Source organism: Lolium rigidum, chromosome 3 (assembly GCF_022539505.1).
Source record: "Lolium rigidum isolate FL_2022 chromosome 3, APGP_CSIRO_Lrig_0.1, whole genome shotgun sequence".
Classification (NCBI taxonomy): Eukaryota; Viridiplantae; Streptophyta; class Magnoliopsida; order Poales; family Poaceae; genus Lolium; species Lolium rigidum.
Window position 1 is genome coordinate 409,804,703 of NC_061510.1, and position 60,948 is coordinate 409,865,650.

Consider the following 60,948-nt stretch of genomic DNA (forward strand, 5'->3'; position numbering starts at 1 on the left):
GTAACCCTAACTCTAACCCTAACTCTAACCCTAACCGTAACCCTAACTCTAGCCCTAACCCTAACCCTAGGGTTTCCACATACATTGCTAACTCTAACCCTAACCCTAACCCTAACTCTAACCCTAACCCTAGGGTTTCCACATACATTGCTAACTCTAACCCTAACCCTAACCCTAACTCTAACCCTAACCCTAGGGTTTCCACATACATTGCTAACCCTAACTATAACCCTAACAGATCACTTGGTAAAACCCTAACCCTAGGGGTCCCGCCCTAGGGTTTCCCAAGAAACAGATCACCGGAGCGTCGAATTGTTGGAAAACTTGCTTCTGCCCCTAACATACATGTACAAGTGTGATGTAAGGTTTGGCTAACCTTGGATGTACCCGGCGTTGACGATTTCCGCATAATGGGCTACCGGTTGGTAAAATCCAGGATCTGTATGTGGAAACCCCCGCCATGGCTCGAACGGAGCCTATTTTATGGTAAAGTATGCCCAACCTATGGTTTCCATGTACATATGTCCTAAACAAAGCAAAATAAATAAAAAAGTCCACTGGTAAACCCTCGCACGGAGAAAGCTATAGGGGTAGATGTGTGGGGTCCCCGCCCTAGGGTTTTCCAAGTTACAGACCACCGGAGCGTCGGAATCGCTGGAAAACTTGTGTGTGCCCACATGGCATGCACAAAAGTGATTTGAGATGGTTTTATATCCAAGGATACCCCCAAGGTGTGTCCGGCTTCTCGGACAGGGGGTTCCTACACTTAGGCAGATTCTGGATGTATAGGGGGAACTCCCTCGGAGGTGAACTGGAGAGAAAAGTGATACATTTAAGAACTTAAGACCCAGACACGATACAAAACACTTAAATAACTAGACCCACACACATACCAAAGCGCTTAAAGTACTAGACCCACACACGAACTGAAACACTTAAAGAACTACACCCACACACAGGAACCAACACTCTTAAAGAACTACACCCACACAGGAACCAAAACACTTAAAGAACTAGACGCACACACAAACCAAAACATTTAAAGAACTACACCCACACACGAATAAAGCACTTAACGCTAGACACACGGACTCGACACACACACATATTAATCAGAGAAGTCGAAATCTTCGTCCTCGCTGGGGGTGTCCTCTGAAGCGGTGGTTGTGAAGATCCACGACCACCGTTCATCATCCTCCCCCCATGTCGACTGTAGGATAGCATTGCATAGAAAACAAAAAATTTCCTACCGCGAACACGCAATCCAAGCCAAGATGCAATCTAGAAGACGGTAGCAACGAGGGGTTATCGAGTCTCACCCTTGAAGAGATTCCAAAGCCTACAAGAGGAGGCTCTTGTTGCTGCGGTAGACGTTCACTTGCCGCTTGCAAAAGCGCGTAGAAGATCTTGATCACGATCGGTTCCGGCGCCACGAACGGGCAGCACCTCCGTACTCGGTCACACGTTTGGTTGTTGATGAAGACGACGTCCACCTCCCCGTTCCAGCGGGCAGCGGAAGTAGTAGCTCCTCTTGAATCCGACAGCACGACGGCGTGGTGTCGGTGGTGGTGGAGAAATCCGGCGGAGCTTCGCTTAAGCGTGCGGGATGTGGTGGAGGAGAGATACCGCTAGGGTTTGGGGAGAGAGGGGGGGCTAGGGCGCCGGCCAAGGGCAGCCCTAGGTGGTGCGGCCAAGAGTGAGGCTTGAAGTAATCAGCCCCCTCTCCTATGCCCCTCATTATATAGGTGGAAGCACCAAGAGTTCTAGTCCAAGTCTTCGAATAAGACCCCAACACTAAAACCTCCCATATGTGGGAAACCTACTCAAGGAGGGAGTCCTACCCAAGGTGGGACTCCCACCTTTCCTTGAGGTGGGTTGGCCGGCCACCCTAGGGGAGTCCACCTTGGACTCCTCCCTTTAGGGTTGGCTGGTCATGCAAGGTGGAGTCCCTCCGGGACTCTACTTTCCATGGTGATTTCTTTCGGACTTTTCTAGAACCTTCTAGAACCTGCCATAAATGCACCGGATCATTTCCAAACTTGGAATATGACTTCCTATATATGAATCTTATTCTCCGGACCATTCCGGAACTCCTCGTGATGTCCGGGATCTCATCCGGGACTCCGAACAAATATTCGAACTCCATTCCAAATTCAAGTTCTACCATTTCAACATCCAACTTTAAGTGTGTCACCCTACGGTTCGTGAACTATGCGGACATGGTTGAGTACTCACTCCGACCAATAACCAATAGCGGGATCTGGAGATCCATAATGGCTCCCACATATTCAACGATGACTTTAGTGATCGAATGAACCATTCACATACGATACCAATTCCCTTTGTCACGCGATATTTTACTTGTCCGAGGTTTGATCTTCGGTATCACTCTATACCTTGTTCAACCTCGTCTCCGACAAGTACTCTTTACTCGTACCGTGGTATGTGGTCTCTTATGAACTTATTCATATGCTTGCAAGACATTAGACGACATTCCACCGAGAGGGCCCAGAGTATATCTATCCGTCATCGGGATGGACAAATCCCACTGTTGATCCATATGCCTCAACTCATACTTTCCGGATACTTAATCCCACCTTTATAACCACCCATTTAGGCAGTGGCGTTTGATGTAATCAAAGTACCTTTCCGGTATAAGTGATTTACATGATCTCATGGTCATAAGGACTAGGTAACTATGTATCGAAAGCTTATAGCAAATAACTTTTAATGACGAGATCTTATGCTACGCTTAATTGGGTGTGTCCATTACATCATTCATACAATGATATAACCTTGTTATTAATAACATCCAATGTTCATGATTATGAAACTAATCATCCATTAATCAACAAGCTAGTTAAGAGGCATACTAGGGACTCTTTGTTTGTCTACATATCACACATGTACTAATGTTTCGGTTAATACAATTATAGCATGATATATAAACATTTATCATAAACATAAAGATATAAATAATAACCACTTTATTATTGCCTCTAGGGCATATCTCCTTCAGTCTCCCACTTGCACTAGAGTCAATAATCTAGTTTACATTTGTAAAGATATAACACCTTGGCCTTATGGTGCTTTATCATGTATTGCTCACGGGAGAGATTTTTAGTCAACGGATCTGACACGCTTAGAAACGTATGTATTTTGTAATTCATTTGCGTCTCAACGCATCACACATTTCCAAATGAGTCGGCATTAAATATGTTTGGTCTTTTGGTGGAACCTTAATTCCGCGGTCTGAAATATGTCACTAATATTGTCACACACAATATAGCTTCAAAGTTCTGACTCTGTCGGAAATGCACCAAGTTCTCAAAGAACCTCTTGACATACTCTGCCTTCTTTTGTAGAATCCGTCACAATATTTAGAACTCTTCTAAATCTAGCATAGACAACTTCTAGCTCATTGTGCTACCTTTTAAACAACACTTAATCTAATTTGAGATTGAAATTATATTTTATATGTGACAAAACCAATATCGGTGTAACACCTTACATCGATTTGTTTGTCATTTCTTCATACAAATATATATATATATATATATATATATATATATCCTTAGTTCTTCTAAAGTACTCAAGGATATTCTTACTGTCGTCCAATGATCATCATATAAATCATTCTGGTATATGCTCATAACACGTTATAGCATATGATATCTGATTGTGTACATATTATTCGTGATCTATAATCACTCATGTGTTTTTACTCATTGAGTGTCAGATACACTCAAGTCTTGTTAAAACTTCACATGACAAGAATATTTTCTTAATATTTATATATTGAACTATTTTCAATATCCATTCTATGTACTTTGACTTAAACTTATTTTGTGTTTCAATCTATCTTCATAGATCTTGACACTAGATATGTTTCAGTCCATATCCTTTCATTGAAATTAATTTCTCAATGAAACCTTTTAATCAAGTATATAATTACATCATTTATAACTAACTATATGTCACCTATATAAAGTATTATAAATGTGTCTTAGCGCTCCCACTTAATTTCTTGCAAATGCAAGCCTCTTCATCGTCTCTGATGAAATCAAAAACTCTTTGACTATTTCATCTGGTGAAGATTCCAACTCCGCAATACTTACTTCATCCAATTGAAGTTCGTATACCTATCTAGTATTCCACGGACCAGCAAAACTTTTGGTTGTATCTTGTATACACCTTTACTACACACTTCTGTTAAGTAATGTATTTTTCCATCCTATTAACATATCTCATAAAAGAAATATGTAGCGATTACTAGAATAATCCTCATAGACTATAAGCATTGGTACGGAAGATCTAATCTTACCATAGTCAACTCTTTGAACTTTGTCGTAAACAACTTTTCGACAAGTCGAGCTTCTTCAAGGATATTTCATCCAAGTCCATCAATTCTATAGATCCATTTACTTTCAAAAAGTATTTATCTATCTTGGATTTCATGGCGTATAGCCATTTTAACGGAGTCAGTGCCCATCATAACTTCTTTGTTTGTAGTTGGTTTATCATTGTTCAAAATCAATCCTTTGTTCACAAATCATTTATTTGATCACAAAGTAAACCATACCTACAAGGTTCAATATGTAATTCGATCTCCATGGCTAAAACACTTTGTAGTCATAGGAGCCATGATCGTCGTGGCCGCTTCCGGAACCAATTCCGATGCTGCGCTACTCTGATCATTATGCTCGGGTTCATAAACCTTATCAAGTTCTATTGTCCTCCCACTCAAAAACTTCGCTAGAAACAATTTCTTGGAAATAAGAAACATTGACAAACACTTTTGTCTTTGTCTCCATTGTGGGAAGAATTCCCAATCAATTCTCTGGGATAACCAACAAAGACATTCATCCGATTTTGGTTGTAAACTTATTTACTTATGCTATGCATACCAAAATTTAAGAAAAAACTATTAGGGTTTATACCCATGTCATAACTCGTATGATGTCATTTCAACGGATCATGATGATGCTCTATTCAGTGTAAAGCGGTAGTCTCTAAAGCATAATTCACAAAAATATAATGGCATTAATATTTTATCTCATCATTGACCCAACTAGGTTTGGATACATCTCTCGGATACTTCATCATCACTATGATACTCCAAGAAATGTGAGTTGTAGAACAATTTCATAACTCTCTTAGATGTTCGCTAAAACTAGTAATTCAAATATTTCCACTATGATCCAATCATAGATATTTGAATTTTCTATTACGATGATTTCTACTTCATGCTGAAATTTATTTGAATCCATTCAAATGTTTCAAACTTCTTCCTTATCGAATATATCCACATATATATACTCAATTCATTGTTTGAAGTTTTCATGAAGTATAAGAATCTCCCGCACACAACTATGCCCGATGATCCATATACATCATCATGTATGTTTCCACTAAGTTAGTTGCCCGTTCAAAACTTGGCCTATGAACGGTATTTTAGTCATTCTCTTTTTAGAAAAGATTTGCAAGCGCCAAACGATTCAAAAAATCAAATGACTCCAAAAATCCATTTGCATGGAGTTTCTTCATGCGTTCCTTTCCAACATGACCTAAATGGCGGTTCCACAAATAAGTGGAATTCAAATCATTTGCCTTATGGCATTTTAGCGTCAGTGTTATGTATGTGTGTTTCACCATTAAGATTTATAATAACTTATCCATCGTACATGGAGTAATGTCATAATTTAAACAACTCATTGTTTTCATATGACCAGAGCAAAATAACAATTATTAAGTTCTTTATTATAAATTCTAAGGGCTAGATAGAATGCCAACGATGAACATAATAACACTTTATTTTTGTTCCAGGCATGCATTCCTATCATATTCCTTGTCAGTCACTTAGGCCATTGAATTCTTGTATTGCGTTGTTTTTGTATGACACTTCATACCAACCAATATAGTACTAATACCCAAGAATTTCATAGTGTGACCTAACTAGGAATACAATCATAACATGTATATCATTTATATACACCTGAGCTAGACTTTCTAGTCTTTTCTTTCTTTCTGCCAAAACATCTTTTGCAGTTTCTCTTTTAGCTTTCCTCATTATTCAGAAAAACACTTCAACATTAATAACTTCTAGGTTTGTTGGTCTGATACCAATAACCTTGAGGTTCTTATTTTGAAGTTGATCATCATATGACAAGTGTTCTGGATTTCACTATTAGTAACCTTGTAATATGATGAACAATTTCACTCATAATTTTATCCATCATATCATGACGACTTTCCGAGACCATGTCTGTACATGCTAGGCTCGTAAAGTTTTAACCTTGGTATTTGCATGTGCAAATCTAGCTTGCACCCGTTGTATGCACACGTAGAATCTATCACACCCGATCATCACGTGATGCTTCTAAACGACGAGTCTTAGCAACGGTGCATATTAAGGATGGTCACTTCATGGATATGCGAATATCGTTAGTGCCCCAATAGTTGGAGGATTGTGACGCCTTGCGTCTTCAACCTTCGTACATTCCCATAAAATTTATGAGTTCATGTAGTCTCACCAAATTATATTCTATCATCTTGCAATAAGATCTTAGATATCACATATATCTCATACCTTGATTATTTCTGAAAACTAAATTTTCAGCTCCTTACTTTTCAAACAGATTTGAACTTCAAGTTTCACGGAGACAAGATAACTTTAGGTACTAATTGAAACCATAGCTCTTTGAATCAACAATGTGAGGTTTACTAAAAGTTTGCAATAGGACTTAATCAATTCTTGATTCTTTAACAATACGGTACCAATCCGTAAAGTTTCTTGTCAGATTTTAACAGTATTTCTATCTCAATTACAAGACTAGCGCATGGTAGAAAAACGGATGCCAATACTACAAAATTAATTCAAAATACTACTCAAACTATGTTGATGATAATTAGTTCATGTTTTAATCTAATTACTAATGAACTCCCACTTAATACAACATCCCTCATAGTTGTTAAGTGGTACACGATCCAAATTCACTACACCAAAAACCGATCATTGATGTCTACGGGAGCTTCTATTCTTGTAGACAGTGTTGGGCCTCCAAGAGCAGAGGTTTGTAGAACAGCAGCAAGTTTCCCTTAAGTGGATCACCCAAGGTTTATCGAACTCATGGAGGAAGAGGTCAAAGATATCCCTCTCATGCAACCCTGCAACCACAAAGCAAGAAGTCTCTTGTGTCCCCAACACACCTAATAGGTGCACTAGTTCGGCGAAGAGATAGTGAAATACGAGGTGGTATGAATAAGTAGTAGCAACGGCACCGAGAAAAGTGCTTTGCCCGGGACGGTAAACAAGCGAGTAGTAACGCAGCGGTAGTAATGCGGTAGTAGTAACGCAATGAAACGAGTAAACAAGCAGCGATAGCGATATTTAGGAACAAGGCCTAGGGATTACACTTTCACTAGTGGACACTCTCAACATTGATCACATAACAGAATAGATAAATGCATACTCTACACTTTTGTTGGATGATGAACACATTGCGTAGGATTACACGAACCCTCAATGCCGGAGTTAACAAGCTCCACAATAATGCTCATATTTTAGTAACCTTTAGTGTAAGATAGATCAAAAGACTAAACCAAGTACTAGCATAGCATGCACACTTGTCACCTTCATGCATATGTAGGAGGAATAGATCACATCAATATTATCATAGCAATAGTTAACTTCGCAATCTACAAGAGATCATGATCATAGCATAAACCAAGTACTAACACGGTGCACACACTGTCACCTTTGCACACGTGCGGGAGGAATAAAACTACTTTAATAACACATCACTAGAGTAGCACATAGATAAATTGTGATACAAAACATATTGCAATCATAAAGAGACATAAATAAGCACTTCACTACGCCATTCAACGGTGAATAAGTATTACGTGAAATATAGCCTAAGAGACCCACACGGTGCACACACTCGTCACCTTTACACACGTGGGACAAGGAGTCTCCGGAGATCACATAAGTAAAACTCACTTGACTAGCATAGTGACATCTAGATTACAAGCATCATCATATGAATCTCAATCATGTAAGGCAGCTCATGAGATTATTGTATTGAAGTACATAGGAGAGAGATGAACCACATAGCTACCGGTACAGCCCCGAGCCTCGATGGAGAACTACTCCCTCCTCATGGGAGCAGCAGCGGTGATGAAGATGGCGGTGGAGATGGCAGCGGTGTCGATGGAGAAGCCTTCCGGGGCACTTCCCCGCTCCGGCAGGGTGCCGGAACAGAGACTCCTGTCCCCCGGATCTTGGCTTCGCGATGGCGGCGGCTCCGGAAGGTTTTCCGTATCGTGGTTTTTCGTATCGGGGGTTTCGCGACGGAGGCTTTATATAGGCGAAGAGGCGGCGCGAGGAGGGTCGAAGGGGTGGCCACACCATAGGGCTGGCGCGGCCGGGGCCCGGGCCGCGCCACCCTATCATCCGGGGCCCACAGGGCCCCCTCCGGCGGCTCTCGGGTGTTCCGGATGCTTCCGGTGAAAATAGGAACACTGGGTCTTCGTTTCGTCCAATTCCGAGAATATTTCGTTACTAGGATTTCTGAAACCAAAAACAGCAGAAAACGAGAGCTGGCACTTCGGCATCTTGTTAATAGGTTAGTTCCGGAAAATGCACGAATATGACATAAAGTGTGCATAAAACATGTAGGTATCATCAATAATATGGCATAGAACATAAGAAATTATCGATACGTCGGAGACGTATCAAGCATCCCCAAGCTTAGTTACTGCTCGTCCCGAGCGGGTAAAACGATAACAAAGATAATTTCTGAAGTGATATGCCATCATAACCTTGATCATACTATTTGTAAACATATGTAGTGAATGCAGCGATCAAAACAATGGTAATGACATGAGTAAACAAGTGAATCATAAAGCAAAGACTTTTCATGAATAGTACTTCAAGACAAGTATTAATAAGTCTTGCATAAGAGTTAACTCATAAAGCAATAAATCAAAGTAAAGGTATTGAAGCAACACAAAGGAAGATTAAGTTTCAGCGGTTGCTTTCAACTTGTAACATGTATATCTCATGGATAATAGTCAACATAGAGTAATATAACAAGTACAATATGCAAGTATGTAGGAATCAATGCACGAGTTCACACAAGTGTTTGCTTCTTGAGGTGGAGAGAGATAGGTGAACTGACTCAACATAAAAGTAAAAAGAATGGTCCTTCAAAGAGGAAAGCATCGATTGCTATATTTGTGCTAGAGCTTTTATTTTGAAAACATGAAACAATTTTATCAACGGTAGTAATAAAGCATATGAGTTATGTACATTATATCTTACAAGTTGCAAGTCTCATGCATAGTATACTAATAGTGCCCGCACCTTGTCCTAATTAACTTGGACTACCGGATCTTTGCAATGCACATGTTTTGACCAAGTGTCACAATGGGGTACCTCCATGCCGCCTGTACAAAGGTCTAAGGAGAAAGCTCGCATTTTGGATTTCTCGCTTTTGATTATTCTCAACTTAGACATCCATACCGGGACAACATGGACAACGAGATAATGGACTCCTCTTTAATGCATAAGCATGTGGCAACAATTATTATTCTCATATGAGATTGAGGATATATGTCCAAACTGAAACTTCCACCATGAATCATGGCTTTAGTTAGCGGCCCAAAGTTCTTCTCTAACAATATGCATGCTCCAACCATGAAGGTGGTAGATCTCTCTTGCTTCGGACAAGACGGACATGCATAGCAACTCACATGATATCCAACAAAGAATAGTTGATGGCGTCCCAGAAGCATGGTTATCGCACAACAAGCAACTTAATAAGAGATAAAGTGCATAAGTACATATTCAATACCACAATAGTTTTTAAGCTATTTGTCCCATGAGCTATGTATTGCAAAGGTGAATGATGGAATTTTAAAGGTAGCACTCAAGCAATTTACTTTGGAATGGCGGATAAATACCATGTAGTAGGTAGGTATGGTGGACACAAATGGCATAGTGGTTGGCTCAAGGATTTTGGATGCATGAGAAGTATTCCCTCTCGATACAAGGTTTAGGTTAGCAAGGTTATTTGAAACAAACACAAGGATGAACGGTGCAGCAAAACTCACATAAAATACATATTGTAAACATTATAAGACTCTACACCGTCTTCCTTGTTGTTCAAACTCAATACTAGAAATTATCTAGACTCTAGAGAAACCAAATATGCAAACCAAATTAGCAAGCTCTAAGTGTTTCTTCATTAATGGGTGCAAAGTATATGATGCAAGAGCTTAAACATGAGCACAACAATTGCCAAGTATCACATTGTCCAAGACATTATAGCAATTTACTACATGTATCATTTTCCAATTCCAACCATATAACAAATTAACGAAGAAGAAACTTCGCCATGAATACTATGAGCTAAGAACACATGTGTTCATATGAACCAGCGGAGCGTGTCTCTCTCCCACACAAGCATTTATTCAAACAAAAACAAAAACAAAAACAAACAGACGCTCCAAGTAAAGTACATAAGATGTGGCCGAATAAAAATATAGTTTCAAGAGAAGGAACCTGATAATTTGTCGATGAAGAAGGGGATGCCTTGGGCATCCCCAAGCTTAGACGCTTGAGTCTTCTTAGAATATGTAGGGGTGAACCACCGGGCCATCCCCAAGCTTAGAGCTTTCACTCTCCTTGATCATAGTATATCATCCTCCTCTCTTGACCCTTGAAAACTTCCTCCACACCAAACTCGAAACAAACTCATTAGAGGGTTAGTGCATAATCAAAAACTCACATGTTCAGAGGTGACACAATCATTCTTAACACTTCTGGACATTGCTCAAAGCTACTGGAAGGTAATGGATCAAAGAAATTCATCCAACATAGCAAAAGAGGCAATGCGAAATAAAAGGCAGAATCTGTCAAAACAGAACAGTCCGTAAAGATGGATTTTATTAGGCCACCAGACTTGCTCAAACGAAAATGCTCAAATTGAATGAAAGTTGCGTACATATCTGAGGATCATGCTCGTAAATTGGCTTAATTTTCTGAGCTACCTACAGGGAGATAGACCCAGATTCGTGTCAGCAAAGAAATCTGGAACTGCGCGAGTAATCCAAATCTAGTACTTACTTTACTATCAAAGACTTTACTTGGCACAACAAAACTCAAAACTAAGATAAGGAGAGGTTGCTACAGTAGTAAACAACTTCCAAGACACAAATATAAAACAAAGTACTGTAGCAAAATAACACATGGGTTATCTCCCAAGAAGTTCTTTTCTTTATAGCCATTAAGATGGGCTCGGCAGTTTTAATGATGCACTCGCAAGAAATAGTAGTTGAAGCAAAAGAGAGCATCAAGAGGCAAATTCAAAACAAATTTAAGTCTAACATGCTTCCTATGCATAGGAATCTTGTAAATAAACAAGTTCATGAAGAGCAAAGTAACAAGCATAGGAAGATAAAACAAGTGTAGCATCAAAAATTTCAGCACATAGAGAGGTATTTTAGTAACATGAAAATTTCTACAACCATATTTTCCTCTCTCATAATAACTTTCATTAGCATCATGAGCAAACTCAACAATATAACTATCACATAAAGCATTCTTATCATGAGTCTCATGCATAAAATTAGTACTACTCCCAACATAAGCATAGTTATTCTTATTAATTGTAGTAGGAGCAAATTCAACAAAGTAGCTATCATTATTATTCTCATCAAGTGTAGGAGGCATAGTATAATCACAATAAAATTTACTCTCCATAGTAGGTTGTACCAAAAGACCACTATTATTATAATCATCATGAATAGGAGGCAAAGTATCATTAAAGAAAATTTTCTCCTTAATGCTTGGGGGACTAAAAAGATCATGAAAACCAGCTTCCCCAAGCTTAGAACTTTCTATATCATTATCAACAATGGTGTTCAAAGCGTTCATACTAATATTACTACCAGCATGCAAATAAGATTTCATAGGTTTTTTAATTTTCGCATCAAACAATCCATGTTTTAAATCAGGAAATAGAATAAGAAGCTCATTGTTGTCCATTATGCCAAACTAGTGTAAACAAGAAACAAAAAGATGCAATTGCAGGATCTAAAGGAAATAGCTTCGAGCACAAACACGACGGCGCCAGAAAAATACTTTACCTGGGACCGTAGTATGAGAGCCTTTTACCTTTCCTCCCCGGCAACGGCGCCAGAAAAGTACTGTTACCTGGAACCGGAGTATGAGTGCCTTTTACCTTTCCTCCCCGGCAACGGCGCCAGAAAATAGCTTGATGTCTACGGGAGCTTCTATTCTTGTAGACAGTGTTGGGCCTCCAAGAGCAGAGGTTTGTAGAACAGCAGCAAGTTTCCCTTAAGTGGATCACCCAAGGTTTATCGAACTCGGGGAGGAAGAGGTCAAAGATATCCCTCTCATGCAACCCTGCAACCACAAAGCAAGAAGTCTCTTGTGTCCCCAACACACCTAATAGGTGCACTAGTTCGGCGAAGAGATAGTGAAATACGGGTGGTATGAATAAGTAGTAGCAACGGCACCGGAAAAGTGCTTTGCCCAGGACGAGTAAACAAGCGAGTAGTAACGCAGCAGTAGTAATGCAGTAGTAGTAACGCGATAAAAACAGTAAACAAGCAGCGATAGCAGTATTTAGGAACAAGGCCTAGGGATTACACTTTCACTAGTGAACACTCTCAACATTGATCACATAACAGAATAGATAAATGCATATTCTACACTTTTGTTGGATGATGAACACATTGCGTAGGATTACACGAACCCTCAATGCCGGAGTTAACAAGCTCCACAATAATGCTCATATTTTAGTAACCTTTAGTGTAAGATAGATCAAAAGACTAAACCAAGTACTAGCATAGCATGCACACTTGTCACCTTCATGCATATGTAGGAGGAATAGATCACATCAATATTATCATAGCAATAGTTAACTTCGCAATCTACAAGAGATCATGATCATAGCATAAACCAAGTACTAACACGGTGCACACACTGTCACCTTTGCACACGTGCAGGAGGAATAAAACTACTTTAATAACACATCACTAGAGTAGCACATAGATAAATTGTGATACAAAACATATTGCAATCATAAAGAGACATAAATAAGCACTTCACTACGCCATTCAACAGTGAATAAGTATTCTGTGAAATATAGCCTAAGAGACCCACACGGTGCACACACTGTCACCTTTACACACGTGGGACAAGGAGTCTCCGGAGATCACATAAGTAAAACTCACTTGACTAGCATAGTGACATCTAGATTACAAGCATCATCATATGAATCTCAATCATGTAAGGCAGCTCATGAGATTATTGTATTGAAGTACATAGGAGAGAGATGAACCACATAGCTACCGGTACAGCCCCGAGCCTCGATGGAGAACTACTCCCTCCTCATGGGAGCAGCAGCGGTGATGAAGATGGCGGTGGAGATGGCAGCGGTGTCGATGGAGAAGCCTTTCGGGGGCACTTCCCCCCTCCGGCAGGGTGCCGGAACAGAGACTCCTGTCCCCCAGATCTTGGCTTCGCGATGGCGGCGGCTCTGGAAGGTTTTCCGTATCGTGGTTTTTCGTATCAGGGGTTTCGCAACGGAGGCTTTATATAGGCGAAGAGGCGGCGCAGGAGGGTCGAAGGGGTGGCCACACCATAGGCTGGCGCGGCCAGGGCCCAGGCCGCGCCACCCTATCATCTGGGGCCCACAGGGCCCCCCTCTGGCGGCTCTCGGGTGTTCTGGATGCTTCCGGTGAAAATAGGAACCTGGGTCTTCGTTTCGTCCAATTCCGAGAATATTTCGTTACTAGGATTTCTGAAACCAAAAACAGCAGAAAACAGGAACTGGCACTTCGGCATCTTGTTAATAGATTAGTTCCAGAAAATGCACGAATATGACATAAAGTGTGCATAAAACATGTAGGTATCATCAATAATATGGCATAGAACATAAGAAATTATCGATACGTCGGAGACGTATCAATCATCACGTGAGATGATGTAGCTTCAATGGTGAACATCAACATGTTGATCATATCATCCATATGACTCGTGTTCAACCTTTCGGTTTCCGTTGTCCCGAGGCCATGTCTGTACATGCTAGGCTCGTCAAGCAAACCCAAGTATTCCGCGTGTGCAACATGGCTTACACCCGTTGTATGTGAATCGTTGAATCTATCACATCCGATCATCACGAGATGCTTTGAAACGACGAACTGTTACAACGGTGCATACGAGGGGAGAACACTTTATTATCTTGATATTAATGTGAGGGATCATCTTATAATGTTACCGTCGCGTTCTAAGCAAAATAAGATGCATAAAAGGATTAACATCACATGCAGTTCATATGTGATATGATATGGCCCTTTTGTCTTTGCGCCTTCGATCTTCATCTCTAAAGCACGGACATGATATCCATCATCAACGGGCATGATCTCCATCATCGTCGGCGTAGCGTCAAGGTTCATGGCGCCGTCTTCATGGTTGTTCACCTCATGTAGCAACTATTACAACTACTTTGAAATACTACTCAACATGAAATTAAAGACAACCATAAGGCTCCTGCCGGTGGCCACAATACAATAATGATCATCTCATACATATTTATCATCACATTATGGCCATATCACATCACCAAACCCTGCAAAAACAAGTTAGACGTCTCTAATTTGGTTTGCATATTTTACGTGGTTTAGGGTTTTCGAGTAAGATCTAATCTACCTACGAACATGAACCACAACGGTGATACTAGTGTTGTCAATAGAAGAGTAAATTGAATCTTCACTATAGTAGGAGAGACAGACACCCGCAAAGCCTCTTATGCAATACAAGTTGCATGTCGAACGAGGAACAAGTCTCATGAACGCGGTCATGTAAAGTTAGTCCGGGCCGCTTCATCCCACTATGCCACAAAGATGCAAAGTACTCAAACTAAAGATAACAAGAGCATCAACGCCCACAAACCATTGTGTTCTACTCGTGCAACCATCTATGCATAGACACGGCTCGATACCACTGTAGGATAACATTGCATAGAAAACAAAAATTTTCCTACCGCGAACACGCAATCCAAGCCAAGATGCAATCTAGAAGACGGTAGCAACGAGGGGTTATCGAGTCTCACCCTTGAAGAGATTCCAAAGCCTACAAGAGGAGGCTCTTGTTGCTGCGGTAGACGTTCACTTGCCGCTTGCAAAAGCGCGTAGAAGATCTTGATCACGATCGGTTCCGGCGCCACGAACGGGCAGCACCTCCGTACTCGGTCACACGTTCGGTTGTTGATGAAGACGACGTCCACCTCCCCGTTCCAGCGGGCAGCGGAAGTAGTAGCTCCTCTTGAATCCGACAGCACGACGGCGTGGTGTCGGTGGTGGTGGAGAAATCCGGCGGAGCTTCGCTTAAGCGTGCGGGATGTGGTGGAGGAGAGATACCGCTAGGGTTTGGGGAGAGAGGGGGGGCTAGGGCGCCGGCCAAGGGCAGCCCTAGGTGGTGCGTCCAAGAGTGAGGCTTGAAGTAATCAGCCCCCTCTCCTATGCCCCTCATTATATAGGTGGAAGCACCAAGAGTTCTAGTCCAAGTCTTCGAATAAGACCCCAACACTAAAACCTCCCATATGTGGGAAACCTACTCAAGGAGGGAGTCCTACCCAAGGTGGGACTCCCACCTTTCCTTGAGGTGGGTTGGCCGGCCACCCTAGGGGAGTCCACCTTGGACTCCTCCCCTTTAGGGTTGGCTGGTCATGCAAGGTGGAGTCCCTCCGGGACTCTACTTTCCATGGTGATTTCTTCCGGACTTTTCTAGAACCTTCTACAACCTGCCATAAATGCACCAGATCATTTCCAAACTTGGAATATGACTTCCTATATATGAATCTTATTCTCCGAACCATTCCGGAACTCCTCGTGATGTCCGGGATCTCATCCGGGACTCCGAACAAATATTCGAACTCCATTCCAAATTCAAGTTCTACCATTTCAACATCCAACTTTAAGTGTGTCACCCTACGGTTCGTGAACTATGCGGACATGGTTGAGTACTCACTCCGACCAATAACCAATAGCGGGATCCGGAGATCCATAATGGCTCCCACATATTCAACGATGACTTTAGTGATCGAATGAACCATTCACATACGATACCAATTCCCTTTGTCACGCGATATTTTACTTGTCCGAGGTTTGATCTTCGGTATCACTCTATACCTTGTTCAACCTCGTCTCCCGACAAGTACTCTTTACTCGTACCGTGGTATGTGGTCTCTTATGAACTTATTCATATGCTTGCAAGACATTAGACGACATTCCACCGAGAGGGCCCAGAGCATATCTATCCATCATCGGGATGGACAAATCCCACTCGTTGATCCATATGCCTCAACTCATACTTTCCGGATACTTAATCCCACCTTTATAACCACCCATTTAGGCAGTGGCGTTTGATGTAATCAAAGTACCTTTCCGGTATAAGTGATTTACATGATCTCATGGTCATAAGGACTAGGTAACTATGTATCGAAAGCTTATAGCAAATAACTTTTAATGACGAGATCTTATGCTACGCTTAATTGGGTGTGTCCATTACATCATTCATACAATGATATAACCTTGTTATTAATAACATCCAATGTTCATGATTATGAAACTAATCATCCATTAATCAACAAGCTAGTTAAGAGGCATACTAGGGACTCTTTGTTTGTCTACATATCACACATGTACTAATGTTTCGGTTAATACAATTATAGCATGATATATAAACATTTATCATAAACATAAAGATATAAATAATAACCACTTTATTATTGCCTCTAGGGCATATCTCCTTCATCGACGCCTCTCCTTTGGCGTACTCTGCTTCAACCGCAGCCTTCCTCTGCCGCTTTCCCGCCCTCCTCTCTCTCCTGTACGTCTGCTTGTCCTTCCAGAATGCGCGCTCTGCCTCGACGGCTCCGGGATGGTCTCGCGCCACCGTGCCATGAACTGCTCGTCCGCCTCGGTGGTATCAATCCGCCGCTGGCCAGACCTGTACCGCCGCGCTTCACCCTGTGAGCGAAGTAGCGGCTCAGTAGAGAGACTCTGAGCTTCCGTCAGAGACCTAACCTCCGGGAAGTTCATTTCGTGGCGCGGCCGGCCAAACCTCCAAGCCGCAACGTCGTATGCGCGGGCAGCAGCCTCCTTCGTGTAGAAGGTGCCGAGCCACACACGCGTACCACCGGCGGTGATTTCAGCCGCGAAATGTCCCGCAGGCCGCAGGCGAACGCCGATGAAGCCCGTGTTGCTACGGCGACGAGGAGCCATCTCAGCGGCAGCTCAGCTCAGAGGATTTTGTGGTGCTGTTGGATGAGAGAAGTGATGAGGGGAGAAATGTTGCTGGTGCTTGTTAGTGGAGAAGACATGGCTATATATAGGCCGACGAGGGGCTGAAACGGCGGGAAAACTTGGCGGGAGAGAATGGGCGGGAAAGGGTGGGCGGGAAAACTTGGCGGGAGAGAATGAGCGGGAAAGGGTGGGCGGGAAAACTTGGCGGGAAATCATGGTGGGAAAAAAGGGCGGGGGAGAAGCAGCGGGAAAGGGTGAGCGGGAAAAAAGGGCGGGAGAGAAGTAGCAGGGCGTAGGGAATGGCCCCAAAACTTGTGTGTGTCCACATGGAATGCACAAAAGTGATTTGAGATGGTTTTATATCCAAGGCTACCCCCCAGGTGTGTCCGGCTTCTCGGACAGGGGGTTCCTACACTTAGGCGGATTCCGCATGTATAGGGGGAACTCCTCGGAGTTGAACCGGAGAGAAACTTGAGATCATATGGGATGATCCTTGTTTCCACATGTACCTATGACCTAACCAAGCTCAAATGGAGGCATATGCCCACCGGGGACCCCGATGGGATGCGATCAAAGGGGTAGACCGCGCGGTCAACGGAACCGGGGTTTCGTCGGAAATCGAGCATCGGATGTAGGGAATGGCCCCAAAACTTGTGTGTGTCCACATGGAATGCACAAAAGTGATTTGAGATGGTTTTATATCCAAGGCTACCCCCAGGTGTGTCCGGCTTCTCGGACAGGGGGTTACTACACTTAGGCGGATTCCGCATGTATAGGGGGAACTCCCTCGGAGGTGAACCGGAGAGAAACTTGAGATCATATGTGATGATCCTTGTTTCCACATGTACCTATGACCTAACCAAGCTCAAATGGAGGCATATGCCCACCGGGGACCCCCGATGGGATGCAGTCAAAGGGGTAGACCGCGCGGTCAACAGAACTAGGGTTTCATCGGAAATCGAGCATCAGATCTAGGGAATGGCCCCAAAACTTGTGTGTGTCCACATGGAATGCACGAAAGTGATTTGAGATGGTTTTATATCCAAGTCTACCCCCTAGGTGTGTCCGGCTTCTCGGACAGGGGGTTCCTACACTTAGGCAGATTCTGCATGTATAGGGGGAACTCCCCGGAGTTGAACCGGAGAGAAACTTGGGATCATATGTGATGATCCTTGTTTCCAAATGTACCTATGACCTAACCAAGCTCAAATGGAGGCATATGCCCACCGGGGACCCCCGATGGGATGCAGTCAAAGGGGTAGACCGCGCGGTCAACAGAACTAGGGTTTCGTCGGAAATCGAGCATCAGATGTAGGGAATGGCCCCAAAACTTGTGTGTGTCCACATGGAATGCACAAAAGTGATTTGAGATGGTTTTATATCCAAGGCTACCCCCCGGTGTGTCCGGCTTCTCGGACGGGGGTTCCTACACTTAGGCGGATTCCGCATGTATAGGGGGAACTCCCTCGGAGTTGAACCGGAGAGAAACTTGAGATAATATATGATGATCCTTGTTTCCACATGTACCTATGACCTAACCAAGCTCAAATGGAGGCATATGCCCACCGGGGACCCCCGATGGGATGCAGTCAAAGGGGTAGACCGCGCGGTCAACAGAACTAGGGTTTCGTCGGAAATCGAGCATCGGATGTAGGGAATGGCCCCAAAACTTGTGTGTGTCCACATGGAATGCACAAAAGTGATTTGAGATGGTTCTATATCCAAGGCAACCCCCCAGGTGTGTCCGGCTTCTCGGACAGGGGGTTCCTACACTTAGGCGGATCTCGCATGTATAGGGGGGAACTCCCTCGGAGTTGAACCGGAGAGAAACTTGAGATCATATGTGATGATCCTTGTTTACACATGTACCTATGACCTAACCAAGCTCAAATGGAGGCATATGCCCACCGGGGGACCCCCGATGGGATGCAGTCAAAGGGGTAGACCGCGCGGTCAACAGAACTAGGGTTTCGTCGGAAATCGAGCATCGGATGTAGGGAATGGCCCCAAAACTTGTGTGTGTCCACATGGAATGCACAAAAGTGATTTGAGATGGTTTTATATCCAAGGCTACCCCCCCAGGTGTCAACATGCTTCTTAATTGCATTGTGCCTTTTATTCTTAGTATCTTCATATAATATGTCTTTGTGCTTAACTGTTTTATTCTTCTCAATGCAGGTGACTGAACAATATGAGCAGCGGCAAGGCAGACTCCGAGAGCTTGCTTAAGACGCTGGCCGCAGGTGAAGAGGAATATTCCTAGAGTGCCTAGACGGAGTGATCGAGCCCCGGTGCAAAATCCGCGTTACGCCGATGGTACCGATGGAGGACGAGGACGAGGAGGACGAGGTGGAGGTCGAGGACGAGGAGGACGAGGTGGAGGACGAGGTGGCGGCGGGGTACACATGGACTTTGACGAGCCACCCTCCGCTTCTGGCGACGTGGCTCCTGAGTTGTACCTTGAGGGTCCGTCTAGTGGGGAGGTGGAGATGGAGACGGAGTCTACACACGAGTCGGACTCTAGGGCTGAGTTGGAGGTCATGGAGGGTGAAGGTGCGCCGAAGCCCTTGAAGCTTCGTGGAGAAGCTAGAGTCCCCGATGCGAGGAAGGAGCCGAAGACCCATGATGACAAGGCCCTTATCATTCCTTCGAGCGATGAGTAAGTGTACTACTTCAGAAATTTCGAACATGTATTTTCATCTTGGGCATAATAAACAATTTGGCATGTGTACTAATGTGTGATTTATTTGCAGCAACTAGGCATGGGATGCCAAGCCCCCCGCATGCCTAACAGCTTGCTTGGGGCTCTGATTAAGAAGTTCGGCCCGGCAGATACACTCCCCTTAGCACGGTCCCCGGTGGCCCGACGAAGCTAGCCACTACTTGGGCGGACTATGAGGATGCCCCTGCCGTAGGCTTCGCGACAGCTGCCGAGGCTGTGACCACCAAGTTCCGGGTAAGGCATATATTTCTCGAGCACCGTTCATAGTTGATGACCCTAATGTGCTAACTCATGACTTTCACAACTGATTTATGCATGATTGAAGTGCTTCTATCGTGTGGACCCGGAGCATGACACGCAGGCGCGTCTCACTTTGCGTGGCGCTTGCGAGAGGTTGACACCGCAGCGGTGGTACAACCAAAAGTTCACCGGCGCTAGTGCCTTCGGGCTAACAAGGGTAAGAGGGTCAAGAAGGAGTACTATGTTGGTAACGAGCCTACGGAGGAATGGGCAATGACCATTGAGGAGTACATGTCGGTGAGTAAAATGTCAATGAGATTCTACATTGCTGCTAAGTTTTCATTGAATTATCTTGAGCTGAGTATTGCGTTTTCAGGTTTGTCCCGAGTGGGCCGAGCAGCATAGGGAGGCATGGGAGGAGCTGATTAGGGCGAGGTGGCTCGGGCGGGACGAGGAGTTTGCAGCCGTGTCGAGGCGTAACATGGAGAACCGAGGCACCGGTGGCACACACTGCGCGGGAAACCGCGACTACACCCGCTTCAAGGGGAAAAAGGTATGTATATACATGGAACGACCTTCATTCATTTCCCGCCATGTCTCATTTGTGGTACGCTTAACTTTTCTTTTCGCGATGCAGGTGGCCGAGGCACCACCCGGGGTGGTGCTTCATGATGCCCGGATATATGACATGATGCGGACGAAGCGAAGCCCAATCCCGCATTGCCTCAGCCACGGTACTACGGCAATGCCAAGGCCGCCAAGGAGGACTACTGCGACATGGTCAAGTCTCGTCACCCCGAGGTGGATGACCCCTTGAGCATTCCGGTCGACGAGGAGTCGTTGGTCCTGTCGGGGCACGGGCGTCCGCATGGCCGTTTCCCTTGGCTGAATAAGGCGGTCAAGCCTACCCACTCCACGAGCTACACGCGCCTCAAGCATACCCTCACCGCCGACAGCCCCCAGCCCTCGTCCACGGCCTGCTCGTCCACCCGCCTACGATGTAAGTTTCCTCATTTTCATCCTCTTTCCGGTTTTCCTTCCTACATGGCTAAGTGTTTACGAGATTCATTGTTTCTGAAATTGTAGCCCGACTTCGAGGCGGCCTTCGAAGCCTGCAATGAAGCGTATCAGCAGGCCGCTGCCCAGTGGAATAGGCAGAATACGGCCTATATGACGTATATATCAGTAAGTCTGAATCTTTCTTCTCGCGCAAGTAGATGACAAGTCTCAGTTTGATGCTTTATTTCTGCAAAGCCTAACTTGTAACCTATCTTGCAGGAAATGATGATCTCTATGTCTACTGGTACACCGCCACCGGCTCGAGTTACCGTGGCGGGGGACATGCCTATCATGCCATCGAAGGCAGCTTTCGCTGCGACTTACTACGGATCCACACCGGAGGTAAGTTCTTTGCCAAACCGGTAGTTACCACTTTCCTTTGCCTCGCAAGTTGCTAACATGTAGGGAACACGTAGGGAACGGGATGGTCCGGGAACCGAGGCATCGCCGGGTGGGCGCGAGGTCACACCGGTTCATGAAGGTGGTCGGTCTCCTGGGCGTTCTGCTGGTGCCTCTCCGTCGACTACTCCCGGGACTACTCCCGGTGCCTCTCCGTCGACTTCTCCCGGGCGTGCTACCGGTCCTTCTCCAGGTGGTTCTTCTGCAGCTTCTACCGGAGCGCAACCCCGGGCTGCTCGTTTCGCCAACGATGTGGGCGGACACACCCCGCCCGGGTCCTTCCTCCGCTAGTCGGCACCGGGCTTCTTGCTTGCCATCATGTGCTACCTACTAATATGTATTGGATGACATGGCACTCTCCTCTTGTATGCTATTACATGCACCATGTATGCTACTATGTGGATTTCATGCTATTTATGTGAATTATGGTGATTTTGGATGTATTTGGATGCTACTATGTGGATTTCATGCAATTTATGTGAATTATGGTGAATTTGGATGAATTTGGATGAATTTGGATGTATTTGGACCTGCTGAACTGAATTTAGATGAATTGGAACCCAATTTAAATCGAAAAAACCAAATGGTAGGGCATACGCCGAGGGCTATGCCGTCGGCATAGGCCCCTGGCATGACCATATGGTCGAGCCTATGCCGAGGGCATTGCCCTCGGCGTATACCGCCGCACCAGCGCGCGCCACGTGGCCCGCTCGTCGCCAGGAGGAGCTGCCCTATGCCGAGGGGGTTGCCCTCGGCGTAGACGCTCAGCTGGTTGCACCAGCTCGCGCCACGTCGCCGCGCCAGGCCGCGCCACGTCGCCTCTGCCGTCGCAGGGAACCTCCTCTATGCCGAGGGCTATGCCGTCGGCGTATGCTGCCCGCCGTTAACGGCGACGGACCGCCGTTGATGATACGCCGAGGGCGTGTACGCCGAGGGCTCGCCGGCCGTCGGTGTACGACACATATGCCGAGGGCTACCTCTACGCCGACGGCACACCAGCCTATGCCGAGGGACCTAGACGCCGAGGACAGACGCCGAGGGCTGCCGTCGGCGTAGCCTACGCCGAGGGCCAGGCGTGGCTACGCCGAGGGCAGCCGGCCGTCGGCGTAGTGCTCCGTTCCTGTAGTGATCATAGAAACCTCTAAATTTTATACTGGTTTATAAAATTCATAATTGTCCATTAATGGTTTAACTAAATGAAGAGATACTATAATTGTAATATATAGAGAGTTCTAGAGTATTATGATTTTAAGCATCATTAATGTCTAGACTTACGTACTCTTTTTTCGCCAGGAGAACCCTGATATCACGAGATACATTGAACAGTACAAAGCAACTCAATAAAAACAAATATTACAATGAAATTCTTGAGATGCTCCTCATCTTCAACCTCTAGACTTGCGTACTCTTGACATTTCGTTGTTGCAGCTGCTAGATGTAAGTAATATCATTTTGATATTATAATATGCTTCCATTGTTAAAAGAAAAGAAAAAACTGGGAATTCGTCACCTGATCTTGAATTAAGAAACAAAATTTGATCGGAACTTTATATTTTTTTGGAGCACCTGGATGCTGAACCTAGGTTTTATATATCGGGGCACATGTTTCTCGATAAAGGGAATATATTAATATCAAAACGATACCAATTACACCCAGCCTCTGCAACAACGCAGCACCCTAATGGCAATACGGATGCACACAGCCAAAAAAAAAAACTAAGAAACAAAAGTCCCGCTACAGTATCTCGGGCCTAACAACAGCAATACATCCACCGCCAAGACAACACCTGAAATACAGAATCTCCAAAAACGACGCCTCCAAGAAGGGAACAGTGCGCGAACACCATCGTCGCCCGATCAACGATCTTAGGTTTTCACCCTGAAGATAGTCCCCGCTCTCAAAACAATGCCTCCAACAAGGTCATTGCCAGGCACAACCAGTTAAGGCCAGACCTTGGGTTTTCACCCTGAAAGGTAGGACTCTGAACTTCACCTGTGTTGTCGCCCCCACTTTCATACCGCTGCTGTGAAGCCCAGAACACCAAGCAAGTCCCTCAACAACGCGGAGACTTGAACCTCCCTTAGCTAGTCCTTCCCTCCGACTTTCATCATGGATCCATAGTCACTTGATGTCAACACAGAAAAAGAGCTTCGCGCCGCTCCCTCCAGAACCAATCGGTCGGAATAAAAGCATGGGTGCGCACGATCGAATACCACCGATCCAGCAAAGTCCAGGCAAAAAGCACTGTTACATTCGCCGGCGGAGCCTTCCGGAACTCAACACTCCAGCTAGATCACGAGTCCAGGCCTCCGGTAGGTCTTCCTCTTCTATCGGGGCACATATAGCATAATGTTCTCCTTGCACGCACATGTCGTATCATCCATCCAAAGGGTACTAATTGATGTCGCATTATCCAATGGAGTACACCACTGTCCGCTGATCGCGGAGTCGCGGCCGTCCATTGAGAGTTGAGAGTTGAGAGTTGAGACGAGATCAAAGATTATCCGGCTGAAAAGATTTACTCGGGTGTAGTCGATCCTGCCATCTTATATTCCTCTTATCGTTGCCTTCACAAAAATAAGAAAGCCCTAGACTGCCATCGGCCGCCGGCTTAAAATGTGGGCACGCGGATCCTTCTTCAGCCGGCAACATCTTCTCCTGTCCCGTCTCCGGCCAGTCCGCCGACATGCGAGCCAGCCGTCCGCCGTTCGTGGTAACGGCGGCAACAACCTGGCCGGATCGCCAGGACACGCCTCTGGGGATTCCCACGCCGACATCGAGGTGATCAAGAGGGATGATCCGGTGGCGGCGGCGACGAAGCGGCATCTATACGTCGTGCTGGACGACCACAAAGACGGCTACGGCATCCACAAGCTGGACCTCGACATGGAAAAGGACGATGATCAGGACGGTGGCGTCCGGGGACTCCTCCCGGGCCCTCCGGTCCTCCGGGTGGCGTTTCCAGATGTCAACGAGGACGCGCAGTTCGCCGCCTTGGGCAGCACAATCGTCGCCACATTTATCAGCCCCAGATTGGACCAGTACGATACCAACAAGCGCGACTACGGCGGCGTCCTCATCTACGACACCAAGACGGCTTCGCAGCTTGTCTCGCCTCAGATCCCATGGGGCCTCGCCTTCGGTTACGACACAGCCATCGCCGCCGAGAGCAGGCTGTACATGCTCAAGTCGTGCGGGTATGGGTTCGAGTGCTACTACAGCTCCGACGACGAGAACTTGTTCCGCACGGGCTTGCACTGCCTGCAGAACTACGACGATGGCACGGTTGCCGTTGGCAACGACAAGATATCGTGGAGGTGGCAGCCGCTGTCCCCTTCCTCGCCATGGCGGTGGAGCGAGAACGACGACCTCAATATCCTCCCCTTCTTCGACGCCTACATCACCGCGCACGCGGTGCACGTGCCGCCGGGGGCACCTTCTCCGCAGGACCACGAGCTCCTCGTGTCCGCCAACTACAACCGGAACACCGGGATGGGGGCTACCTTCTCGTTCTGCTCGCGGAGCCGTAAGTGGACGCTCCGCAACGACTGGGAGCTGCCGGTCGTCGGACACGCGCACTACGACGGCGAGCTGGACACGTGGGTCGGGCTCCACGCTGTCGAAATTGACACGTATTGCCGTCCCCCCACGGATGGGCGCCTCTGCATCGGCCACGTCACGTCTGACCCCGAGGAGTGGAAGGTCGGCACCGAGAAGCTGTTCCGCCTCGATAAGGATGTCGATGCTGGATGGAGGCACATCGATGCCAAGCTCGTGCCCCTAGCTGGGGCCGTGAACAAATTACAAGGCAGCAAGTACTGCCTCATGGAGCGCCTGCGGCCAGAGGGCGAGGAGAAGGACAGCTTAGGCGACGGCGACAAGTGTCTACTACGGCTGACTGCTTTCTGTGTCGAGCGTGGCATGGACGGCGAACCCGTGGTGTCCGATCACCGCCTAGTTCGCTCTTACAAAGTCTCCAGGTACAATACCATGTTTGATGCTCAAGTGTTTTGGATGTAATAATTCACACATTCAGATAGGTTCATTGAATTCTTGCGGACAATTTTGGTTTAACATTTCGGTTTACAACTTCTTAGAATGTTGGTGATGGTTTTTTTATGATCAGTGCCATTTTTCTGATTTATTTCTTAGGATTGCGTACGTTGAGACTTCAGGCAAAATGTCTACGTTCATTCAGCAAATATTCAAGTTATTATTTTTCATTTTCTACCCAGGCAAATGATGTGTTGGTGAAGAGGATCTACACAATTTGTGTAAGTTAATACGTTGAAAAAACATCAGCTGAAATTGTTGAGTTCCATGTATTTTGGCACACATAAATGTTCAATCTTTGACTAGAACATTTATGCCTACCAATTTTCGGTGAGACCGTGAGAGTACTTTAGAGGAAATGCCTGAAAGGGCCATCATTAGGCAATGTCCACACGCATCAGTGTTGTGCCCTTGTTTAAAGTGGTTGCCCCAAGCTCGACTTTTGGGGATTAAACTCCCGAGATCGGCCTACGGTTTGGACTCGGTACATCGGCATGTGTGGCAATCCCTTCTTGAAGTATTAAAACTTCAAAACTTCAGCCCAATTTTCTAAACTTGGAAATTTGATCATTCCAATGTGCATTTACATATCAACTCATGTTAACCAAAATTATTTTCATAATTTCCCAACCTGTTTTTTTTTTTTTTTTGAGAACCCGCAGCGAGTCTTTTTCTAGAACCTTTGGTTAGATTGCAGTCTACTTAAGATGGCAATGATCATCATATCTCGCTCAAAAATATCATGTACTATATTAGAGCCGTAAACATCTCGCTCGACAATGAAATTCAGACGGCGTGGCGATCGTTACTCAATCGCCATCAGCCGCTACTCTCCGGTCTCCGGCCTGTCGGCCGGCATGTGACCCAGCGAACCGTTGTACTTGGCAGCCACAGTAGCCTGATCGGCTCACGGGGATACGCCTCCAGCAACTCCAATGTCGATTCTAAGGCAGAGATCAACCGGCAGCTCGCGGCAGCGAAGCGGCATCTATACGTGGTTCTCGATGACAGCAAGGACGGGTTCGGTATCCACAAGCTGGACGTCGACGACGACAATCTTGGCGGCGGGCGCGCAGAGTCGCCCTGAGCCTCCACTCCTCCGCGTGGCGTTCCCAACCATCAACAATCGCGCGCAGTTCGCCGCCGTGGGCAGCAGCATCATCGCCATAGGCTCCTGCCGCAACATGGACATATCCGAAAAAGACGAGGCCGGCTGCGTCTTCATCTACGACACCAAGCCGGGCGTGCAGGTCTTTTCGCCTCAGCTTCCGGAAGGCTTCCTCCGCGGTTGGTGTTTCAACCAGGCGGCGATGGCCGTCGGGAACAGGCTCTACATGTTAGAGTCGTCCGGGTCTGAGTACTACTACAAGTACCTCGACGAGGACTTGTGTCCCTTGGGCCTGCACTGCCGCCGATCGCGGCAGCAAGGACGACGAGTTCTGGAACTGGCGGCCATTGTCCCCTTCCTCTCCGTGGTTGGGGGACAAAGAGGAGCCATTGTTTTCTTTCTCTTTGTGTTGGTGGAGCGACAACGATAATCTTCTGATGTTACCCTTCGAAGCCGATCACATCACGGCGCACGCGGTGCACACGACGCCAGGTGCGGTGCCGCGCGAACACAAGATCTTTGTGTATGTAAGTTCCACGCCAACGAGCGAAGAAAGTGCTACCTTCTCTTTCTGCTCACTAAGGACGAGGAGCGAGTGGACGGTTCCAGTGAGATGAATTCGGCACGGTGGCTGGCACCTGCCGATCGTCAGCCACGCCCACTATGATGGAACGCTCGACACATGGCTCGGACTCCACCTGGCGGATGGGTACAGCCGTCGGTGCGACTGATACATGTGCACAGCTAAGGGCATCTCCAACGCAGAGACCCAAATGGGAATCTTTCGTCCGTTTAGGTCTTTTCGGACAAAAACAGCACCCAACGGGGCAACCTAAACCCAAAACGGACAGCCATTAAAGTCCGGGGCGACCCAAACCGGTCCCAAATCTGGGCGGACTTTGCGTCTGTCCGGATGGTTTCGGACGGCTCGGACGTCCGGTTTTATCCGCCCAGCCCCACACCTTCTCTCTCCTCTATCTTCTTTTTCCCATGATTATGGCCGGAATAGCCACCGGAGTTTGGCTGGCCTGGCCAACTGCCGGCGCCGCCGACGTATGGCGTACCCCGGCGCCGACTCCTCCTTTTTTTTCATCCGTGCCCGAAGTTGCCGCTGCCAAAACGAGCTCCGGCGAGAAAGTTCGTCGACGGCGACGGGCAGGGCGACGAGCAAGGGCGTGGGCGGAGCCAGCCGCGTCGGCCACGGGCGGGGCCGGGGCCGGCAGCGTCGGCCACGGGCGGGGCCGGAGCCGGCCGTCGCGCCACGGGCGGGGGCGGGCGGGCACGGAGCTCGCCGCGAGCACGGGCGTGGGCGGAGCTCGCCGCGAGCACGGGCGGACCAGCCGCGTCGGCCACGGGCGGGGGCGGAGCTGGCCGTCGCGCCACGGGCGGGGCCGGAGCTGGCCGTCGCGCCACGGGCGGGGGCGGGTGGGCACGGCCACGGGCGGGGCCGGGCGAGCGGGCACGGCCACGGGCGGGGGCGGGCGAGCGGGCACGGCCACGGGCGGAGGCGGGCGAGCGGGCACGGCCGGGGCGGCGCCGGCCGCGTCGGCCACGGGCGGGGCCAGAGCTGGCCGTCGCGCCACGGACGGGGCGGGCGGGCACGGCCGGGGCGGGGCCGGAGTTGGCCGTCGCGCCACGGGCGGGGGCGGGCGGGCACGGCGGGGGCGGGGCCGGAGCTGGCCGTGCGCGCCACGGCCGGGGCGGAGCCGGCCGCATCTCGCCACGACGGCGCCGCGAGCCGCGCCACGCCACGACGAGGCCCCGTGCCGCGCCTCGCCACGAGCACGGCCCCTGTCGCGCTCCCGCCATGGCCTCCTCCAGATGCTGCCCGCGCGCCTGGCCTCCTCCGGATTTTGCGCGCGCCCGCCATGGCCTCCTCCAGCCAGCCATGGCCTCCTACAGCTGCTGCCCCGCGCCCGCCATGGACTACAAGGAGGAAGTAGTACAAGGAGTTGTTGCGCCGGTGGAAGTAGTACAAGGAAAGAGATGATTTTATTTTATTTGGGTCTTGCTGCGTTGGGGATTACTAGCTGAGACCAATGTCCGCCGCGCGCATCCGCATGTCTGTGCGGCGACCCAAACGACCCAAAACAGATGTCCGTTTGGGTCGCCTGGTTGGAGATGCCCTAAAGTCACGTCCGCCCCATCTGAGTGGACGGTCGGCAAGGAGAAGTTGTGCTGCCTCGACGAGGACACCGTAGCCGGTTTGATCCACGTCGACGCAAGGCTGGTGCCCATGGTGTCCACAGATGTAGAAGCTAGCATCGAGTACTGCCTCATGGAGATCCTGTGGCCTAAGGAGAGCGACTGCATCGGTGACGGTGACAAATGTCTTCTACGACTTACCACTTTCCATGTCAAACCCGGAGAGAACGGCGAGCCTGTGGCCACGGCTAGCCGGCCGGCTCGCTCTTACAAATTGTCAATGTACAATAGGTTTTTTCAAGCTCAAGCGTGCTGGATGTAATTTGGTTCAGGCGTTCATTAAAAATAAGCTCACAAATTCAAAGGTTGGTTGGTGGTAATAGAGTGTATGATGGTTTATAATGACCGATGCAGAAAAAAATATGAAGATAGTTTGGGCGGGCAGCTGTATATTACCGTTGGCGTTTGCTCCGGTACAACCCCTCCCCTAAAGTCAAAGCAAACTTAAATACAAGGACGGCTGAGATCGCTTGATACCTCTTCGTTTAATATTAAACGGGTATACGTAGCCCTGTACAAAATCCGTATGATCCAACTAAATTGTATACCGCATACGTATTTCTCTTCTAAAAGGCCCCTAGGCTACCCGGCCAGAGAAGACATCCTCAGGGGGCAAACAATCCTGGCCGTTGATTGGCCCTTAAACAGTAAAATTTTCAGCCCACTTTCACCCACAGCCATCGGATACGGTTATAAATTTTGTTACTTGGTTTCATCTGCTGGCTACATGACCGCTGGGCCATCCTGTGCGTGGGAGCCTCCAGCGAGAGACGCAGCGAGGGGCTGGCTCACGTCGCCCTTTTTCTATCCTTGTGTCTGGGCCTTTTCGTGGTAGGCCAATGGGTGGGCAGTGAAAACCTAGATCGAAAATCACTCTCCCAATCACATATCACCACTATTTTCCAATCCCCTGCTCTCCTCTCCCCTCCTCCCCCAATCCTCGTCTCCTCTCCTCCTTCCCCAATCGCCGCCGCCTCTTGTTTTCCTACACGGGCCGCCACACGAGGTGCTGCAGGGGAGGCGGGTGGACGGAGGAAGGGCGCCCTGAGCAACGAGGCGGCTGGATGCGGGAGTTGGTGGCGGCTAGACGGGCGGATCCGGTGCAGGACGGGCGGAATCCATGGCAAGGCCGCTTTGAAGAGCTCGTACATCACTGCTTGGGGCTGGAGATGCAGGAGAGAAAAGATCTCCTCCAAGTGCTGCCAGAATCGGCCCTAGCTCCAGGAATTCAGGTACGACACACAACTTTTTCCCTTTCTCATGCTTAAGTACCATGAACTCGTCCTTCTCACGTCGTCACCAGGTTGGCACAGGTAGGAGGACACGATGTGTGGCCTCCTCCGCCCCCGTGATCCAGTGACAGTCTTCTCTTACAATATGCTTTGCACTTTTCGTTTTTATTCCCAGTTTATAATGTAGTAATTTGTTTGACTGTGATTTTTTCAGATCCTGGTGCAGCGTGGCCTGCTCCGCCCCCGTGATCCTTGTTAGAGGCAGCAGCAAGAGGGTCCATCTATTGTTGACATGAAAGAGTAGAAGGTAGTTTTACTCTGCATGAACTCTACTAAGATTTTAGGTCAGATCTTAAAGTTGGCAGTAGACTAGCTAGCTCCACACATGAGAACTGAGTAGACTGAACCATCAAGCTATAAAGTGGATAAAGATATAGTGTTCCGTATACATCTGATAAAATGTGAGAAAAAAGATGCCCTTGCAAGCTATAAATCAAAATTAAGAAACTTATTTTGGCTCTACGTGATTCCAGAATCGAGGGATCCCTTTTTTGTTGGAATTTTTATGATGGATAGTGGTTTACCTACAAATTTGATAGTTTGAGAGGCCTCACTTCTACCCATTATCCTTTCCCTTTGTGTTGTTGCTCAGAGGTGAGTCCGCACCTCCTCTTTTCTTTCTTTGTCATGGTTAGTGATGTGATGGTTCTATTCATTTCCTAATATCCCAAATATTGACCAGATGTTTGAGAATACTTTAAAAGTATTCCGATTGCACTTGAAGAGCTTGTTATGGATAGTAATTCAATCTTGATAGGGTTCTTATACTGCAGCTCATGTAAATAATAGGGTTCTTTCAAGTAATGGATGCACTCAGTTTTCTATTCTCTTGTGATAGGGTTCCTTTTGTTATGCACATGTCAGCAAGTAGGATATATTAATGGTTAGTCGACCTTGTCTGAATTTGCCAGTGCGAGCTATATAACATTTACTTTATACTCCATGCTCTTAGGCCTGGATAATTAAATGTTAGGTCTCAATTCTTTTTTATCCTCTTGTGATAGGGTGTCTTTTGTTATATGTATGCTTACTTCTTTATTTTGATAATGCAGTTTAAATATTTGCTTATGATGCAGTGAGATAATATGCCAGGTTTGCCTCTTTGTGGTCCACTCAATTTGAGAATAAATATGAGTATGTAGTGGTCCGTAGGATTCTTGTCAGTTTTGTTCCATTTGCACTACTATCACAGTAAACCTGAAATTGTAGTTATGTTCCATTTTGTTTGATATATAACATAGACATTATTGTTGTTTTTTCAGCTAAAGCAACGGCAACTCCAGGAAAATCGTGTGTTTGCTGCTGTTAATAAAATGCAGATCCAATTAGTGTCCGTCAGCTGTGCGGAAATACGAGTATCTCCAGGTGACTCTCCTGAATATGCTTGCCATGCGATTAATTTAAATTACTTTCTTGCCATTGCATATCTGAAATTTCTTTTCGCTTGATGGGCTTACCTGTTGCTTTGCATTATTGGTGACCATTGATGTTTTCCTTGTGCAGTGGAGTCCATACTCGATGGTAGGCTTGATGGATATGCAAATGTGCTTGGACTGGTGTCTTGCGGGAGGCACCCTCAAACCAATCCTTGGTTAGTTGTGTTCCATTGTTTTTCACTGGCCAAAACCCAGGGATGGTCAATATGAAGCTAACTCTGTATTACCTTCTTTTTTGAGCCTGAATTATTTAGTGCACATAACCTGATTTGAGTTTGTCGTTCAACCTATAAGAGAGAACGTTGTGTAGAGAGTTGCAATTTCTTGGCGTTCAAATTTGAATGAATATATGCAGCCACCTCTGTGTCAGTACAAAATGATATTGGTGAACTGAGAACAATATGCAAGAATCACTAGAACAACACTCGAACGTGCAATGTTGAATCAACTGCTTGTAAGGGGTCAGATAAATAAAGCAGATTGCTGGGCTTTAACTAGGCTCAAACTGGACTGGATGTATTAATTTAGGCCGGTCAGATAAATAAGGTTATTGTTTAATCCGTGGGTACAGTTCAGCGTGTATAAATTTAAGAAGCAACTAGGTCAGATGTGCAATTAACATGTAGGATGCAAATGGATATCAGTCAACCCTATTTATTAAAACATTTGACTTCACTTCTCATATGGGTTTGGTGTTAACAGTTACATGATTAATTAACGCTGAGTTCTTGATGTTTACTTCCAACTAAAGAAGATAGCAAGATAGCATAAAAAATTGTGATAGATTTATAGGATAATCTCACTCTCTCTCTCTCTCTCGGGTGTGGTTAATACACAAAGGTAAAATTTGATAAGTTCGTCCGCAGTGTATAACCTTCATTAGTCAACATGGTTCAGTGTGTGCCGAGGGCAACTGCATCATTTTTTATGAATTAAATTTAGCATCATTTTATTGTTTCAATGATTCCATCTTAATATCTATGTAATGTGCTGATGGAATTATTTCAAAATTTACCGCCAGGAAGCACAAATGCAGTAAATTGGTAGCTGCTTGGACCATCTGCTTCTTGCAGTACCAGGTTAAAACGAATTTATGGTTCTTGTGTAACCATCTCACTGAAATGAGGGAACGTGAGAGGTGTTTGTGGTCAGTAGACTTCTCACTTGGCAACCAATTAATATTCTTGCCTTCACTTCTTCATTTACATGCACACCACTTTGCTTTCTCCGGATACCATATAATAATAACAGCTACACATTTCAACATGATGCCATATAAAGCTTGATAAAATCAATCTCCGGAAGAATTTTTTTCTCTACCGAAATCTGAAGGAATTATATAAGCATGTGTTATTTAACCAGAGATAAACTTTATCAGTTTAGAACAAGTAGCTTTGTTCACGTCTTCGTGATCAAGATAAAATTTTATTCCTCTTTGTTTCAAGGTGTGGTAACCTTTTCAATGATGTTATCTAATTAAGCTCCTTAACAGGTATAAGTTATTTCTACCTTCATATTTATATTTCCTTTTTCGTACCAAAGCACACAAATTGTGATATTGTATGAGGTTCCATTATATTGACTCATGTTTCATCTGCTTTCAGTTTCATGAGATGATGGGCGATGAAAAAAACACCTGTGCAGTAGCTGCGGCACTTGGAACCATGCTATTACGAGTCTTCACCTTCGCCTACACTTTATATGTATGTAAACATTTTTTATACAGTCTTTGCAGCGAACTTTTAATCACATGCGGGGATTTCTTCTTTCATGCGATCTTTTTAGATCAAGAGCTCTTACCAGACCAATCTCTTTATACGCTGCAGATTGTGGACTGACCGTATGTGAAGATAATGAGGATTGCTACCGGAGCATGGCCACTTGTGGTGGTTAATGAATGGGCATGGACGTGAAGCTGCTTTCAATCAATAGAGAACATGTGTTGGCCCAGACCAAGCTCCACACATTACTCGTGGTAATTTATCAGGTTGGCTGCCACCTCTGAGTTTATACATAATGAGATCATTCGGTAGTAATTTGTGCTGTAGATATGAGTTTTGAGAAGAGAAAAAAGACATGTAAAATCGTACCATATAATAATTATGTTGTTTCTTTCAAAATACTTGACATGGATACTTGCACCTCCTGAGTTTGTACATAATGTTGTTGCCTACAGGACAATGTTATTGTAACTTCGCTAAAATTCGGTACAATGTACATGTGAATTCCACCACTTGGCTTCTGTAATATACTTATGATGGTTATAGTACTCTCTTGCTTTTGCTTCTGCGCGGGGGTGCACTGTGTCGTATGACAATGTTATTGAACATTAGCAATTTTTTCATACAAGTTTTGCCATTATTGCCATTGTTGTATTGTAACTGTAGTAGTATAGTGGTTCTCAATTTTCTGTTACGTTGGAAACCTAAATTATTTACCCATAGACATTTGTCATTGGTTTCTTAGTGATGATCCTGGTGTATTTTTATTGAAAAAATAACACTGTATGTACTTTTGAAAAAAATAGCACTACTTAACTGATTAAAACTTGTGGTTAGAGTACTTTCTTCATTTTGCCTGTGCGCCGGGGCGCACCGGGTCATCTAGTGTATATAATTATGTATGTACGTGGATTATTGGTGGCGATTCGTCAGCGCGGTGGCGGTCGTGGCCGTCGGGCGGGAGGAGCAACAAGGTGGTGATGGGCAGCCACGAGGCACTGTGAGGCGAAATTGGACGACACGAGTCTCGGCAATGTCTCGTAGGTCCGTACCGGTATGGTTGGGGCGGCATGCAGGCTAGACGGCGGCGTGACGGCGCGATGAACGGCTGGATAGTCCGCCCCGGACAGTCCGGTGCAATTTGGCCGGACTGTCCATCGCGTTGGGAACGAGATTAACCGGACTGTTTTGCGGTGCTTGCGTTGGACTGTCTTGTAGCGCCGGACTGTCTTGTGGTGTTTACGCCGGACAGTCTTGCGGCGCCGGACTGTCTTGCGGTGCCCGCCGGACTGTCTTGCGGCGACTGTATGCCTATACGTGGAAATACTGAGTTTTGGATCTGGGCTTGGATATGGGCCTAAATAATACCGGTTGGGTTTTGTTGAGTTTGGGGAGGGGGTTGTACTGGAGCAAGCCCCATTACCGTTTAGTCATATTAGGTAGTTTAAAATTGGAATCTAGATATATCTTTACTAGTTTTTTTTTGTTTTAAGTATTTACTACTATATAAACAGCCTTAGAAAATCAATTATCATCGATCAATATACAATTACTATTCCACAATCTTACATGGTATCGGAGTAGTTCGTTTCACCGAGGTTTAGCCACCCACCGCTTTCGCTGCTCCGTCTTGGGGGAGATCGATCTTCACCGGGAGCATCCGATTTCGTAGCTAGTTTTCTTCCGATCAGTACAGATCGGTTCATAGTAATAGCAATTTTTGTGTTATTTTCTCTCCCCATTAGATCTTTATTTTTTTTCTTTAGCCAACAAACATCTGATTAGTCCTCTTGGCGCCGGTGCAATTCAGAAGATCAATCTTCCTTGACTACCCGGTACATAGCAGCGTGCATCTCCTGCTTGGGCTCATCACGCATTGCCTCGTGCGGGTTTCATGCACACGGATTACCCAGGTTCGTCCTCGACATCTACTTCAACAAATACTTCATCCACCATGACCTCGTCGCCAGAATTGCAGTATATTTTTGTTTGCACGCTCGTGCTTAACTTTCTTTTGAAGCTACTTCGTCTACTCCGACGTACCGATGAACAACTTGTAGTCACCGACCGTTTACGGAGATCTTCTCTGCTACTTCATCTCACCTTGCTGAAGCAACTTCTTATAGTAGCTAGCTCATTCCTAATGCCTACAATTCCAACAGAAGTAGCGACATGCCATCTCCATACATCCATGCATCCTGGTACACATTTTCTAACACGTGTGCCATCCATATCTACTGTATTCGATGATACAAGTTATATGGTGGATGTGTATATATGCTAATTAATAGATAGATGTGTGGTATATATATATATATTGAAGGATAGACACGAGTACATGTTTCTCTAAATGTAGTGATGGTGTTAGGTATGCTGGGTGATGTTTTAGTACGTGTCCTAAGGTTTCTCAAATTATAACTTCACTTAAAGTGGAACAAATATTATGCATGTGGTTTGGTGGCCTTGTACAACTGGTGCATACCTCAACTGGTGCTACCTGTGCGACAGCAAAGTCACATCCGACCCGTCGGAGTGGAAGGTTGGGAATGAGTGGTTATGCTATCTGGACGAGGACATTGCTGCTGGTTGGATCCACGTCGATGCCAAGCTTGTGCCGATGGCGATGGTGGATCAAACTGGCACTGAGTACTGCATCATGGAACGCCTGAAGCCTGAGAGAGGCGAGTGCTTGGGTGAGGGCGACAAATGGCTTCTGCATTTTTACTACTTCCCGTGTCAAGAGCGGCGAGAACGGGGGAATGGTGTTTTGGCACATGGGAGCATATGCTCCCTTTATTTTGAAATACATGTTATATACATTTTGAAATTTTAAAAAATTGAAACGAAAAATTTGCACGTACATCTTCACGTGTTACACGCTCACAAAGTCGTTTCATAAAAATCCGACTTATCATGTGACGTGTGTAAAAAAGGAAAAATTCAATGCTGAAAATAAGGCTTTTCAGGAGATAAATTTTCTCTTTTTTTACACAGACCACAAAACATATTGGTTCCTCACGAAACTTGACGAACGTACATATATTGTTGAGATGTACATGTAGAATTTTTTGTTAAAATTTTCCAACATTTTGAAATATAATTTTTTGATACAGGGAGCATATGCACCCGGGAGCCGTATTGAATTTCCGCGAGAACGGCGAGATGTCAAACGGCCAAGGATATATTCATTTTATCAGGCACACATATTAATTGGTTTCTTTGCTAGATGTCAAACGACATACCTTAAAGAAGTATCAGATCTCGGTACTGTTAGGTTGATCTCCACCATGTTCAAGTCCAACGGCTCGACGTGCCCTTTGACCGCGCCCTGATCGGGGGCGCCCAACCATTCGCTGGTTGGTGGGTCCCTGTCGCCTGCACTATATAGAGTGGTGGGGCCAGTGGCACTCGATACAAGGTTGCCCTAAGCTGCCACTCGCCCCACCAGACGACCCACCGATTAGGGTTAGTGCAGTGCCGACGGGAAGATCCGCCGCCACCCCTCTCGCTCGACCTCATGCTGTCGCCGTCGCCGTCGCCACCATCTCCATGCCGACGTCCTCCGGTACCTCTGCAACGGTGAAGGTGACCCTCGATCTCTCTCTCCCCCACAGAGTCCATGAACACCTTTTGTTACAGATATAGAAACTACTCGTTTAGATCTACACTAGTTGATCCACGGGATTCAACACTTCCTTCATAAACGATTGAGAATCGGCTGCCTACATCACCGCACACGCGGTGCACGTGCCGCCGGGGGCGCCTTCTCCGCAGGACTACGAGCCCCTCGTGTCCGCCAACTACAACCGGAACACCGGGATGGGGGCTACCTTCTCTTTCTGCTCGCGGAGCCGTAAGTGGACGCTCCACAACGACTGGGAGCTGCCGGTCATCGGCCACGCGCACTATGACGGCGAGCTGGACACGTGGGTTGGGCTCCACGCGGTTGAAACCGACACATATCGCCGTCCCCCACGGATGGGCGCCTCTGCACCGGCCATGTCATGTCTGACCCCGAGGAGTGAAAGGTCGGCACGGAGAAGCTGTTCCGCCTCGATAAGGATGTCGATGCTGGATGGAGGCACATCGATGCCAAGCTCGTGCCCCTAGCTAGGGCCGTGAACAAACAAGGCAGCGGGTACTGCCTCATGGAGCGCTTGCGGCCCGAGGGCAAGGAGGACAGCTTAGGCGACGGTGACAAGTGTCTGCTACGGCTGACTGCTTTCTATGTCGAGCGTCGCATGGACGGCGAACCCGTGGTGTCTGATCACCGTCTAGTTCGCTCTTACAAAGTCTCCAGGTACAATACCTTGTTTGATGCTCAAGTGTTTTGGATGTAATAATTCACACATTCAGACGGGTTCATTGAATTCTTGCGGACAACTTTGGTTTACAACTTCTTAGAATGTTGGCGATGGTTTTTTTATGATCAATAAATCATGGCTTTGCAGTGCCATTTTGCTGATTTATTTCTTAGGATTGTGTACGTTGAGACTTCAGGCAAAATGTCTACATTCATTCAGCAAATATTCAAGTTATTATTTTTCATTTTCTACCCAGGCAAATGATGTGTTGGTGAAGAGGATCTACACAATTTGTGTAAGTTAATACGTTGAAAAAACATCAGCTGAAATTGTTGAGTTCCATGTATTTTGGCACACATAAATGTTCAATCTTTGACTAGAACATTTATGCCTACCAATTTTCGGTGAGACCGTGAGAGTACTTTAAAGAGGAAATGCCTGAAAGGGACATCATTAGGCAATGTCCACACGCATCAGTGTTGTGCCCTTGTTTAAAGTGGTTGCCCCAAGCTCGACTTTTGGGGATTAAACTCCCGAGATCGGCCTACGGTTTTTTGGTTTACAACTTCTTAGAATGTTGGCGATGGTTTTCTATGATCAATAAATCATGGCTTTGCAGTACCATTTTGCTGATTTTTTTCTTAGGATTGTGTTGAGAGTTCGGGCAAAATGTGTACGCTCATTTAGCAAATATCTAGGTTATTATTTTTCATTTTCTACCCAGGCAGATTATGTGTGGGTGAAGAGGATCTAGAGAATTTGTGTAAGTTAATACACTGAAAAAACTTCAGCTGAAATTGTTGAATTCCATGTATTTTGGGACACATTACAATATCACTGAGTTAGTCTTCGTACGATCTTTGACTAGAACATTTATGCCTACCAATTTTCGGTGGGAGTACTTTTAAGAGGAAATGCCTGAAAAGGTCCTCATTAGGCAATGTCCACACGCATCAGTGTTGTGCCTTGTTTAAAGTGGTTGCTGGAAGCTTGGCTTTTGGGGATTAAACTCCCAAGATCGGCCTAAGTTTGGACTCGGTGACATCGGCACGTGTGGCGATCCCTTCTCAAAGGTTTTAACCTTGGAGTTATCTACTCTTTGTTTGTTTCCATCTCTTAGCATAGAGTTAGTGCTAGTCACTCTTTCTTTAATTATAGATATATCTATTTTAATGGAAAGAAATATGGATCGGTGGGAGTACTACATTAGAGCCGGAAACATCTCGCTCGATAATGAAATTTGGAAAGGCTAAAATTTACCGAAACTTTATATGAATGGTGGAACGATTAATGTTGCACATCGGCAGCGAACGAGGACCTCACACCTGCAAAGCGTACTAGTTGCCTTGTGGACAGGGATGAGATCTAGTATCAACCATCGTCGTAAGGCCATAGATCTCAACCAGTATTTGTTGTTCAACTGCAAAAAAAAACATTAAAGAAAAACGCACTTGTCGTTCCTAGTCGAAAATCTGTCTTTCCGAATTGGTGGCCAACCAAAGGCAATGACAATAGTTGTGTAAGTCATTTTTAGATAGCACTCTAATATAGATATGTTAAATACATAGTACCACCGTCTCAACAACATAGCCATGGCAATCTATTTCAATTCCAAGGGAAACCAGCCGAAGGTCTTGTGAAAGAACTGCTTTTTCATAGACTAAATATTTGTTGTCCATATTATTCTGAAGACAAGTGTGGTTCATTAAGGGAGGAGTAGAAGGCTATGGGAGCTCATGAAGATTTTCGCAACAAGGTGATTCTAGAAGTTCTAGCAGCGGCAAGGGTGAATGGGCACGCAACGTTTTCTTCGATTTCATGCTCTTAAACTATTTATGTTTTTGAATGGGAGTAATGAACCAAGACGTGAATATTGGCATTCATCCATAATATTGTAATATTGTGTCTGATTAATTTTTTTAGCCTTTTTAGTTACTCCTGATTTTGTAGAATTGATATTTTATTCTGATTTCCTGCAAGAGAGGTTCCATGGTTCTCGTATAGTGAAGAAAACCAGCTGAGAAGTAGTTTTTTCTGAACCTAGTTAAGAAGTAGCTACTACTACCTCCATCGTAAAGTTTAATGTTTATATTTTTTTTAACAATCAAACTATGTCAAGTTTGACCAAACTTTTATCAAAAATCATTAACATGTAAAATACAAAATCAATATCACTAGATAGATAGTGAAATATATATTCATATGGTATCTTTAAAATATCTTATTTATTGATATTTTTTTAAAGTTTGATCAAACTCTACTTAGTTTACTTTTTTTAAAATATAGTATTATAATCTTTAAGCATTGGGATAGAGGTAGTATAAACCGGCAACAACTCACGGGGATAGAGGGGGTATCTTTGCCTCGACAACCGACGGGGTCCTTTTTAGTCTGGCCCAGTTGTCTGATGGCCCAAAAATGCAATTACACTGCCCCGAACCACTATGTTTCCAACGACCATGCTTCTTCCTCATCGTCCTCCTCCGAGCAACAGCCGCAGCAGCATGCCTCCATCTCCGTCCCCGCGCGCGCCTCGCCCTCTACACGCGGTAACCCCCTACCCTTCCTGCGCTGCAGTGGTTCAAGTGTCACTGCTTTTCCCGTGGGCTCGTTCGAAGTACCGGCGTTCTTCTATTCTAGTGCGCGCAACTTGTTTGCCGAATTGCTCGTGGTAGTCTGGCAATCACAACACCATAAATGCAATTCGTAGATTTGTTTACTAGGTAGATTGGACCTTGTGTTGTGAAGGAGACACGAAACTAGACTATGGCCCAGTCTAACCGAATCTGTCAGGCTATTTTTACTTAAGCTGCATCTGTTCTGTTCCAGTCTAAACTGAATCTGTATATCGTCCATGTGCACTCCTGGACCGTGCATTGTTTTCCAGAAACTTTTTCTCCTCATTCCCTTGCGTGCCAAAACTATGGGTTAGACTTGCTTTGACTTGTTCGAATACTACTACTGAACTGAAGATGCTTTCTAGTTTGCATTGAATAGGTTGGTCATGATTCATCTACTTTGGAATCTTTTGATCAACCGCTGATGAAATCATGTGTTATACTTTGCTTTCAAACACTAGTTAGCTGAACATGGTCTGCGTTGTCCGACGTTGGTGACGATTAGAGCAGCAAATATACATGTTCAGTGTCACCTTCTTATGTCCATCCCATGTGCCAGTCCAATGTTTCTAGTCTTGCAGGAATCACCCCAGCGACATGTCATAGCACATTCTGGCACTTCATGGAACACGCCAGGAATATCTGAAACTGAAGCTACAATAACTGAATCTTCAGTAGCTGTCCAAGGTGGTACCGCCCCTCTGGTTCAGGCGCTGAAATCAACTACAGCTCAAGACGTGTCCTGCTTTCACTTTCCTGGGCACAACAGAGGGAAAGCTGCTCCATCTTCCTTGCTGAACCTTATTGGCACGGGAGCGTTTTTGCATGACCTGCCCGAGCTACCTGGGCTTGACGACCTCTTCTACCCCAGGGGTGTGATTTTGGATGCTCAGAACCGGGCGGCTCAACTGTTTGGATCATCGAAAACATGGTTCCTGGTCAACGGGACTACCTGCGGAATCCAGGCCGCAGTGATGGCTACCTGCTCCCCAGGTGACTTCCTCATTGTTCCTCGAAACTGCCACATTTCAGTGATCTCTGCACTGGTTCTATCTGGTGCGGTGCCTAAGTATATAGTACCAGAGTACAATTCTGGGTGGGACATTGCTGGTGGTATCACGCCGTCACAGGTAGATAGAGCACTGAAGGAGCTTGAGAAGGATGGGAAAAAAATAGGTGATGTTCTTGTTACTTCACCGACCTATCATGGCATATGCAGCAATGTGCAATGCATCGTTGATGTTTGTCATCCGTTGCACATTCCAGTTATAGTTGATGAGGCACATGGTGCGCATTTCAGGTTCCATGACAGTTTTCCAAGCACAGCGATTGAGCAAGGTGCTGACTTGGTTGCGCAATCCACACATAAGGTTCTGAGCTCGCTTACACAGTCCTCGATGCTTCACATGGCTGGAGGTCTCTTGGATGCAGATAAAGTGAGCCAATGCCTCCAGTTGCTCCAGAGCTCAAGCCCAAGCTACCTCCTCCTGTCATCTTTAGATGCTGCAAGAGCTCAGTTGAGCGAGAACGTGAAATATTTTGATGAGCCAGTGGATATGGCTTTAGAAGCAAAAGACCAGCTGAGGCTAATCCCAGGGATATCTCTCCTTGACTTGTCAAACTTTGTTTCTGACTTCCCTGCTATTGATCCTTTGCGTATCACACTAAGTGCGTCAGATCTACATTTATCTGGATACGAAGCAGATGATGTTTTCGCTGAAGAACATCGAATTTTATCTGAGTTTGTCGGTACAAAGGCAGTGACATTTGTAGTCAACTTAGGGACCAGACGACAAGATGTTGGAAAGCTTGTACAGTGTGCAAATCATCTTTCAGAAAAATACTTCTCTGCACATTAATCCAGAGTTGGAAAACATAACCATTTTGGTAGCCTGATACGTCTCCGACGTATCGATAATTTCTTATGTTCTATGCCATATTATTGATGATACCTACATGTTTTATGCACACTTTATGTCATATTCGTGCATTTTCTGGAACTAACCTATTAACAAGATGCCGAAGTGCCGATTGCTCGTTTTCTGCTGTTTTTGGTTTCAGAAATCCTAGTAAGGAAATATTCTCGGAATTGGACGAAATCAAAGCCCGGGGGCCTATTTTTCCACGAAGCTTCCAGAAGTCCGAAGACGAGACGAAGAGGGGCCACGGGGTGGCCAAACCCTAGGGCGGCGCGGCCCCACCCCCGGCCGCGCCGGCCTATGGTGTGGGCCCCCGTGCCGCCTCTTGACCTGCCCTTCCGCCTATAAAAAGTCTCCGCGACGAAACCCCCGCACCGAGAGCCACGATACGGAAAACCTTACTGAGACGCCGCCGCCGCCGATCCCATCTCGGGGGATCCAGGAGATCGCCTCCGGCACCCTGCCGGAGAGGGGAATCATCTCCCGGAGGACTCTACACCGCCATGGTCGCCTCCGGAGTGATGAGTGAGTAGTTCACCCCTGGACTATGGGTCCATAGCAGTAGCTAGATGGTTGTCTTCTCCTCATTGTGCTTCATTGTTGGATCTTGTGAGCTGCCTAACATGATCAAGATCATCTATCCGTAATTCTATATGTTGCGTTTGTCGGGATCCGATGGATAGAGAATACCATGTCATGTTAATTATCAAGTTATTACATATGTGTTGTTTATGATCTTGCATGCTCTCCGTTTCTAGTAGAGGCTCTGGCCAAGTTTTTACTTTTAACTCCAAGAGGGAGTACTTATGCTCGATAGTGGGTTCATGCCCGCATTGACACCGGGACGAGTGACGAAAAGTTCTAAGGTTGTGTTGTGCTGTTGCCACTAGGGATAAAACATTGGCGCTATGTCCGAGGATGTAGTTGTTGATTACATTACGCACCATACTTAATGCAATTGTATGTTGCTTTGCAACTTAATACTGGAGGGGTTCGGATGATAACCTGAAGGTGGACTTTTTAGGCATAGATGCAGTTGGATGGCGGTCTATGTACTTTGTCGTAATGCCCAATTAAATCTCACTATACTTATCATGTCATGTATGTGCATTGTTATGCCCTCTCTATTTGTCAATTGCCCGACTGTAATTTGTTCACCCAACATGCTTTTATCTTATGGGAGAGACACCTCTAGTGAACTGTGGACCCCGGTCCATTCTTTAATACTGAAATACAAATCTGCTGCAATACTTGTTTTTACTGTTTTCTCTGCAAACAATCATCTTCCACACAATACGGGGTAATTAATCCTTTGTTACAGCAAGCCGGTGAGATTGACAACCTCACTGTTTCGTTGGGGCAAAGTACTTTGGTTGTGTTGTGCAGGTTCCACGTTGGCGCCGGAATCTCTGGTGTTGCGCCGCACTACATCCCGCCGCCATCAACCTTCAACGTGCTTCTGGACTCCTACTGGTTCGATTAAACCTTGGTTTCTAACTGAGGGAAACTTGCCGCTGTGCGCATCACACCTTCCTCTTGGGGTTCCCAACGGACGTGTCAACTACACGCATCAAGCAAATTTACGGCGCCGTTGCCGGGAGATCAAGACACGCTGCAAGGGGAGTCTCCACTTCTCAATCTCTTTACTTTGTTTTTGTCTTGCTTTATTTTATTTACTACTTTGTTTGCTGCATTATATCAAAACACAAAAAAATTAGTTGCTAGTTTTACTTTATTTGCTATCTTGTTTGCTATATCAAAAACACAAAAAAATTAGTTACTTGTTTTACTTTACTTAATATCATGCATGTTTTTATTTCACTAGTTAAGCATAATGGAAAACAACAAAAATATGAGAGATCTTTATGAACTTTATCTTGAATTAGGACATGATGTGTTTGAAGAGAGAATTAAAAAGCCCATGGAACTTTATATGCATGCTAATGGGAATGTTATTACTATGGATGCTTTGAACACCATTGTTGCTAATGCTATGGAAAATTCTAAGCTTGGGGAAGCTGGCTCTGATGAGCATGATCTTTTTAGTTCCCCAAGCATTGAGGAGAAAATTTTCTTTTATGATTACAATATGCCTCCTATATATGATGATAGCCACTTTGTTGAATTTGCTCCCACTACAACTAATAAAATTGATTATGCCTATGTGGAGAGTAATAATTTTATGCATGAGACTCATGATAAGAATGCTTTATGTGATAGTTATATTGTTGAGTTTGCTCATGTTGCTACTGAAAGTTATTATGAGAGAGGAAAATATGGTTGTAGAAATTTTCATGTTACTAAAATGCCTCTCTATGTGCTGAAATTTTTGAAGCTACACTTGTTTTATCTTCCTATGCTTGTAACTTTGCTCTTCATGAACTTGTTTATTTACAAGATTCCTATGCATAGGAAGCATGTTAGACTTAAATGTGTTTTGAATTTGCTTCTTGATGCTCTCTTTTGCTTCATACTCTATTTTTCATGTGAGCATCATTAAAACTGCTGAACCCATCTTAACGGCTATAAAGAAAGAACTTCTTGGGAGATAACCCATGTGTTATTTTGCTACAGTACTTTGTTTTATATTTGTGTCTTGGAAGTTGTTTACTACTGTAGCAACCTCTCTTTATCTTAGTTTTATGTTTTGTTGTGCCAAGTAAAGTCTTTGATAGAAAAGTAAGTACTAGATTTGGATTACTGCGCAGTTCCAGATTTCTTTGCTGTCACGAATCTGGGTCTATCTCCCTGTAGGTAGCTCAGAAAATTACGCCAATTTACGAGCATGATCCTCAGATATGTACGCAACTTTCATTCAATTTGAGCATTTTCGTTTGAGCAAGTCTGGTGGCCTAATAAAATCCATCTTTACGGACTGTTCTGTTTTGACAGATTCTGTCTTTTATTTCGCATTGCCTCTTTTGCTATGTTGGATGAATTTCTTTGATCCACTAATGTCCAGTAGCTTTATGCAATGTCCAGAAGTGTTAAGAATGATTGTGTCACCTCTGAACATGTGAATTTTTATTATGCACTAACCCTCTAATGAGTTGTTTCGAGTTTGGTGTGGAGGAAGTTTTCAAGGGTCAAGAGAGGAGGATGATATAATATGATCAAGGAGAGTGAAAGCTCTAAGCTTGGGGATGCCCCGGTGGTTCACCCCTGCATATATTAAGAAGACTCAAGCGTCTAAGCTTGGGGATGCCCAAGGCATCCCCTTCTTCATCGACAACATTATCAGGTTCCTCCCCTGAAACTATATTTTTATTCGGCCACATCTTATGTACTTTGCTTGGAGCGTCGGTTTGTTTTTGTTTTTTGTTTTGTTTGAATAAAATGGATCCTAGCATTCACTTTATGGGAGAGAGACACGCTCCGCTGTTGCATATGGACAAATATGTCCTTAGGCTCTACTCATAGTATTCATGGCGAAGTTTCTTCTTCATTAAATTGTTATATGGTTGGAATTGGAAAATGCTACATGTAGTAAATTGCTATAATGTCTTGGATAATTTGATACTTGGCAATTGTTGTGCTCATGTTTAAGCTCTTGCATCATATACTTCGCACCCATTAATGAAGAAATACTTAGAGCTTGCTAATTTGGTTTGCATATTTGGTTTCTCTAGAGTCTAGATAACATCTAGTATTGAGTTTTGAACAACAAGGAAGACGGTATGGAGTCTTATAATGTTTACCATATGTCTTTTATGTGAAGTTTTGCTGTACCGTTCATCCTTGTGTTTGTTTCAAATAACCTTGCTAGCCTAAACCTTGTATCGAGAGGGAATACTTCTCATGCATCCAAAATACTTGAGCCAACCACTATGCCATTTGTGTCCACCATACCTACCTACTACATGGTATTTATCCGCCATTCCAAAGTAAATTGCTTGAGTGCTACCTTTAAAACTCCATCATTCACCTTTGCAATATATAGCTCATGGGACAAATAGCTTAAAAACTATTGTAGTATTGAATATGTACTTATGCACTTTATCTCTTATAAAGTTGCTTGTTGAGCGGTAACAATGTTTCTGGGGACGCCATCAACTATTCTTTGTTGGATATCATGTGAGTTGCTATGCATGTCCGTCTTGTCTGAAGCAAGAGAGATCTACCACCTTCATGGTTGGAGCATGCATATTGTTAGAGAAGAACTTTGGGCCGCTAACTAAAGCCATGATTCATGGTGGAAGTTTCAGTTTGGACATATATCCTCAATCTCATATGAGAATAATAATTGTTGCCACATGCTTATGCATTAAATAGGAGTCCATTATCTGTTGTCCATGTTGTCCCGGTATGGATGTCTAAGTTGAGAATAATCAAAAGCGAGAAATCCAAAATGCGAGCTTTCTCCTTAGACCTTTGTACAGGCGGCATGGAGGTACCCCATTGTGACACTTGGTCAAAACATGTGCATTGCAAAGATCCGGTAGTCCAAGTTAATTAGGACAAGGTGCGGGCACTATTAGTATACTATGCATGAGACTTGCAACTTGTAAGATATAATGTACATAACTCATATGCTTTATTACTACCGTTGAAAAAATTGTTTCATGTTTTCAAAATAAAAGCTCTAGCACAAATATAGCAATCGATGCTTTCCTCTTTGAAGGACCATTCTCTTTACTTTTATGTTGAGTCAGTTCACCTATCTCTCTCCACCTCAAGAAGCAAACACTTGTGTGAACTGTGCATTGATTCCTACATACTTGCATATTGTACTTGTTATATTACTCTATGTTGACTATTATCCATGAGATATACATGTTACAAGTTGAAAGCAACCGCTGAAACTTAATCTTCCTTTGTGTTGCTTCAATACCTTTACTTTGATTTATTGCTTTATGAGTTAACTCTTATGCAAGACTTATTGATGCTTGTCTTGAAGTACTATTCATGAAAAGTCTTTGCTTTATGATTCACTTGTTTACTCATGTCATCACCATTGTTTTGATCGCTGCATCCACTACATATGTTTACAAATAGTATGATCAAGGTTATGATGGCATATCACTTCAGAAATTATCTTTGTTATCGTTTTACCTGCTCGGGACGAGCAGTACTAAGCTTGGGGATGCTTGATACGTCTCCGACGTATCGATAATTTCTTATGTTCTATGCCATATTATTGATGATACCTACATGTTTTATGCACACTTTATGTCATATTCGTGCATTTTCCGGAACTAACCTATTAACAAGATGCCGAAGTGCCGATTCGTTGTTCTGCTGTTTTTGGTTTCAGAAATCCTAGTAAGGAAATATTCTCGGAATTGGACGAAATCAAAGCCCGGGGGCCTATTTTTCCACGAAGCTTCCGAAGTCCGAAGACGAGACGAAGAGGGGCCACGGGGTGGCCAAACCCTAGGGCGGCGCGGCCCCACCCCTGGCCGCGCCGGCCTATGGTGTGGGCCCCCCGTGCCGCCTCTTGACCTGCCCTTCCGCCTATAAAAAGTCTCCGCGACGAAACCCCCAATACCGAGAGCCACGATACGGAAAACCTTACTGAGACGCCGCCGCCGCCGATCCCATCTCGGGGGATCCAGGAGATCGCCTCCGGCACCCTGCCGGAGAGGGGAATCATCTCCCGGAGGACTCTACACCGCCATGGTCGCCTCCGGAGTGATGAGTGAGTAGTTCACCCCTGGACTATGGGTCCATAGCAGTAGCTAGATGGTTGTCTTCTCCTCATTGTGCTTCATTGTTGGATCTTGTGAGCTGCCTAACATGATCAAGATCATCTATCCGTAATTCTATATGTTGCGTTTGTCGGGATCCGATGGATAGAGAATACCATGTCATGTTAATTATCAAGTTATTACATATGTGTTGTTTATGATCTTGCATGCTCTCCGTTTCTAGTAGAGGCTCGGCCAAGTTTTTACTTTTAACTCCAAGAGGGAGTACTTATGCTCGATAGTGGGTTCATGCCCGCATTGACACCGGGACAGATGACGAAAGTTCTAAGGTTGTGTTGTGCTGTTGCCACTAGGGATAAAACATTGGCGCTATGTCCGAGGATGTAGTTGTTGATTACATTACGCACCATACTTAATGCAATTGTCTGTTGCTTTGCAACTTAATACCGGAGGGGGTTCGGATGATAACCTCGAAGGTGGACTTTTTAGGCATAGATGCAGTTGGATGGCGGTCTATGTACTTTGTCGTAATGCCCAATTAAATCTCACTATACTTATCATGTCATGTATGTGCATTGTTATGCCCTCTCTATTTGTCAATTGCCCGACTGTAATTTGTTCACCCAACATGCTTTTATCTTATGGGAGAGACACCTCTAGTGAACTGTGGACCCCGGTCCATTCTTTAATACTGAAATACAAATCTGCTCGCAATACTTGTTTTTACTCGTTTTCTCTGCAAACAATCATCTTCCACACAATACGGTTAATCCTTTGTTACAGCAAGCCGGTGAGATTGACAACCTCACTGTTTCGTTGGGGCAAAGTACTTTGGTTGTGTTGTGCAGGTTCCACGTTGGCGCCGGAATCTCTGGTGTTGCGCCGCACTACATCCCGCCGCCATCAACCTTCAACGTGCTTCTTGACTCCTACTGGTTCGATTAAACCTTGGTTTCTAACTGAGGGAAACTTGCCGCTGTGCGCATCACACCTTCCTCTTGGGGTTCCCAACGGACGTGTCAACTACACGCATCATAGCCCATTAGATAAGTTCTCTGTCAAGCTGACTCCAAGAGAGGCCTTCTTTACAAAGAAAAGAAGAGTGTGCCTTGAAGACGGCCTTGGCGAAATTTGTGGTGAGCTTATCTGCCCGTATCCACCAGGTATCTGATGACCCACAAGTATAGGGGATCGCAACAGTCTTCGAGGGAAGTAAAACCCAATTTATTGATTCGACACAAGGGGAGGTAAAGAATACTTATAAGCCTTAACAACTGAGTTGTCAATTCAGTTGCACCTGGAAAAGCACTAGCAACAGGGGTGATGTGAAAGTAGCAGTGATATAAGAGCAATAGTAACAGTAATACAGCAGCAGTAATAGTAATATGAGAGCAATGGCACCAGAAAACAGTTGACATGTAGAACGAGTATATGATGATGAAAGATGGACCGGGGTTCCCAGCTATCTACACTAGTGGTAACTCTCCAATAACAAGTGTTGGGTGAACAAATTACAGTCGGGCAATTGATAGGATTGAAATAGCATTAAGACAGAATATCAAGATCATTAATCATGTAGGCATGTTTTCCAATAATAGTCGTACGTGCTCGCAATGAGAAACTTGCACAACATCTTTTGTCCTACCAGCCGGTGGCAGCCGGGCCTCAAGGGAAACTACTGGATATTAAGGTACTCCTTTTAATAGAGCACCGGAGCAAAGCATTAACACTCCGTGAAAACATGTGTCACTCACATCACCGCCATCCCCTCCGGTTGTCCCGATTTCTGTCACTTCGGGGCCTTTGGTTCCGGACAGTGACATGTGCATACAACTTGTAGATACAATCTAAGCAATAATATAAAGCTCAAATCTAAGATCATGCCACTCGGGCCCTAATGACAAGCATTAAACACAACAAGATTGCAGCAACAATAACTTCATAAACTTTGTAGATAGACAATCATAACGTAACAATCCATCGGATCCCGACAAACACAACACCGATTACATCAGATGAATCTCAATCATGTAAGGCAGCTCATGAGATCATTGTATTGAAGTACATGGGGGAGAGAATACCAACTAGCTACAGCTAGAACCCGTAGTCCATGTGGGAACTACTCACGGAGCATGATGGAGGCGATGGCGTTGATGGAGATGGCTTCCGAGGGCACTTCCCCGTCCCGGCAGGGTGCCGGGACAGAGACTTCTGTCCCCCGAATTGGAGTTTCGCGATGGTGGCGGTGCCCCTGGCGTCTTTCTGGAGTTTCGTCAAGAGTTACGGTGTTTTTAGGTCGAAAGGGATTTTATAGGCGAAGAGGCGGCGCAGGGGGCACTCGGGGCGCCACACCACGGCCGGCGCGGGCCCAGGTCGAGCCGCGCCGCCTTATGGTGTGGTGGCCCTCCGGCCCCTCTCCGACTCTTCTTCGGTGTTCTGGATGCTTCCGGGAAAAATAGGAGGTTTGGTCTTCGTTTCGTCGAATTCGAGAATATTGCCCGAACAGCCTTTCCGGAACCAAAAACAGCGAGAAAACGAGAACTGCACTCGTGGCATCTTGTTAATAGGTTAGTTCCGGAAAACGCATAAAAACATCATAAAGTGCAAGCAAAACATGTAAGTATTGTCATAAAACAAGCATGGAACATCGAAATTATGGATACGTTGGAGACGTATCAGCATCCCCAAGCTTAGTTCTCGCTCGTCCCGAGCAGGTAAACGATAAAAAGAATAATTTCTGTAGTGACATGCTACTTACATAACCTTGATCATACTATTGCAAAGCATATGAAATGAATGAAGTGACTCAAGGCAATGATCTATAGTTGCTAACAAGTAGATAACATATAGCAAAACTTTTCATGAATAGTACTTTCAAGACAAGCATCAAAAGTCTTGCGCAAGAGTTAACTCATAAAGCAATAAGTTCAAAGTAAAGGCATCGAAGCAACACAAAGGAAGATATAAGTTTCAGCGGTTGCTTTCAACTTGTAACATGCATATCTCATGGACAATTGTCAACACAAAGTAATATGATGAATGCAAATATGCAAGTATGTAAGAATCAATGCACAGTTGACACAAGTGTTTACTTCTAAGGTGGAAGGAAGTAGGTAAACTGACTCAACATAAAAGTAGAAGAAAGGCCCTTCAAAGAGGAAAGCATCGATTGCTATATTTGTGCTAGAGCTTTGGTTTTGAAAACATAAAGAGAGCATAAAAGTAAAGTTTTGAGAGGTGTTTGTTGTTGTCAACGAATGGTAGTGGGTACTCTAACCCCTTGCCGGACAAACCTTCAAGAGCGGCTCCCATGAATTATTTTTATTTTTGGGTGGCACTCCTTCCAACCTTTCTTTCACAAACCATGGCTAACCGAATCCTCGGGTGCCTGCCAACAATCTCATGCCATGAAGGAGTGTCCTTTTATTTTAGTTTTATTATGATGATGACACTCCCCCCCAACCTTTGCTTACACAAGCCATGGCTAACCGAATCCTCGAGTGCCGTCCAACAATCACATACCATGGAGGAGTGTCTATTTTGGTTAATTAATTTGGGACTGGGAATCCCATTGCCAGCTCTTTTTGCAAAATTATTGGATAAGCGGATGAAGCCACTAGTCAATTGGTGAAAGTTGTCCAACAAGATTGAAAGATAAACACCACATACTTCCTCATGAGCTATAAAACATTGACACAAATCAGAGATGATAAATTTTGAATTGTTTAAAGGTAGCACTCAAGCAATTTACTTTGGAATGGCAGGAAATACCACATAGTAGGTAGGTATGGTGGACACAAATGGCATAGTGATTGGCTCAAGTATTTTGGATGCATGAGAAGTATTCCCTCTCGATACAAGGTTTAGGCTAGCAAGGTTGTTTGAAGCAAACACAAGTATGAACCGGTACAGCAAAACTTACATAAGAACATATTGCAAGCATTATAATACTCTACACTGTCTTCCTTGTTTCTCAAACACTTTTACCAGAAAATATCTAGACCTTAAGAGAGATCAATTATGCAAACCAATTTTAACAAGCTCTTCAGTAGTCCTCCACTAATAGGTTTAAACTACATGAAAAAACTTAATCATGATCTACTTGAGAGCTCAAAACAATTGCCAAGTGTCAAATTATCCAAGACATATGAGGCATTTTCTTTTCCCAACCAAATAAAGATAAATATTGTAGCTTCCAACTTTTATTCATTGAACATTAAAAGTAAAACGAAGAACACGAGTGTTCATATGAAAAAGCGGAGCGTGTCTCTCTCCCAAACATGGATTGCTAGGATCCTAATTTATTCAAACATAAACAAAACGAAAAATAAACACACAGACGCTCCAAGTAAAGCACATACGATGTGACCGAATAAAAATATAGTTTCAGGGGAGGAACCTAATAAGTTGATGAAGAAGGGGATGCCTTGGGCATCCCCAAGCTTAGACACTTGAGTCTTCTTGAAATATGCAGGGATGAACCACAGGGGCATCCCCAAGCTTAGACTTTTCACTCTTCTTGATCATATATCATCCTCCTCTCTTGACCCTTGAAAACTTCCTTCACACCAAACTTCTCATAAACTTCATTAGAGGGGTTAGTACTCAAAAAATTTGAATCCACCTTGGTCTTGTAGTGGCACATTGCAAGAACTCAATAAAACATTAGCTACAGCTCTCTACGTCTAGAAAACCTCGCTTAAAGTCCACAAGAGACAATGCAAAAAACAGAGACAGAATCTGCCAAAACAGAACAGCCAGTAAAGACGAATTTTAATAAAATACTTCCGTTGCTCAAATCAGAAAACTCAAAACTAATGAAAGTTGCGTACATATCTGAGGAACACGCACGTAAATTGGCATATTTTTCTGAGTTACCTACAGGGAAAACAGCCCAGATTCGTGACAGATAGAAATCTGTTTCTGCGCAGAAATCCAAATCTAGTATCAACCTTCGATTAGAGGCTTCACTTGGCACAACAAAACACAAAACTAAGATAAGGAGAGGTTGCTACAGTAGTAAACAACTTCCAAGACACAAATATAAAACAAAGTACTGTAGCAAAATAACACATGGGTTATCTCCCAAGAAGTTCTTTTCTTTATAGCCATTAAGATGGGCTCAGCAGTTTTAAATGATGCACTCGCAAGAAATAGTATTTGAGGCAAAAGAGAACATCAAGAGGCAAATCCAAAACACATTTAAGTCTAACATGCTTCCTATGCAAAGGAATCTTGTACACAAATAAATTCATGAAGAACAAAGTGACAAGCATAAGAAGATAAAACAAGTGTAGCTTCAAAATTTTAAGCATATAGAGAGGTGTTTTAGTACCATGCAAATTTCTACAACCATATTTTCCTCTCTCATAATAATTTTCAGTAGCTTCATGAACAAACTCAACAATATAACTCTCACATGCAGCATACTTTTCATGATTTCCAGACACATAATTTTTATCAAGTTCAAGAATAGTGGAATTAAAACTTTCAAACTTGCTTTTATTAATAATATAGCAAGGTAGTTGATCAATCTCAATAGATATGGGACTCATAGAATAAGTCAAGAACTCTCCAATCCCATTTTCATTAGTAGTACAATTAATACTATCAAGTAACATAGGACCGTTATCTAGAGCTTTATCATAAACATTTGCCAAGCAAAATTCTTTAGTACCATGCATTTCGACATCAGGCACAAACAAAGCATTATCATAAGATTTATCAAAGTAGCATGGATTATCATATATAACAGTAGCATAATTATTTTCACAAGTTTTACTCATAGGCAATACTTCAAGAGAATCCACAGGAACATAACATTCAACCTCTTCCGGTAAGCATGGAGGACAATCAAATAGTGTAAGAGATAAAGAGTTACTCTCATTAGAAGGTTGGCATGGGTAGCTAATCCATTCTTCCTCCTTTTGTTCGTCGCTCTCCTCTTCTTTTTCATCCAATGAGCTTTCAGGTTCATCAATTTCCTCCTCTTTTTCATCCAATGAGCTTTCAGGTTCATCAATTCCTTCTTCCACAGGTTCCTGCAAATTGTGAGTGCATTCTTGTGCATTAATGTGTTTCTCTTTATAATCAAGGATATAAGGATTCCTACTGTAGCATTCTATGCAAGAATTAAGGATAGTAGAGACATAATCTTTAAGGCCCTTACAAACAACACAAGTTTCATAATTCTCAACCATGAAGGATTCTATCTCGGAGGCTCCCATAAATAAGACAAATTGTTCTACCTCTTCGAACCCATAATGAATATAGCAATTCCGATTATAGTTCTTAATAAAAAATTTCTCACTAAAGCCACATTGAAATTTAAGATGTTTAGTATCCTGTTGAGAGCAACAGTTTATATCATGGCGTTCAAGCAAGATTTTAGCAATTGTATTCAATTTTTCTATCATAGCACTCATTATTTTACCAGTTCTTGATTCTCTATAACAATTATAACATTCTATAAGCTCCAAGTAGGTTGTTGGTTCTCCCATAACTGCAGTTTTTAATTTTTTGGTTTTCCAAATTTTTATGGATTTTTGGGTATATGAGACAAATAAAACAAGACAAAAATAAACTAAGCAAAAGTAAACTAAGCAAACTAATACTAGACAGAAATAAACTAAGCAAAAATAAACTAGACAAAAGTAAACTAGCAAAACAAAATAAAATAAAAGTAGAGAGAGGTAGAATGTACTCCCCAGGTGAACTTATGAGTAGAGCTATGCCTCCCCGGCAACGGCGCCAGAAAATAGTCTTGATGACCCACAAGTATAGGGGATCGCAACAGTCTTCGAGGGAAGTAAAACCCAATTTATTGATTCGACACAAGGGGGGTAAAGAATACTTATAAGCCTTAACAACTGAGTTGTCAATTCAGCTGCACCTGGAAAAGCACTAGCAAAAGGGTTGATGTGAAAGTAGCAGTGATATAAGAGCAATAGTAACAGTAATACATCAGCAGTAATAGTAATATGAGAGCAATGGCACCAGAAAACAGTTGACATGTAGAACGAGTATATGATGATGAAAGATGGACCGGGGTTCCCAGCTATCTACACTAGTGGTAACTCTCCAATAACAAGTGTTGGGTGAACAAATTACAGTCGGGCAATTGATAGGATTGAAATAGCATTAAGACAGAATATCAAGATCATTAATCATGTAGGCATGTTTTCCAATAATAGTCGTACGTGCTCGCAATGAGAAACTTGCACAACATCTTTTGTCCTACCAGCCGGTGGCAGCCGGGCCTCAAGGGAAACTACTGGATATTAAGGTACTCCTTTTAATAGAGCACCGGAGCAAAGCATTAACACTCCGTGAAAACATGTGTCCCTCACATCACCGCCATCCCCTCCGGTTGTCCCGATTTCTGTCACTTCGGGGCCTTTGGTTCCGGACAGTGACATGTGCATACAACTTGTAGATACAATCTAAGCAATAATATAAAGCTCAAATCTAAGATCATGCCACTCGGGCCCTAATGACAAGCATTAAACACAACAAGATTGCAGCAACAATAACTTCATAAACTTTGTAGATAGACAATCATAACGTAACAATCCATCGGATCCCGACAAACACAACACCGATTACATCAGATGAATCTCAATCATGTAAGGCAGCTCATGAGATCATTGTATTGAAGTACATGGGGGAGAGAATACCAACTAGCTACAGCTAGAACCCGTAGTCCATGGGGGAACTACTCACGGAGCATGATGGAGGCGATGGCGTTGATGGAGATGACTTCCGGGGGCACTTCCCCGCCCCGGCAGGGTGCCGGGACAGAGACTTCTGTCCCCCGAATTGGAGTTTCGCGATGGTGGCGGCGCCCCTGGAGTCTTTCTGGAGTTTCGTCAAGAGTTACGGTGTTTTTAGGTCGAAAGGGATTTTATAGGCGAAGAGACGGCGCAGGGGGGCACCTGGGGGCGCCACACCACAGGCCGGCGCGGGCCCAGGTCAGGCCGCGCCGCCTTATGGTGTGGTGGCCCTCTGGCCCCTCTCCGACTCTTCTTCGGTGTTCGGATGCTTCCGGGAAAAATAGGAGGTTTGGTCTTCGTTTCGTCGAATTCCGAGAATATTGCCCGAACAGCCTTTCTGGAACCAAAAACAGCAGAAAACAGGAACTGGCACTGTGGCATCTTGTTAATAGGTTAGTTCCGGAAAACGCATAAAAACATCATAAAGTGCAAGCAAAACATGTAAGTATTGTCATAAAACAAGCATGGAACATCAGAAATTATGGATACGTTGGAGACGTATCAGTATCCCTGTGCTGATTCCTGGTGAGGTCGTAACACAGGATTCCATGTCTTACTTAATGAACATCAGAGACCAGGGCATAACAATCAGTGGTGCAGCTGATGTTGATCTCAAGTCGATTATGGTATGCAGTTTGTGATAACTATGTGACAGACATATTTCGATGGTTCGCGGACTTATGAATCATTATCTGTCTGCATAGTATAAGGTATGATAACCACAGATCATCCCAAGCAGAGCACGGTCAGGTTCTTCTTTCAGCAGATACTAGGAAAATTGCCCATGCGTTGCAACGGGAGAAAAACACAAAGAGAACTCACAACTCTAATGATGCCAATCTTTGTAATATCACAGTGCACAATTAGCGTACCTTGACCACACCCACCCACTACATCTATTTCCTTTGTCCTAAACACCGTTGCGACGATCTCTTTGGTTATAAGTGAATGTTTCTTACGTGCAATGTTGTAGGCAAGCGATCGTCATACTAATGCTCTCCGCAGTATGGCACTCAAAAAGAGGTAACTGCATTCAAGTTTTGCATGATGTTCTACTATCGGTCTTTCAGTTTGAGCTTAAATAACATTCAAAAGTATGACTGGACTTGTGTATTTTGACATAGATTTGCAAGAGTCGGAAGCATTTCAAATGTGGTAAAGTATTGTTGGTCCTTAAGAGTTTGTCTCGTAAGCTACCTTTGCATGTAGTATTCAACAGTCTAATTAACCGTAAACCTCTATCGCTATAGCTGCAGGCCTGCAGGAATGTCCACAATATTTTTCCATATGGTAGCAGCTGTGATCACTTAAAGAAAATATACTGAATTTTTCAGCTGCACTCACCATGCTCCAAATTTTTACCGGAGGCCATCGAATCCACGCTGACACAGAATATCACAAGAAAAGATGATGTCAAAATATTTTAGGAGATGTTCAACTTACAAAACTGAAACCTACAGGGAAAACAAAAAAATTAATCATTTATAAACCAATTGGGATTCATTAGGAGTTGAAACAAATTTGTTGTTCAAAAGAACGGTTGCATGTATAATGTGTTTATCTACATCAATGAACGATCTCAGTAGACATAGAATTTACTAAAGAAGAAATTATGCAGCTCACATCTCTCTCTAGTGAGGTAACGCACTGCTTTAGCTAACAAAATGAGCAGGAAATACAGAGTAACTGTGGACGTACAATACTGCGCGATAGCAGAATGAATTTCCTGTATAATCCAGGAGAGAACTTGCTGATGTAGCAAGGATATGTTGACTTCAAGCATTCTGTCAAATATGGCCAGATGCCGCGGATTCTCTTAAATTGAATCAGGAAGTTGATTTCATGGTGATATCAAGCATGGTGTTTACAATGCTAACTTTTGTCTTCAACTTAATCACAATAATCCCCAAATATTCCAAGCACGGAACCGTTCCGCAATCCGAAGGCTCAGGTGAATTTGTTATAGTGTATTCCTCCAGCAAGAATTCAAGGAGACTGAACTTGCATATGCCACCGCTGGTGATCGCAATTAGTGTCTCCTCCTCCAGCAAGAATTCAAGGAGACTGAACTTGCACATACCACCGCTGGTGCATGTGAATAGCTGATGGCAAACGAAGCACAATTGTTGACCTCCCGATGAAAAGTAAACAGGCTGATTCGACTTCTCCATTTTTTATTGCTTTGCTGCTCACACGGACATATAGTCAACCTGAATTGAGCGACCTGAACTCGCCGAGTTGGATCGACCAGCTGTGTGGCAGATGTAGTCGAGCACAAGCAGATGGCGGGCGGCAGCATATCTTCTCGTAGACTCCGTTGCCGCGTGAAAAAGCGCTGCAGGACGCACCGATGAGCTATCTTCAAATTTGAGCAGTAGGTCGATCTGGCCATGAGGCGTGAGCACCTAAAATCCTTGACCCTGCAAAATTTCCGCCTGAGGAAGCTTCTCCGATCAACGAAGACCTCTTGGAGTTCATGTCCGCAACCTGTCGCTCTATGAGCCCACCCGAGCGACACCCACAACTCGACCTAGTCGAGCGCCTCCTTCCGTCCTCGCCTCCGGCGAAACCCAATTACAGCGACCTCCTGCGATTTATACCTATCTCGTCGAATCGCTGGCTCGCATATCTATTAGCTTGGAACTCTGAATTTGTTGATCGGATCGATCGATTTGGTTTGATGCAGATCAACTATGGCTCCGAGACAGGATACCCGACTTTGCGTAGGATCAGTTTCCTTCACGAGACTTATTTCCCTTTTATTACGATCGGAGCATCCAAGAGATCGCTTGCCAATCTTAGCTGGGTCCAACACCAATACGGCAACGTGACGCTGCGCGATGGTTGAAGCCTAAGCAATCGGGTTTTTCCGGGAATCTACGGTGCTCGTGTGGCAGGAAGCAAAAGGTAGGAAGAATAGACGGTCGGACGAACAGAACTTCAGCTTCGGACGACGGACGAAAACGTACTGGCGGATGGACCAAAGCGCATTATGACGGACGAAACAAAGGAAACGTTAGCTCCTTTATTATTAGGTATAGATATAGATGAACACCACTTGTGTAACAGAACAAGTGACTATTTCACCAAACATTGAGATTGCATCTGGTGAAGAAAGAGTTAGCTGTCAAGCTACAAGACGCTGGGAAAAATATAAGTAGGGCCTATCCGTCAGTCTATGACATGTGGGATCCTGTGATTTGAAGCATAAACCATTGAAGGTGTCAATCTTTTCCTCGGACGTGGCTTGGAATGTGAGATGATATCCTGCTTTTGTCCATAGTTCCCTTTAAGAAAACAAGTAAAGTAGCCATAACGGTTCCTCTGTGTTCCTTTCTTTTCCAGTTTTCCCCATTGGTTCTCTTCAGAATCCAGGCTCAGTCTGAGTCGACTGTCACCCTGAGCTCAAGCATCAGGCGCAGTTTGTACAACTTCATAGTTTTCCATGCGCATGTTGCAAGGTTGCTCCACCAAGTACTCTACCCGCCTGACATATTATCATTTACCATCAGTTGCAGGATTTTACAAAAAAAATTGTCCAGGGACATCTGCACCAGACCACCACTGTTATAACTGATGTTTTGGAGCCATGGTGTACGGTGTGCGGTTATCAAAATTTTCAGGAAGTTAAAAGTGATAGGTTTATTTTCGGACTGTATTTATTTATTTAATAAAGAGAGAAAGAAAAATGTCTGAGCCCAGGTTCGAACTGGGGACCTTTAGTGTGTGAGACTAAGGTGATAACCAACTACACCACCCAGAGTGATCTGCCGATGAAAACGATATTATTATACATCTACATTAATACGTCGTAGTTCCGTATAAGCCTTTTGCGTGGGCTTGTAAAGCGAGCAACACTTCTCGGCGAGATCTCTAACCTTCCGCTATAGCCTTCTCACAAAATGACCTTGCAACATGCGACAATGCACCTGAGCTAACCGATGGAAAAAAGATTTGTCCCCGTCATGGGACAAAATTTTAAAACTCCGTTGGACCGTTACCACTATTTCCCTTCGAGAAGGAACCATAAGTTTTAGGTGTCCATGGTTTTTGCACTGAGCAAAAGCGTGGCGCATAATCCATTGGGAGAATGACAAGACTGTCCCCACAACGCTTATCCCCTCGGCATGCTTCCGTTACGAACCCCGCTAGTTTTGTTCTGAATCCATGTGCCCACGGAGGGTAGGTGAGTCGGTTGGCTGCGCATTACACCAAGTCTATCTCATCTTGCTGAATCAACTCATCGTGCTAGCTAGCTCATTCCCAATGCCTACAATTCCAACAGATTAAGTATCAACATGCATGTACCAGATATCTCCATACATCCATGCATCTTGGTAAACATTTTCTAACACTTGTGCCATCCATATCTATTGTAGTCGGAGAACTGATACAAGTTGTATGGTGGATGTGTTTATATATGCTAATAGATAGATGTGTCTGGTATATATATTGAAGGATAGACACGAGTACATGTTGCTCTAAATGTAGTGATGGTGTTAGGTATGGTGGGTGATGTTTGAGTCATGTGTCCTAATGTTTCTCAAATTAAAACTTCATATAAAGTGGAACAAATATTATGCATGTGGTTTGGTGGCCTTGTACAACTGGTGCATACCTAAATTGCAAGAATTTTTTGATTGTTTATCTCCCATCATGTCGTGTTGAAATAGGACAATTGTAGCGGGGGTTGATCTGTGTTGCCCTCTTATTTTAGCGCTAGAAGAGCGGCATTTAATTTAAAAATATTGTTTCACGTTGCAAACATGTTAGGATAACAGTTGTAACAAATAGTATGAATGATCCACACAAATAATTTACCACTGGTTGCACTATTTTACAAAAAAAATTCCAATGGTATATCTTCCAACACCATTCTTGACTAATTAAGGAAAAGTTGACCGGGAATTCACCATTTCACAATCAACACATCAATCGCCTTGATTATGTCCCCTCTCTCCTTCCTTCTCCCGTTGCCAAGATGGATGCAAGCCAGCCATGAGGCCAAAGCTCGTGATGAGGCGAACAAATATGGCATGTCATCCACCAAAAAATATTTCGCGGAACAGACACACAACCTATTTTGAAAAACTCTATACACAATGATATAA

The 60,948-nt window shown here is 44.6% G+C and overlaps 1 long non-coding RNA gene, 1 other non-coding gene and 1 pseudogene across 2 annotated transcripts; 2 read left to right on the forward strand and 1 right to left on the reverse strand.

Moving 5' to 3' along the window:
- Nucleotides 1–31,448: 31,448 nt before the first annotated feature.
- On the forward strand, nucleotides 31,449–31,957 carry LOC124701057. Its single transcript, XR_007001905.1, has 3 exons — nucleotides 31,449–31,511; nucleotides 31,682–31,784; nucleotides 31,923–31,957. It is a non-coding gene; the product is annotated as an uncharacterized LOC124701057 (long non-coding RNA).
- A 3,977-nt stretch (nucleotides 31,958–35,934) lies between these two features.
- LOC124697852 lies at nucleotides 35,935–56,593 on the forward strand (annotated as a pseudogene).
- Nucleotides 56,594–59,526: 2,933 nt separating this feature from the next.
- On the reverse strand, nucleotides 59,527–59,600 carry TRNAV-CAC. The gene has a single exon. It is a non-coding gene; the product is annotated as a tRNA-Val (tRNA).
- Between the last annotated feature and the right edge of the window lie 1,348 nt (nucleotides 59,601–60,948).